The 70,121-nt window shown below is 50.0% G+C and overlaps 2 protein-coding genes across 4 annotated transcripts in view; both read left to right on the forward strand.

Moving 5' to 3' along the window:
- The first annotated feature begins 15,452 nt into the window (after positions 1 to 15,452).
- FERMT1 (FERM domain containing kindlin 1) lies at positions 15,453 to 48,759 on the forward strand. 3 transcript variants are annotated; one of them, XM_058679707.1, is made up of 15 exons: positions 15,453 to 16,015; positions 18,828 to 19,000; positions 20,578 to 20,811; positions 24,181 to 24,327; positions 25,193 to 25,406; positions 27,219 to 27,321; positions 32,739 to 32,846; positions 33,253 to 33,384; positions 34,810 to 34,859; positions 39,036 to 39,160; positions 39,850 to 39,956; positions 41,879 to 42,100; positions 43,666 to 43,790; positions 45,737 to 45,878; positions 47,991 to 48,759. In XM_058679707.1, the coding sequence occupies exons 2-15, from the start codon at positions 18,850 to 18,852 to the stop codon at positions 48,162 to 48,164; spliced, it is 2,034 nt and encodes a 677-aa protein (XP_058535690.1). In that variant the 5' UTR covers positions 15,453 to 16,015; positions 18,828 to 18,849; the 3' UTR covers positions 48,165 to 48,759. The 3 variants fall into 3 exon arrangements, with proteins under 3 accessions (XP_058535690.1, XP_058535691.1, XP_058535692.1); XM_058679708.1 differs by having other exon boundaries at positions 18,832 to 19,000; XM_058679709.1 differs by lacking the exon at positions 15,453 to 16,015 and adding an exon at positions 16,238 to 16,470.
- Positions 48,760 to 61,346: 12,587 nt separating this feature from the next.
- LRRN4 (leucine rich repeat neuronal 4) overlaps positions 61,347 to 70,121 on the forward strand; it is a 9,480-nt gene continuing 705 nt past the window's right edge. The window contains exons 1-4 of the mRNA XM_058679616.1: positions 61,347 to 62,024; positions 62,869 to 63,073; positions 65,900 to 66,037; positions 69,074 to 70,121. The exon at positions 69,074 to 70,121 is cut by the window's right edge and continues 470 nt beyond it. Coding sequence (XP_058535599.1) covers positions 61,361 to 62,024; positions 62,869 to 63,073; positions 65,900 to 66,037; positions 69,074 to 70,121 — 2,055 coding nt within the window. The 5' untranslated portion in view covers positions 61,347 to 61,360. The remainder of the gene's footprint in view (positions 62,025 to 62,868; positions 63,074 to 65,899; positions 66,038 to 69,073) is intronic.

The raw sequence follows: 70,121 nt of genomic DNA on the forward strand, positions 1-70,121 counted from the left end.
TCTATGAGTCAGTGACGAATGTAATGAGGAAGAAAGCATTTCAAAGAGATGAAACTAAAAAAAAGAAAATCAAAATCCATGAAATACAGTTTCCACTGATCTTTGTTGATGAGATATGTCTCCTGCAGGTAACAAAGAGGTGGGTTTTGTGTTTTTAATCGAATCTACTAACCTCTGGTGTTTGATTGATAAGTTTAAGTCATTTACATTCAGGGGTAATATGAATGGGTTGTAATTTGGTCCTGTCATTTTAGCAATGGGTTGTTCATTGATTTAGTCTTCTTGTTATTTTACCGGGATGTTCTTTGCATTTTCCTTTGGTTTTGGTAGGTGTTATTCCTCTTCTGTGCCAAGAGAACATCTTGAAGTATCATTTACAGGGCAAGTTTAGAAGAGGCATGTTCTTTTACGTTTTTTTTTACTGTGGAAGAATTTTATTTCATTTCAAAGATAAAGGAAAACTTTGCCTGGTACGTTATCCCTGACCGACAATTTTTTGCTTTTAGAGTCTAGAACATGTCATTCCATTCTCTTCTGGCCTGTAGAGTTTCCTGTGAGAAGTCTCCTGTGAATTTAATTGGCATTCCTTTATATGTCAATTGATTTTTTTCACGTGCACATTTAAGGACCCTTTCCTATGTTCAGTTGAAGAGAGCTTGATGATCATGTGTCTTGGTGAAGATCGCTTTTGGTCAAGCCCGTTGGGATTTCTGCGTTCCTCTTGGATGTTGTTTCCCAATTCTTTCTCTAGATTAGGGAATTTTTCCTCAGTACTTCACTGAACACATTTTTAAGCCCAGCTTCTATTTCTGCACCTTCTGGGACTTCTGTAGCTCTTATATTTGGCCTTTTAATAGTGTCTTTCAATTCTTGAATACCTTTTTTAGCTTGACCCAGCTCTGCTTCCAGCTTTTGTTTGTTTCCCCCGGTGACAGGAAATATCTTCCAATTCTGAGATTCTTTCTTCTGCCTCCTTCATTCTATTTTGGAGACTCTCCACTGTACTTTTAGTTTGTTCCACTGTATTCTTCATTTCTGATATATCAGCTTTAATTTGATTCATTTCCTGTGTGACATATTCCTTAAATTCCTTGAACGCCTGCTTTACGTGCTTCTCGTTATTGAGAAGAAGCTTTATAACAAGTGTTTTGAATTCTGTATCTCACATTTTCTTGATGTAATCCTCAGTTAACGCTGAGGTTGGCAAAGGCTTTTGCTCCTTTGCAGGGGAGTCTTCAGTAATATTCATTGTGCCTCTGTCTCTTCTTTTGCTCTTGGTCATTGTACTTCAAGTTATCAGATTCTTCTCCTTGGGGCAGGTTTCTAAGCTCTGTCACCCACAGGTCTACAGTTCAATTTTTATTTATTGTGGTTGGTACACAGCTCTTTGTTTGCAGTCACTTGTGCCACTCCCTCCAGCAAGTTCTACGTCTGGGTTGTTATGTTAGACTTCCACCATGGTCTCCATATCCCCAACTCCTGGCTCACCAGTCTCCACTCCTATGATATCATGCTGAGGCTGCACCGTTGTCTATACAACCTTTCTCCCACTTCCAGTTTGAGCAGTTCTCAGGATTAGGGAGACATAGGAGTTCTATATAGATAGGTTATTGTGATGCTGAGCTTGCAGGAACCTGTTGCCCATTAGGTCTGAGGGCCACATGGACTTGTTTTGAGTTGTACAATGCCAAAATCAGTACTATTTTCCATGTGGGACCAGTGCAATGCACTGAGCTCAGTGAATTTGCTCCCAGCTCAGTGCGTCACAGCTCACTGTTGTCCCTGCAGTCTTAAAGCCTTTGCCACACCGTACAAACTGGCACCTGATGTGCCACTAGTAGAGCTCTTGATCTGTTGGCCATCAGGTCTGAGGGATACCTGGACCTATCTTGGGTGGAACCCATAGGATGCCATTTGTTGCAGTCCACTGAGCCTAAAATGAGTTCACTCCCAGCTCAGTGCATGCACAGTACTGTCCCATAGCCTCTGCCTCCTTACACAAAATAATACCTGATTCGCCTCTAGAGGGCTGACTGGGCTGTGAAATCCACCCACTCTGTTCCCGCATTGCCTGTCTGGGACCTGCCTCTCAGTCTCTGTTTATGGTCAAGTCATATAGATCAGAAGGACGGGCAGTTCTTTGGGTTCACATCCTGAGCTCCTGGTGAACTCCCCTTCCCACCTTGCTGCTGGTAGAGTTCCGAATGCCGGTGCAGTTCAGATCACTGCTCGCTGAATGCCGCTGGGATACAGGTCACTGCAATACCACACTATTGTGTCCACTGCTTTCCTGGATCTGCCAGTCTCCAGGTGCACCTCTGCTGCTGTTTCGTCCTCTCTCATTTCCTGGAATGTGCTGTCTCTGCTTCACACTGACTAAGGTTTCTCCATCTGTTTAAACATGTTCTTACCCTATTCCCCAGGAGGCATCTTGTTTGGGTCATATCATCTAAAAGAACCCAGAAGTCCAGTACATTAACAATGGCATCCCTACCATGGTTCGTGTACCAAAACCCACCCAAGGTCAGGGTGGGCGTCTGGTGTGACCTGTTAGGCCACTGCTTGAGATGCCTACATGTTCTATCAGAGCGCCCAGAACCAAGCCCCACCTCTGCTTCTAATCCAGCTACCTGCTCCTGCGCGTCCCGGGAGCCAGCAGATGACAGCCATTGTGCTTGATTTGCTGCCACCCTGATGGGAGACCCATACAGAGTTCAAGCCTTCTGGCTGTGGCCTGACTTTGCCCTCACTGGGATATGCTAGGTGTCGGGGTCTTCCGTCCCGCAGAAGAATTCACCCGACGCTCCAGGATCTGTTTCTTGAGGAACTTTATTTTTCCAACCAGTCCATTTCCCAGCCGGTCAACTTGACTTCCACTACCTCCCGTTTTTCTTCCGTTTCTCTCTGCTTCATTCCCCAGTCTCCTCGTCGCCCCTAGTCTTCTTCTGTCCGTCCGTCCGTCCGTCCCAGTCGTACCCTGTCCTCCGTCTCAGTCTGTCCGTCCGTCTCCATCTCCATCTTCCTGTCCTGTCCTTCTTCCTGGAACCCCCACCACTAAATACAATCCTAGTCCAATCAGCTTAAAGGTCACTGATGCACGTGGCAGGCCCACCAATCATAGCTCTGATCACGCGTAGCACACGCGCTAAGCATGCAGCTACGGGCCAATCAGAAGGCACTTCCTGAAACCTGTGCACCGCCAAGCTCCGGGGTGAGGAGAGGTCTCAGCGCCATCTTAGGGCACACGTGCAGTGCTCCCAACACTAGGAGTGGATCAGCAGATGGAAGATCAGTCTCTCTTATTCTCACTCTATCTTTCAAAGAAAAGAAAGGATGTTCACAGTGCCTTACATTTAATAACTCCTCGAACCCTCACTCACTCCTGTCATGTCATCATTCCCATTTGAAATGTGAGGAAACCATGATATGGAGGAAGTCACACAAACAGGGTCCTTCCTCTAGCAGGTGCAGAGGCCGAACTCAAATCCAAATCCAACCAGAGTCCCTGGTCCTTTCCAGCACATCTAATGATGAAAAAAGCCCACTCCAAAACAGCTAGGTCTGGGGACGGCATAGTAGCCCAGCAGCTTCAGGTGCTGCTTGCCACACAGGAAGCACGTATGAACATCGGTTCAAGTAGCAGCTGCTCCACTTCCAACCAGCTCCCTGCTAAAGGAGCAGACGAACCCAAGGTGCTTGGGTTCCTGGCATTCATCATGGCCATTCTGGAGTGTGAGCCAGTGGACAGAAGATCTCCCCGCCTCCACCCCCAGAGCTGACATCTTGACTATAACTTCACAAAAAGACCCAAGGCCAAATCCACCAAAACACCAATCCCCAAACCACACAGGCCATTAAAGAGACAGGATTTTCAGCTATTGTTTGCAGTGATCTACCTCTTGGCTGCCAACAGCTCCTTATCTCACCAGCAGCAGCACTGAAAACACACACTCTCTCAACACTCATACACTCACACACTCAGCCACACTCACACACTGTCTCACACACTCACACACAAACTTGGTGACAAAACAGTGCAGGCTTTGTATCTGATGCTTCTGGAGGTTAGAAGGCCGAAAGGGGGCCCGGCGGCGTGGCCTAGCAGCTAAAGTCCTCGCCTTGAACACACCGGGATCCCATATGGGCGCTGGTTCTAATCCCGGCAGCTCCACTTCCCATCCAGCTCCCTGCTTGTGGCCTGGGAAAGCAGTCGAGGATGGCCCAAGACTGTGGGACCCTGCACCTGTGTGGGAGACTCGGAAGAGGCTCCTGGTTCCCAGCTTTGGGTCGGCGCAGCACCGGCCGTTGCGGCTCACTTGGGGAGTGAATCATCGGACGGAAGATCTTCCTCTCTGTCTCTCCTCCTCTCTGTATATCTGACTTTGTCATAAAAATAAATAAATCTTAAAAAAAAGAAGAAGAAGAAGAAGGCCAAAAGGGTCTCCCCAAGGTGTCCTCAGGGCTAGTTCCTTCCAGAAACAGTGGCGTGTAATGGTGCCCAGGCCTTTTCCATTTTCAAAACTGGCAGCCACTTGCACCCTGCTGCTGTCTGACACCACATCCGCCTCCCCTGTGCCTGACTCTCCACTGCCCTCATTCGTTTATACAGACCTCGTGGTTGCATTGGCCGTGCAGGGCTGTCCGACTCCCCTCTTAATGAAAGCAGATTAGGCCCCTTAAGTCTACCTCCTGCCTGCATTCACTCCACTCCCCGCCCTGTCCTTGTACCAGTTGCACCCCCAGGTTTGGGGGCTCAGGGCACATCTCGGGAGTCCAGGCTGTGGGGGAGCCTCTGGACCCCTTCGCAGGATAATGCATTCAGCCGCATAAACTGACATGCGGATTGCTGCGAAGCAGCCACGGCCATCAAAGTGGTCTTAGGGCAACGTGTGTCTCTGGCTCTCCAAGGGACCTCCTGGTTTCAGAGTGCGGACGCTGATGAACACCATTGCCTGCCACCCTCCATGCGTGTCTGGGGCCGAGTCCTAACCAATGCTGTGCTGTTGTGACTCGCCTCCCGCATTTACAACCAAAGGAAAAGCTCACGTTCCATTGAGAGGAGCGATTTTCCTCCGTGCAAACTCGCACCCAACGTGACTTGAGAAACCCTGGCAGAATCAAGGCCTTCCCCTAATGTTCTTCAAACGTCAATAATTCTGCAGTAAGTTCACATAGCAGCCCATCGTCCTCCTCATATCTCTAGAAAGATCCCCCAACTATGTTACAAAGACGTTCATAGGCTCCATAGAGCAGCAATGAGAACAGCACAACAGGACCATCCAGTGAAGACCCCAAGGCTCTCTGGAGGGAAATACGCCCTTCTCCCTTAAAAGCAGCCTCGGTCACATGTGTGTTCTCAATCCAGTAAAATCAGGCCAGGGTACAGTGGGGAACGCGGGTTGGGAGGTCAGCGGGTATGGGACTCCCAAGCGTGGCAACAGTGACATCTAGTGGCGATCACTGGCAAAGCAATCCACTGCCAACCAGAAAACTGGAGAGCAGCAAGTTTAAAATGTAGGGAGCTCCTTATTACAGGTTAAATCATTTCATGGCAGGTCATGTCCATGCTCCTCTCCTCTCTGGATCCCACACAATAAGTAGCTCCAACACATGCATCTAATCCAGTCCTCAGATTAAATAATTTTGGGTCCTGACGCGATGGCCCAATGGCTAAAATCCTTGCCTTGCATGAGCCAGGATCCCACATGGGCACTGGTTCTTGTTCTGGCTGTTCCACTTCCCGTCCGGCTCCCTGCTTGTGGCCTGGGAACGGCAGTGGAGGATGGCACAGAGCCTTGGAACCCTGTACCCACATGGCAGGTCCAAAGGAGGCTCCTGGCTTTGAATCAGCTCAGCTCCGGCCATTGCGGCTGTTTGGGGAGTGAGCCAGAGGACACTGGATCTTCCTCTGTCTCTCCTTCTCTCTGTAAATCTGCCTTTCCAATAAAAATAAATAAATCATTTTAAATAAATGATTCTGGTTACTTTCCTCTTTCTAAAAAGATTTTATTTGTTTATTTTTCTGAAAGGTAGAGTTACAGAAAGAGAAAGGGAGAGACAGAGAGAGCTTCCATTTACTTGTTCCTACCCAGATGGCTGCGATGGCCAGGAGCCTCTTCTAGGTCTCCAAGGGGCTGCAGGGACCCAACCATCTTCTGCTGCTTTCCCCCAAGCCATTAGCAAGGAGCTGGACCCAGAACAGAGCAATCAGGACCCAAACCGGTGCCCATATGAGATGCCAGAGACACCGGCAGCACATACTGAATATAGGCCCCTACTGTCCTTTCAGAAATAGCAAGGGTAAAAGTCAGGAAGGAGGGGCCAGCAAGAAGGCGCACAGCCTAAGCCGCCGCCTGCAGCACAGGCATCCCGTATGGGCACCAATTCAAATCCCGGCTGCCCCACTTCCGTGAGTCCAGCTGCGTTCCCAAGCTCCTCGCTGGCCGGAACTGGGGTCTTCCCTCATAAGGAACCTTCCCTCGGACTGCATGTGGGAAGTGAATGGCCGCAGCTGCTGTCCAAGCGGAGACGTCTCCAGGCCCCGCCTGGCGGGTCAGCCACTCCCGGTAAGCCTCCCGCATGAAGCCCGCAGCCCTGGCACCTGCTGTTTGGGACTTCTCATTAGCCACCATAACTGCCCCGGTTGCAAAGTCTGTTTCAGACACAAGAACTGTACTGCCTGGGATCAAATCCCGCTTTGGCCCTTCTTAGTTGTCCCATATTGGACAACTTACTTAGCTGCTCTGCGCTTCCAGTGTCTCATTATAAAGCAGGACTATCTCTCACGGGGCTGCGGTCAGACCACATCAGTTACTCGACAAGGAACTTCAAAAGTTTAAGAAAGGGAGAATGAAAAGTTGAGTTTACTTTGGTACCACAAAATTGAAATCCATCTTTATGTTTAATGTAATATGCATTTTCCATAAACTTTTATGAAGTACCTTTATAAGTTATACTGTTGGAACAGTGCCCAGAACATAATGAGGTTCTAACATGAGTATCTGCTATTACTATCGCTATCATTTGACCCCCAAAGCAAGCCCTCACAGTAAGAATTGTCATTACAATTACATGTATATCCACCGTGAGAATGAGACTGGTTCGTTCTGTGCACAGCGCTGCGGTAACCTCCAGCCTGCCTACTCCACCCTCCTCGCTGATCTCCAACAGGTAGACTCTCAGAACACTGGTGTCGTGGCTCAACTGGCTAAGCCTCCACCTGCAGCACTGGGCATCCCATATGGGTGCTGATTCATATCCAAGCTGCCCTGCTTCCAATCCAGCTCCCTGCTCATGGCGTGGGAAAGCAGAGGAGATTGGCTCAGGTCCTTGAGCCCCTGCTCCCACATAGGAGACCCAAAAGAAGCTCTTGGTTCCTGGCTTCAGATCCGCTCAACTCCAGCCATGGCAGCCATTTAGGGAGTGAACCAGCAGGTGGAACATTTTGCTGTCTCTCCTTCTCTGTAAATCTGAGCCTTCTGTGATTTCTGCGAAGCTTCCAGGCCTGCCCTCTACTCTCTTCCCTATACCAGGAGCACCCTCTTTCCAGAACAACGACGCCAGAGTGGTGCTCACAGCAACCTTAGGAGTCACAAAGCAAGGCCCTAGCCTAAAGCAGACTCAGAAGAAAGACACTTACATCAAGTAAGTGCTTCGAGGAGAGGGAGGCATTCAGAGACCAGCAAGTACTGGAACCTGGAGGGCTCTTCTGGAAATCTCTGAAGCAGTCTTGGGACTTTCAGGAAATACTGGAGCTTGGAAAAAAGAGATCCAACAATGACAGACTGCGTTCTCACCAGCCCAGTGGGAGAAAAGAGGAAGCATGAGATACAAACAACAGATTCTTCATTTCAGATCACTAATCATACGCGATTAATAGTATCCATTACTCAGAATACATTTTTGGCCGATTAAAACTTGTCCTTGATTAAAAACAGTCTTTCCGTACCTTCCTTCTTCCCACTTAGCTTCCTGTTCTCCAGAGACACACATTTCTGATTCTTATGACCTTTTCGGATGTTAAATCTTTATGTCTACACAGTCCATCTTCGTTACTTACAAATTAGTAATTACTAATCGGTACTCATCATGTTTCTGGGATTGTTGGCCAAAAAAAAAAAATCAGCTCTAACTTGCTCCTGCAGCTAAGGTGAGCCAAGGCCGCTCTGCCTTCTTCCCACCTGCACACAGAGATGGCCGGAGGATGTGCCCATGGACAGGGCAGCACATGTAACTGTAAGACCCCGATTCCGGCCTCTGTGAGTGAGGTGGCCTCGGAGCAGCACTTTCAAACCTCGGAAAAGCTTCAAAATTAAGATTACCTGCATGAGTTGCACTTAGGATTGAAGATGAAAATCTACGTGTGATGTTTGGGGAGGGTATGGGTGTGCACAGACCAGGAGCAAAGTTCAGTATTAACTAATTCAACATTTGCAGCAACTGGTAGAATACAGCTACCAAGAAGAACACGAATTAATTGTATATAATATGCTTGCCTGCTAATTCTGTTTTCAATTTTTATTTCTGTCTAATTTTTTTCAGATTTTTGTATTATTGAGAGGCAGATTTACAGAGAGAAGGAGAAGCAGAAAGAAAGATGTTCCATCTGCTGCTTCACTCCCCAGATGGCCACAACAGCTAGAGCTGAGCTGATTCAAAAGCAGGGGCCAGGAGGTTCTTTCAGGTCTCCCATGCTGGTGCAGGATCCCAAGGCTTTGGGTCTTTATCTGCTGCTTTCCCAGGCCACAGGCAGGGAACTAGAGTGGAAGTGGAGCAGCTGAGACACGAACTAGTGCCCATAAGGTATGCCAGTGCTTAAAGGTGGAGGATTAGCCTGTTGAGCCATGGCGCTGGCCCTATTTTTAGTTATTTGAAACACAAGGAGGCACACAGAGAAAGACAGACAGACATCTGCCACCCACTGGTTCATCTCCTAAATACCCACACCAGCCAGGGTGGGGCCAGACCAAGGCCAGCAGCCTGGGACTCAGCCTGGGTTTCCCATTCAACTACCAGGGTTGAGCCATCACCTACTGCCTCCCAGTGTACATTAGAATCAAAAGTAAAGCTGGGGCTCAAGCCCGGACATCCCAACATGGAAAATGAGCTTGCTAGGTGGAGTCTTAGCTATTCTATCAAATGCTAACCCTTGCTAATTCTTTTATTATTATTATTATTATTATTATTATTATTATTATTACAAAGTCACATATACAGAGAGGAAGAGAGACTGAGAGGAAGATCTTCCGTCCGATGGTTCACTCCCCAAGTGGCCTTAACGGCCGGTGCTGTGCCAATCCGAAGCCAGGAACCTGGAGCCTCTTTCGGGTCTCCCACACGGGTGCAGGGTCCCAAGGCTTTGGGCCATCCTCCACTGCCTTCCCAGGCCACAAGCAGGGAGCTGGATGGGAAGTAGAGCTGCCAGGATTAGAACTGGTGCCCATATGGGATTCCTACATGTTCAAGGCGAGGACTTTAGCTGCTAGACCACGACGCTGGGCCCACCCTTGCTAATTCTGAATTTACCTATTTTGGATATCATCTGTGAGTTCAGTTATAAGAGCCCTCTTAGTTCTCTTACAGAATTTCCACTTTCCAATATAGGAGTCAAAAGACAAAGTGACAATAATTTAATTTAAAACTATAATTAGTTCCATTTTCTAAGCAGAAACCATGCAACATTTTATTCCCCAGACTGAATAAGTATTCCCACAAGCTGAGCAAAAAGGTTGAATTTATAGACAGAGAAAGACTTAACAAAATCAGAAAAGGGGGCTGGCATGGTGCTAATCCTCCCACTGCAGTGCCAGTGAAACACACCTGCACCAGTTCACATCACAGCTGCTCCACTTCCAATCCAGCTTCTTGCTTACGGCCTAGGAAAGCAGTAGATGGTCCAAGTCCTTGGGTCACTGCACCCAGATGGGAGACCCAGAAGAGGCTCAGGGTTCCTGACTTCAGATCAGCTCAGTTCTGGTTGTTTCAGCCATGTGGGAAATGAACCAGAGGATGGAAGACTGTCTGTGTGTATGTGTGTGTGTGTGTGTGTGTGTGTGTGTGTGTCCTTTTCTCTCTGTAAATGTGCCTCTCAAATAAAAATAAATAATCCTTTTTGAAAGGCAGGAACAAAGGCCAAAGCAGACTGAACCTTTCCAACTACACAGAAGGATGCGCGTAGGCTCTGTGCAAGTGGTACCCCATTTTGCAGAAGGGATTTGAGCATCTCAGAATTGTGTTATCTTCAGGTGTCTTGGAACCACTGCCTCGTGCATATAAAGAATGATTGTACGCTTTGGTTCCAATGGGAGGAACCATACACCCATGGCAAGGGTAGGCATGTGTGACACTCAGTGAAGTTAGGGGCAAAGATTCCATTTCCCACACTGCCTCGCTTTAAGGTCTCTCTCTAAAGCATATCAAACTCTCTGCTGGGCTACAAGAACTATCCTAAGTGTCCCCCTCAAATCAGCATTGCCAGTAGCTAAATGCAAGGTCTTCATGCAAAATTTATTATTGTTTGAAAGGAAGAATTACAAGGAGAAAGGGAGAGACAGAGGCAGGGCTAGGCAAAACAGGCAGGATTTGGGCCTGACATGGTAGACTAGTGGATAAAGTCCTCGCCTTGCATGTGCCAGGATCCCATATAGGCGCCAGTTCTAATCCTGGCAGCTCCACTTCCCATCCAGCTCCCTGCCTGTGGCCTGGGAAATCAGTGGAGGATGGGCCCAAAGCCTTGGGATCCTGCACCCATGTGGGAGACCCGAAAGAGGCTCCAGGTTCCTGGCTTCGGATTGGCACAGCTCCAGCCGTTAAGGCCACTTGGGGAGTGAATCAACAGACAGAAGATCTTCCTCTCAGTCTCTCTTCCTCTCTGTATATCTGGCTTTCCAATAAAAGGAAAATAAAAAAGATAAATAAATAAATAAATAAATAAATAACAAAGCCAGTCAGGATTTGAACCAGCGTGCAGATATGGGATAACAGCATTGCAGGAGATAGCTTAAACCACTGGGCCACAGCGTTGGTACTTGTCTCCATAGTCTAAACCTAGCACCCTATAAATACAAACACCCACTTAGCTGTAACAATTTGATGGACACATATGACGCAAGCATCAGGTGCATGAAGTCGTTCAATCAGCCCCCGCAATGAATTATACAGGATTGACTTATCATTTCCCACCAAGAGCTGCTTGGAACAACTTTACTCTGAAGAGGTAGGAGATGTTTTCCTTCAGGGATTAACAATCTGCTTGGACCTGCAGCTGCAGCCCAGGGAGCCTCTGGCCATGAAGGAGTCCATCCATGGCTGCTTGCCAGGCGCTCGGCTCTGATCTGCGCTCATCCACTCTTTGAAGGCTACTAAAAATGCAAGGGGCGGGAGAAATCATTTAACCTAGCAGTTAACCCATAGATTAAGACAGACATGTTTAGTATCAGAGTATCGGCTTTGATACCCAGCTCCAGCTCCCGGTTCCAACTTCCTGCTAATAAAGACCTGGAGAAGCACCGGTGCTGGATCAAATAATTAGATTCCTGGCTTTGACCCAGCCCAATCCCAGCCATTGCAGGCATTTGAGAAGTAACCCAACTAATGCAAGTCTCTCTCTCTTCTCTCCTCTCTCCTCTGTCTCTCACCACACTCTACTGTCTCTCTCTCTCTCCCTCTCTGCTTCTCAAGTAAGACAAGAAATTATCACTATAAACCAATATTCTCAATATTCCCCACTAGTCTCCTTAATATTACAGTCGGGCTTTACTTGCAATCTGCATGTAGATGACAACATTTTGATGCCGTGAGCAAGAGTCACCAGCTAGGCAGCGTGTACCCTGCGTGCTCTCCCTGCGTGAAGTCATACTGGCAGCATGCGACCAACTCCACTGTCAGTGCCAAATTGTGTGTCTGTCGGGACTTTTAGGCACAAATAACAGAATCCTCTCTGGCTAGCTTAAAAAGAATACTAATTATACACGTAGCAGTAGTAACAGTCTTCAGCACAACAGAAGAAATTGGAGTTAAGGTCGAGAACGTCTGAGGTCACAGTCCAAGCTGGCATGATGAGGAGTGACCTCGGCAAGCACCAGAACGTAGCTTTACTGCACCTGCGCCAGCATCACTTCCACACCAAGACTGGACCGTGTAGCCTACAAAAGGAGATCTTGAGTTCTGACTTCTACACTGAGATTAAAACAAGAAATTCCACAAATATTAAGAAGAGGGTTTTTTTTTTTAAGATTCTTATTAGTATAGACAGAACAAGTATCATTTTTTCCAGGAACATCTCCCTTTTAAGATTTATTTATTTTTACTTGAAAGGCAGTTACATAGAAGGAAGCGGAGACAGAGATGGCCACAGGGGCCAGAGCTAAGCTGACCTGAAGCCAGCAGCTTCTTCCAGGTCTCCCATGTGAGTATAGGACCCAAAGATGTCAGCCATTCTCTGCTGCTTTCCCAGTCCACAAGCACAGAGCTGGATTGGAAATAGAGCAGCCACGACTTGAACCAATGTCCAAATGGGGTGACCAGCCTGTTGAGCCACCACACTGGCCCCAAAGAGGGCATTCTGAGGACGATGGGCAGCCATGAAACTGACTGATGTCCACTCTGATCGCTGAGATATTTTTAAATGATGAATGTGAAACACAGAGTAATATATCTGGAATATCATCGTTTGCTTAAGAATCTAACCAGTTGGCATACATGGGCTATCTCTGGAAGGTTCCATAGGAAACAAGTAACTATTATTTCCAGGGAAGGGAAAATAATAGTTAGGGTAGAAGACTTAATAATCACTGTTACTCCTTTGCACTTTTTGGTGAAGCTGGGGGCAACATCAGGCAGGAGGAAGAGGGACGGCGACGGGGAAGGAAAGCGATGCATGCCACGCACCTGTCACTCCCAGCGGTGACCTGAATAGCCCCTGAGAGGGGCTCTTTCTGCTTCGCTTGTGCTCCCGCTCCTCTATCCAGTGCACACAGAGATCAGGACACACCCTGTCCACCTGGCATGCAGGAAACGGTCGAACTTGCCTGGGCACAGCAAATGCTCATTATCCCTCCAGCTGGCCAGGAGAGTGCAGCTATAATAAACACCTTCTCCCTCTTTGCCCGGACCAAACAGGCTCCCATTTTGTGTGCCCCAAGGGCTCCACACAAACAAAACTACCTTTTGGGCATCTGTTGCCACTTTCCGGACCTTCAGCGTGTCTGTGAGATGCAGAGGCAGTGAAGAAATCTATCTTGCCTGACAATATATTGGTTTGTCAAATCACGTCACCGGGGAAAGACTTCTGTCCTTTCTAACTTACAGAATGAACAGAAGCTCTGAAACCTGGAGACTCATCAAGAGGAAGTGGGCAGCTAGGGGGCAGAAAGCACCTGGGACTTGACCATGGTCAGGGAGCTGAGCCTTTGGGAGGCCCTCTGCTCTGACTTCCTTTTGTGCTGTGTGAACACAGAGTGCCCACATCGCTCAGCCATGCCAGGCTACTCACATTCCAGCTGTTCACGCACAGTGACTTATTCATCACATGTTAGCTTATCAGCGTGTAAGTCACAGACATTAGGTCAACATTCACACCCTGAACATTCAACTTCTGAGGTTTGGAGAGACGGCTCCTCTGCCGTCACGGGGCAGACAGCCCGTCGACACCCCAGCGTGCCATGCCACTAAGTCACAAGGAGCAGCAGGCCAGCTATAGTGAACACCTTTTCACCAAAGATTGGATCAGCTTATGATGGGCTTCTTCCATCCCGTGTGGTAGATCCAAAAGGGGGTGGATGACCTCCGAGTTCTCGGCCTCCCGAGGCACTCCAGTTCCCGTGGTCTCTTTGGCAGTTGGGATGTGGTCCTTGGTGCCTGTACTAATAGTCCTTGGTGAGGATCCGGGAGTCTCCAGGGTTGGAATACAAGCCTCCAGAGAGGAAGATCTTCTGCCTGCTAATTCACTCTCCAGGGGACCGTAATGGCCCAAGCTGAGCTGATCTGATCTGAAGCCTAGAGTCAGGAACTTCCTCCAAGTCTCCCATGCAGGAGCAGGGTACCAAGGCCTTGGGTCATCCTCCACTGCTTTCCCAGGCCACAAGCAGGGAGCTGGATGGGAAGCGGGGCAGCCAGGATATGAACCAGTGTCCATATGGCATCCCAGCGCATGCAAGGTGAGGACTTCAGCCACTAGGCTACCTCACCGGGCCCATCTGTATCATCTTAAAGTTTAATCGATAAACTATCCAAGAAGAAAGTTTGAAATCAGTTGATTTCTTTAGCACAACCTAGATATTTATGCCAAAGGAAAAGGCAATTTAGCCTAAGCAGAGCCTTTCAGACCTCAAGGGCACACACACTCTGATGGACAGCAGAGCCTCCAGAAAGCAAACCTGCCAACAAGTCCCTCCCAGGGCAAGAGCTTACCTGGGCATGTGGGCAGAGGAAACGAATGGCAGCGGGCTCCAATCGTCCTGTCGACGAACTGGACCGGATTAGGAAATCACATCTCGTATCTGTTGACAATATTCAACTGACATTTTAAAATATCATTTACAATGCATCAAACTTTAATTATTCCAGGATATGCTAAGATTCAAGAAAAAAATAAGAGTTGAACTTCTAAACGTCATAATATGTTGCATTAAAATGGATCACAAGTGTCTGGCTCTGGGTTTTCAGTGGGTTAAACCACAACGTACAATGCCAACATCCCACAAAAGTACAGTTAGAGTCCCAACTGCTCCACTTCTGATGCAGCTTCCTTCCAATTCACCTGGAAAAACAGCAGCAAAAAAAAAAAAAAAAAAAAAAAAAAAAAGTGCTTGGTCCCCTGCACCCACGTGGGAGACCCAGAAGAAGCCTTGCCCAGCCCCTGGCAATGTGGTTATTCGAGGAGTGAAGCTATGGATGGGAGGTCTCTCTCCCTCACTGAAATTTTGCTTCTCAAAAAATATAAATAAATCTTTTAAAACTAAAATGGAATTATCACAAGCTTTATGCACTGGCTGAAAAAAGCCAGTCTTACCTGTGTGAAAGATCTCCAGGAGAAGGTAGGCATTTCCATCCCTCGGCCACTTCCGGGTGAGGAAAGTACAATTTCCTTGTCTGTTTTGTCAGCTGCTGTGTCCTTGTGGACACAGCAATAAGGGCTCACCAGGGAGGAAGGAGACTGGGAATGATTAAGTTATCCGAAATTACCCACCCTTCCTGGGTGGACCAACTGCTGTCGGAAGTAAATCAGACACCAGGAAGGTGACCCGGACAGGGCCAGGAGGTGATGCTGAGCCATGCCAGAGGCAGTCTAGACCGCAGCTCAGGGCCAGGCCACCGACCCACCCGGGGATTTTAGATCACCCCTGTCCATACCCTTACTCAGGGCTGAATCGCGCCACAGGTGCGCCAAGCATTCTGTCAGTCAGGAAATGGAATTCTCCCAGGCCAGAAGCCCTCCCAGGGGTGGCGTTTGTGTACCCGGAAGGCAGGCACAGCCAGCAAGCTTTCATCATCTAGGCAGGACCCGGGCACCCTCGGGGGTACAGGAAAAACCTTGGGCAGTTTTAAGATGTGGCGGGATGAGAAATCCCTAGAGGAAACGCAAGGGCTGAACGTGCGTTCCGGGTCCTCCCAGCCCGACTACCTTTAGCCCTCCAAAAACAAAAAGAAAGGAAGCTGCAGACTGTGTCTCCACTCCGCCAGAGCGAGCCTCAGCAGGCCCGGGGCTGGGCATGCTCCCGCCTGCTCCTCCGCGCGCCGGCCCGTGCTCCGGGGGCCCGTAGGGCGGAGCCCTGGCTTCCAGCGCACAGCGCCCGGAGTAGGACCGGTGCCCAGCTTCGGCAGGAGGCTCCGGGAAGCTGGGCTCCTGCGCCATCGCCTGCCGCAGCGCAGTCGAGCAGCCGTAGCCCCTGGGTGCTCTTGGCCAGCGCGAGCGCCCGGCTGAACTTGGAGTGGCCTCCGCCGGGTTTCCAGAGGCGCATTTTCCCGCTTGCTGGCCCGCAGAGTTCCTTGCACACCTCAGACTTCGGGAAAGGAGGTAGGTGGTAAGAAGCCAGCCCCGAGGCTGCACAGGGAATTGCTGACTCCGAAGCTCCATTGCGCCCTTACCTCCGACAGCCCCTAGCATTTAAAGTGGCGGTTGAACTGAAAATAGTGGCATTGCCGTGCGTTGCCTTCTCTGGCCCTGCACCTCTGGCCGCTGCCTTTAATTGGGGGGGGTGGGGGGGGCCAGGTGTTTGTCCACTCAGCATCTGCAGAGCTGACAAGCGCGCCCGGACAGAATGACCTGCGGACCTGGAGCTTCCTTCCAGCGGGAGCACTGGGAACCTTTCTTCTTTCTCCCTGGCATTTTGCGCGCGCAGCAGCCGAACTCGCCCCGGGAAACTAGAGTGTGCAGGAACTCTTGGCCCTTTGCTTCGGTCTCCTCCGACGCGTTTCGGGGCTGAAGTTTGCGGCGCTCCCGAACAAGTAACAGCTTGCTGTGGATGCGAGGTTCGCTCAAAAACGAAGGTGCGGAAAGATAGGGAAGGAATGTGGGGAAACCAGGTTGTGCGATTTTAGACTGGATTTTAGGAAATTGCGTGTCAGCTGAGATGTGGTTTGTGCTCCCAAGTTAGAATAAGAAGCAAATTTGTTTCCCCTACCTAGGAAACCAGCAAACAGGAATTACCTTGAAAAAGAGGCTTCTTTTCTAAACGAGCAAAACATCTTTCCATAACTAAATCTCCAATCACAATGCTTTAGAAATTGAAGGATCTTTTAGTCAAACTATCCAATGCCAAGTTTAGGAGTTTGTCAAGGGGTTCTCTGTTGGCTGTGCTCTAGATCCATGCTCATACTAATGCCTAAAAAAAGGCTGACCTGAGTTCAGCTCCAAGAGAGCGTGATTGTTGCTTGGGTGGGAGCCTGTGCCAGCATGCGTGAAGACCAAGCAAGGGGAAAGTCCTGGATTTCCATCTAGGCTCCACTGTGCGGGTGATTGATTGCTTAAACTCTCAGACTGTGAGGAGCTTCCCGCCTTTCTAAACTGGGGTTCCAGAGGTCACACAAGCACCCGAACATGCCGCCTAGTCAGGGCTGGCCTGCCTACGGATGGCAGAAGCAAACAGCACAGTTGGTGTGAATCCACAAGGAGCTCCCCGAATGCTTGAAGGCAGTTCAGACCCCTAGTGTCTGTCCTACACTCGCTGAGGTTTGCAGTACCCCGTGCATTTCATTCATGTGATTCGAGATTCTTACCATCCTTGCAGTGATGCAGTTTCAAATACTTGGATGGCTCTGGACTGTTTGTTGTGTATGACTTAAGGGGCTGTCCCTCAGAGGTCACCTGGGTGGATGGGAAGAAGGAACTGAGTCCTGGCGCTGACTTTCCACTGAGCTGTGGCGGCTCTAAGTGTGCGCCTCAGGTCAGCACCGGGTGGAGCTGGTGAGAAATGTGGGATCTGGGTTCCCGCCTGGCTGCACAAGGGCTGGGTTTTACTGAGATCCTCCTCTCCACTGGGGCAGGGAGTCCCAGTGCCTTGATGTTTCCCAGCAGTAGCCCTTATGAAAACAAAGTAAAGCGGAAAAAGATTAGTTAGCATGATTTAAATGATTTTTCTTTCCGGAGTGGAAATGCTATTTCTTTCTACTTAAAAGTAAGGGAGGGCTGGCAGCTCGAGTCCTGGTGAAGTTCTGCCCGTCACGGATTCCGGGGCGCAGTTATCACCCCCAAGATGCCTTGCTACTGATACTGCCTGGTTTCTTCCCTCCTCGACACCCTCCCCCCAGGAGGGAAACTGTGGGCGTGAAGTTCTTGTCCCCGTCGGCATTTTTTAAAATGTAAAGATTTATTTATGTGTTTGAAAGTCAGTGTTTCAAAGAGAGAGAGATTTTCCATCCACTGATTCACTCCCTGGATGACTGCAATGGCTGGCCAAAGCCAGGAGCTTCCTCCAGGTCCCACACGTGGGTGCAGGGGCCCAAGCACATGGCCCATCCTCTGCTGCTCTCCCAAGTGCCTGAGCAGGGAACTGGATAGAAGAGGAGCAGCTAGGATACGAACCAGAGACCCTGTGAGATGCCAGAATTGGCATCCCATCCGTACTTTGAGATGTTAACGTTGCATGTCTGTCGCTCCTGTTTTTCAAATTTTTTTTGCCAAAAGTGCATCTAAAACCCTAATTGATACATTTACATATCAGTTTTATATGATATGAAAACAGGAAGTTATTAAATTAAAGGTACAAATCGTATTGTAATAACTAAAATAGAAATTTCACTGTGCTTTTATGGTTTGAGCTTTCTTACTAAAAGAATCAAGTGCTTATGGGAGGAATGTATTAATGTATTGGAGATATTATGGTTAGGGATTTACAAATCAGCTTAGGTTGAATTTGCACACAAGAAAATGCATTCAATTGCATTTAAAACCTGTGCATTTATTGCATGCTAATTCTACCTCAGTAAAGTAGATTTGAAAGACATATGTTGTGGAGGCTTGCTATAGTTTATTACTAGATGCTAAAATAGTTCAGAGAAGGTCATGAAGGTCATGAAATGGGAGCGGGTAGAAATAAGTTCATCGTGTGGACAAAGAGAAGATGTGGCCATGTGATCCTGCAAGGTGGCTGAGCAGACAGAGGAAAGACATCAAGTTCAGTGGCTGGAAAGCCTTTTTGTAAGAGCATTCCAAATTAAGATGCTGACTTTAATCTCTAGGGCATGGGGCACACCGCAGAGTCTTTTGAGGAGGGAGTTAAAATGACAAGCAAAAGCATTTTTAAGCAACTTTTGTCATGTAGAATCCACCAGCATGTTCCAGTCCCTTCCTCATGTTCTGATCCATGTCCGATCTGCCTTTCCACCAGCCAGACACCTGCACGCACCGCGATGCTGTCGTCCAGTGACTTTGCCTCTGCGTCCTGGGAGCTGGTGGTGCGTGTCGACCACCCCGATAAAGAGGAGCAGGAAGAAGTCAGACTCAGAGTGTCTGGAGACCTACACGTCGGGGGAGTGATGCTCAAGTTAGTAGAAAAGATCAGTAAGTTGCCGTTTCCTTACCCTTCTCCTGTATGTGAAGTCCTGTGACACCCCCAAGGACTGGGAGCTGTCTAGTGTTGTCCAGGGCTCTGATCTTTTAGCTTTTCTGGTTACTCATCTTCTAAGGGCCCCAAGTAGCAAGTAATCCCTGCCTCCCAATCTCTCCCAGGAAAAGGAGGCAGGAGCCTTGGATTGGTAGTCACGCTGGGGCAGCCTGAGTGTTTGGCGGCAAGCTGAAGCTCCTCCGTGGATTTGATGCTGTGTTTCCACAAGGATGCCCATTGCACGGAGACATCTCAAGTGATGTGAGGTGGCAAGGAGTTAGGACACTACTTTATCAGTTCTCTGCCAGTATTTGGTTGTCAGCTCTGTGTCATCCCAACACTTAAACTCTCTGAGTTTAGACACAAGAGCGCCAATATCATGGGTCCAGAATTTACTTGTCTGGTTGTCTTAGCATTTCCTTTTACGTCCCATCCCCTCATGCTGGCTTTCCCTTTCCACTAGTGAAAGAAAATTCTTTTGAAGTAGATGGAATTCACATGCAGAAAGTATACCTGCCCATACCTCCTATCTGAGTACGTGGGCTCCGTTTTCACCTCCTGTAACACACTCCAACTTCCTACTCCTCGCAGACTGGGAGCAGCAGGGTGTGACTCAAGGTTGTCACCCAGGAGAGAAAACTGGATTGAATTCCTGCCCCTCATCCTTGGTCCAACCCCATAGGCCCAGCTTTCCTGGGTATTTGGAGTCTCTCTCTCTCTCTCTCTCTCTCTCTTTCTCTCTCACATGTGTGCACACTCACTCTCTCTTCCCCTAAAATCATTATTTTTAAAAGCCTTGACGTTTGGAAAAAAAAAAAAAAAGAAGACATGCCAACGTATACATCTACTAACAGCACTGAGAGATTTTCTTACCTAAAGAGAGACTATTTAAGGAAAAGCCTGGGACCTCTTAATTTAGCAAAATAAAGGCTTAAATACCTACACGATGAAAGGGAAAGTTAACATTGATATCCATGCTTAAGGACAGGAAAGCTTCTGTGTTGATGCCTGCATAGAATGGAATGAACGTTCAGCTCTAATTTCAATGTAGGTGCTTTTGAAGAGAGGGATGACAATGTTGGTCAGCGCTGCATGTGGCTGACAAGACTGAGGGGTCAGTTTCGGGGTTCCCTGGTCTGGGAGGTGACTGGGGACCCCTGGTCCTCCAGCATGATGCTCTGGTGCAAGGACACATTTCTGCAAGAGAAACAAACTTTACTACGTGAAGCCACATCCTCCTGACCTTCTAAAAAAGATGGTAACATCAAGGGATTTTAAAGACGTTGGCATTCATCATGAGCAAAAATGCTGTGATCCTGTTTTTTCCGCGGCATTTAAATGCGGGCGAGGGTGACGTTCACATGTTTCTTCCCTGCCTCGCCTGGGCGTCTTTGGAGAGAAGCCAAGCAGGAGCAGATAGTTCTCTGTCGGCTCCAGTTTTTGCACCTCGACCATGCGCCCCCAGAGCGCCTGGCACTCACCCACTTGTCTGGCTGGCGCGCTTGTAACTTCTCCGTGTACTCTGTTTTTGCAGACCTCGCGCAGGACTGGTCAGACTTCGCCCTCTGGTGGGAACAGAAGCGTTGCTGGCTGCTGAAAACCCACTGGACCCTGGACAAATGCGGGGTGCAGGCCGACGCCAGGCTGCTGTTCACCCCGCAGCATAAAACCCTCCGCCTGCGCCTGCCCAATGTGAAGACGGTGAGACTGCGCGTCAGCTTCTCCGCCGTGGTGTTCAGAGCCGTCACGGACATCTGCAAGACCCTGAGTGAGTACCCTGGGGGGCTCTCTGTGGACTCCCAGGAAATAGGACGGAAAAGGAAAGTGAGTCTTGAGCCCACCGGGAGTGGGGCTCGGGAGCCCTCTTCCCTTCTCATGGCAGCACACCTTCAGCCCAGGTCTGCGCACTGCGTGAGGCGTTAAACCACAGAGAGCATCACTGGCGTAACTCAGATTCACTTCCACCCAAAGGGGGCGAAGAAACAGCAGAGCCAAACCATTCGGAGAGCCCGCCCCCAATTCATTCTCCAAGCTATATTCAAATCATGATTACAATTAGGGCAAACAAAGGTGTGCTGTGATGTGAGGCGGTGGTGTTTTGGAGCTGCTGTGTTGCAATGCCTTAATAGTTTCATTAACACCTCGCTCTCCTAAGCTGCCGGGTCTACAAAAATCACTTGGGAAGCCAAAAAGTACACAGACTTAGGACTGGAAACTCAATCGCCTGGGGATTGGCTATCCCACAGTCTCAACATCTGTGGGACTCCATAAACGGAGGGATCCTTGTGCCATGATGATGTTTAGATTTTCTGAAATCGTATTCTTTAGTGCCAGGATCAAAAGTTGGCGTTTGAGCACAGAATAATGACTGTGTTACTAAGAAATCTATCTTCTTCATTAAGCTGGAGAGCCGCACCATGCACTCACGCATTTACTCAGCGAATGTTTAATGAGCACCTACTGTCCCCCTGACCTGTGATGAGTGTGGGATGTACAAGCGATACAGGGGACGAGACCACCTGGCCCCTGGCAGACAGGGTCAGAGCTCAACCAATGCATGCGACAGATAAGAGCAGAAGACAGGGCATTGAGAAGGGGTAGGTGGTACATGGAGGGGAAAGCGCCAGCAGGAGGGGGCAGTGGAGCGGACACAGCGCCGGAACCACTTGGCCAACAGTTCTGTTCCCAGCTCCTGACACCATGCCGGCACACGTTAGCTGCTCAGTATTTGTAGCGTAAATAAATCAACCCAAATCCCAGCCATCTTCCTGATGCCTGCTGGGCAAACGGCAAGAACAAATGCACAGTGTTTTCAATGAAATTCTAAAAGGAAACAGGACGGTTTATTTTAAGTAGAACTCAATGAAGCCATAGCCTCCACACGCTGCTGTGGGCTGGAGGCACATCACCACAGAGCCCAACGCTTGAGATTTCAGAAGCAGCACGCATTCCCATGTTGCCCTTTCCTGGGGAGACCACTCATGCTAATCCCAAGGGCTCAACTAGCATTTCTCTTCTTTCATTTTTTACATTTTACTTGAAAAACAGCTACAGAGAGGAAAAGAGAGGCAGAGAAAGAGATCTGCCATCTGCTGGTTCACTCCCCCAAGTTGCCACAGTGGCCAGGGAGGGGTCCAGCCAAAGTTAGAAGCCAGCAGCTTCATCTGGGTCTCTTACGTGGGAGCAGGGGCCCAAACTCTTGAGCCATCTTCTGCTACCCTCCCAGGAGCATGAGCGGGGACCTGGGTCCAAAGTGGAGCAGCCAGGACTTGAACTTGCACTCCTAGGAGATACTAGCCTCTCAGGAAGCAGTTTGACCTGTTACACCACAACATCAGCACCCTCCCCTCCGAACTTGGCATTTCTGATCACTGCTTTTTATATCAAATCAATTAAAGCTAACTCAAATGTGGAGGCTGTTAGGATTTCTGTTTTGCTGTCTGAAGTTTCAGCTCATCACGAGGCTGCTGTGTCTACTGTGCACTGAGGTGGTTGCAGGTGTGTCCGTCAAGCATGCTCAGTGCGACCACTGCTCTGGATCTGGCACTAATCCCAGAAACACTCGCATTCCTTGGCTTTGACCTGGGGCAGTGGCTGGTCAGGGCAGTGAGTACTTATCTGCTGGTCTGATCAGCATTTAGAAACATGTTCAATGAATGAGGAAGAGGGGTTTGGGTTCCAGAAGCGAAAGCCAAGATAAGCCTACAGGTGCAAATAGTTTATTTGGGAAGTCATGTCAGGGACTGTGGGGTGTGGGTAGAGACGTGAGATGGGGAAGAGGTCACCACTTAAAGAAAGAGCATGTCACCCACCAAGTCACGCTAGGAGCCGCTGGGGGACCCCAACAAACAGACCCAGCCCCAGGGCTGACTAACCCCGAGCACAAAGTCTGTTTGCCCCACCCTAATCCCTCGCTGAAGGCTGCTCTTGGGGCCCATTCATCCCTGCCCACGTGGGTGTTTTGCAGGCTCTGGCTGTGGGATGCTGGGTCGGCAGGCTTTGAGATGGAGAGGAGAGAGATGGGGAGGCTGGCCACAGGGCTGGAAGGAGCTGTTGGGTGGTGTAAAAGAGAACAGTTTTCAGCTCCTGGGTCCATAAGGGAAACAGCAGGCATGGCCCTTGGTGGTTTTTAAAAAGCGAAAGGGTAAAAGAGGGAGGGTAGAAGAGAAGAAGAGAAAAGTCGATGGTAGGTATATGACACAGAAAAGTAAACAGGGCAGATATTTGGCACGGTGGCTAGCTCCGCACTAGAATCCCTTATTGCGGAAGCTAGGATAAGTTTCTAACACTCTGCTTCCCATCCAGCTTCCTGCCGACCTGAGCTCTGGGAAGCAGCTGATGGCTCAAGTACTTGGGCTCCTGCCTCCCATGTGGGAGACCAGGATGCAGACTCCTGGATGTGGCCACGTCCTGGCTAGGTGCAGATGTTTCAGTAGCGAACCAATGGATGAAAGCGTTCTCTCTCTCTCTCTCTCTGCCTTGTTCTGCTTCTGTGTGTGTGTGTGTCCTCCACACGAAATGAAACAGCAGCAAAATGTTAACAGTGGTTGAAGCAGGATGGTACACACATGGAGAGGAGTATTACGCTATTCCCTTTGCTTTGGTTCCGTTTAAAATATTTTCATCAAAGAAAAATTGAAAACAAATCAGGACTGAGTGTCCAGATACTGTCTCTTCCCCTTCTGCTCTCTTCCCTTCACAGGTGCCATCTTCAGGGATGTGCTCACTTCTTAGGAATTTCTTTTTGCTTTTCATCTTGCTTCTTTTAAATTGTTATTTGTGACCCTGGCACAATGGCTCAGTGGCTAAATACTCACTTTGCATGCACCAGGATCCCATGTGGGCACCAGTTCATGTCCCAGATGCTCCATTTCCCATCCAGCTCCCCGCTTGTGGCATAGGAGGGTGGTAGAGGACAGCCCAAAGCCTTGGGACCCTGCACTCGCATGGGAGGCCTGGAAAAGGCTCCTGACTCCTGGCTTCAGATCAGTTCAGCTCCAGCCGTTACGACCGTTTGGGGAGCAAATCAGCAGATGAAGATCTTTCTCTTTAAATATGCCTTTGCAATAAAAATAAAATAAATCTTTTAAAAAGTTTAATTTGTTGTTTGTCATTTTTTATTTTACCGTGTATTTAGATATCAGAAGATCGGAAGAATTGTCCCTGCTAAAACCTTCTGGTGACTATTTCAAGAAGAAGAAAAAAAAAGACAAGAGTAACAAGGAGCCTGTGATTGAAGACGTCCTGGACCTGGAATGTTCCTCGACAAGTTCAGGTTCACCAGGTGTGATCTGTGATCTTTCGTAATTGTTTTGATTTGTGAATAGAGGGGAAACACATCAGGATTATGTACATCTGACAGCCCCAAACAAAGGAATAAGATTGTAGATTATGTAAACATGTCTGCTTAATATTTTTTATTTAATTTGAAAGGCAGAGAAAGCGAGAGATAGAGAAATCTTCCTTCTATAGATTCACTCTGCCGGCAGCCGCAGACAGCCAGGGCTGGGCCGGGCTGAAGGCAGCAGGCCAGCTCTCGCCCAGCAGGGCTGCTGGGACTCCCAAGCTGTGACAGGTGTTGGCAGTATCACAGTGGTAGCCTGACCCGCTATGCCACAATGCCAACCCCAGTCATTTATTCTTTTAACATCACGTCTCATGTTGCTGATGTATGTGAAGTTTAGTATAGCTGCGCATGAACTTGGGATTTAAAAATGAACGCTGTTTAGAAAAGAGATCTGCTGGCACTCTTAAATGGGCATCTCTCTTCCTGGTTCTGTTCTGTGTGATCCTTCCCTAAATTCAGCTTTCTGCGGAGTAAGGGAGGAGAGGGCAGATGGAAACCATTCCGGAGGGGCATTAGCCGTTCCTTTGTATATCGAATAACCAAATCTCAGCTTGCTTCGTACACTGAGGCCTCCCTGGCAAGTCTGTTCCAACGTGAAGAGAAAAAGGTGGGGGGTATTGGCATTTTACGCAAATCAGAGTCCAATGATCAACCTGTAGACTGAAAAACTGTAGGTTTTTCTGCATGGTACAAATCTTGAAGGTTAAACTTCAGTTCAGTGCAGGAAATGTGGGTACTGATTTTCTTGCAGATCCCGCCCCCTGAATCTCATATCAGCATGCATGCGTCCCTTGTCTTTCAGTAAGTTCTGGCTTATACAGTAAGACCATGACGCCAATGTATGACCCCGTCAACGGGACGCCAGCCTCCTCCACCATAACATGGTTCAGCGACAGCCCTTTGACGGAGCACAACTGTAACATCCTCGCCTTCAGCCAGCCCCCGCAGTCACCAGAAGTTCTCAGTGACATGTACCAGCCCTGGACACTCATCGATAAAGCCAAGTTTAACGCAGGGTCAGGAGCCGCCTCCGTTTTGCCTTTCTCAGAACCGGTGCCAGTACAGTAAAGCGGGAGGGGAGGGGAGTTAACAGAGATCTGGGGGTTACACTGCATTAGCAAGAGGCAGTGCTGATTGTGCCAACAACAGCAAAAAAATGGGATCGGGGAATGCAGCTTTCAATACATTGAAGAAGAGCGGAAGGTATGGGTTGGGAGAACTTGGTAGGTTCGCGTATGTGAATACCAGTTCTTGACCACAGTGGCGGGCAAAGTGGCGTCTGTGGGCTGTGGGAGGCCAGTGCCAGGGGAGTGCCAGGGCAGCCCCGGGGCTCTGATTTCTCTTGCAGCGTGTCACTTCTCCCTTAAGGTATCAGCAAGACCTGCATCCCCATTTGGAATGACTCAAGAAATACATCCAAACTAGTTCTCTAACTACCACTTCTTTTGCTTCCCTTGCCCACTAACTAAGCCAAATTTCTTGGCCACTCGCCATTCTCCATCTGATCTAGCTGGACCCCCATTCTGACCGGCTCTCGCTGTCACTGTCTGGCCCCCAGGACATGGCTGTACTGCCCGCTCCCTACTTGTCTAGTAAAGCTGCCCTGTCACCACAGCCCTCCTCCTTCTCAAGTATCAATGTTCAAGAACAGTCTGCTCCCTGTCACTCCGACAGTCTGCCTGCTCCAGGGTCCCATGGACCCCTTTATGTGAAGAGTGGTCTCTTCCTTGGCCCATAGAATGGAGATGACTTTTTGGTCATTCTTGTTCCCCAACTGGGCATCAAGCGATGAACATTCAAGACATTGCTAAGCAGTGGCATTGGCTGCTTCTCGTTCCCTGTAGGTCTCTCAGTAGCTTTTCATCTCCACTGTTACTCCCCATCAACATCTGGTTTTATTTCAACCTTGGGATTCTGTGTCTCAGTACAGAAACCACCAGCCACATAAGGATTTCACATTTGAATTTGAATTTAAATGAATTAGAATACACCCCTCATCACAATGAAGCCACCTGTGGCTAGGGGCCAACCTGTTGGACAGCCATGAATATTGTGCTCATTGTGGAGAGGCACGCAGGCTTGGGTGGACCACCTGATACAGTGGGGAGGCCATGCAGACAGGATCTGCTGCTGGCTCCAGCACACAGCGTGACAGTGTGACGGTCACCTGATGGCTCAGCCCCCCAGGCTCCTCTGCTGTCACACTGAGCTTGGGAAAACCACCTGGCCCCTTCACTGTTAGTGTCAGTGAGCAAAGAGAAAATTACACATACAAGGTGTTTCAAAAAGTTCCTGAAAAATGAATTCAAAGCAGGAGTGCTTTGGGTCCAAAAAAGGCTCAATATAAAATAGTTTTGTATAATACATGGAAAATGCCCATTATGGAAAAAAACTGAATTTTTAAAAATTGTACACCAAAATAAAGTCAGACTTTTAATTCCATTTTTCCATGAATTTCTTGAAGTACCTTTTTGAAGTGTGTATATGAGAAACCTTACAATAAAATGCAAGTGGAAACTATTCTAATGCTTACTGATTGTTGTTACATTAATTTGATCTTAAGAAGATACACAGTTCTAAAAGTTTGTGGAAATTGAGTTAAAAATGTTTTGGCATTAAAAAAATTGAAATCCATGTATAAAGAGATCTTCAAAAAGCTTGTAGAAAATGTGTATTATTTAAGAAAAACTGCATGGGTTTGACAGGATTTTTTGCACTTATCTTTCAGTTTCGTTTTTCCACATCTTTAAGTGCCCTCATCTATAACGTAAGAACATGACAAATATGTCCATAAAGTGATCGGCTCACCCCAACTCTCTGTTTTCCAGCTGGCTGGACTCGTCACGCTCCCTTATGGAACAAGGCATCCAGGAGGACGAGCAGCTGCTGTTGCGGTTTAAATACTACAGTTTCTTCGACTTGAACCCTAAAGTAAGATGCTTTTCCTCTTCCCTTACTGGCTCTATCTTATCATGTGAATGCATAGGATGTACAATGGAGCCATTCAGTTGTCAACATTTCTGATGATTCTGTGTGCTCGCTAGCTCTGCAAGGTTAGACCAAGCCAGGTGTATGCCTTGTGGTTCCCAGTGGGCCTGCTATGTGACTCCTAAGTTGCCAACATATACAGGGGTCTATGCGTGCTACCCTCTGCATTCCAGCAGAGAGGGGCTTATACAGCTGAAGCCTTCGAGGCTTAGGAAGGAAAATGGTTTTCAGGGGCCAAGATCAAGGGCAACTTCCCGTAAGCAAGCCAAGATCACGTGGTGGTCCAAGTAACACTTTCCTCTGGGAGCTTCATTAACTCCTGGGGGCTGGAAAACAGGGGGTTGTCTTAGAGAAATGCTCTCAGCTGGCCTGCGTCTCCACTGCCAGTACAATTCTCCCACCTGAAGTTTGTTGGACACTAATGTGGGCTGAAATAAGTTCTCTGAATTTCTCCCCTTCCTTGCTTCTCATAGCCATGTTGTAGGGCTCTGGGTCAGTGGTTAAGTGGCCAGGGCTGGCTGCTCCCATGCCAGCTCTGTTGCTTGTTCGAATGCCCGTGGCAGTGCGTAACTCCCACTGAGTCAGGGCAAAGGGCACCTTTGGGCTCTTCTTTGATGAGATCTTTAGGAGTGATTACAGTACTGTTTCTCTTACATAATAGGTTTGATTAAAAGGTAGTGTGAGTTATATAACAGTTTTCTTCTTTGCTTTGTCAGTTGGAACCAAATTCACACGTTCTGAGCCTAGTCTTCACTCAACTCTCATTTTTCTTTGCCGGATTTTTAGTTAATTTAAGCAATCTTACCATATGCCATCTACTTCAGTAAGCTGCCTTACTTTTCTTTTCTGAAACTAGGTAATACAAATAAATAATAAATAATACTCTGGCATTTGCTCATTTCAGTGGTAGTAATTTGGCCCCTTTTATCCATTCAGACTGTGCCCCATCTGATTTTCATTTATGCACTTATTTATTAAGCCAGTACTAAATGCCAAGAACTAAGTCACATACTGAGAACCAAAAAATATCAGACCTTACACAAGAGTTCTTAAATTACTTAAATAAAATTCAGGCCCGGCGCAATAGCGTAGCTAAAGTCCTCGCCTTGAACGCGCCAGGATCCCATATGGGCACCGATTCTAATCCCAGCAGCCCTGCTTCCCATCCAGCTCCCTGCCTGTGGCTTGGAAAAGCAGTCGAGGATGGCCCAGAGCTTTGGGATCCTGCACCTGCGTGGGAGACCCAGAAGAAGTTCCTGGCTCCTGGCTTCGGATTGGCTCAGCTCTGGCCATTGAGACTGCTTGGGGAGTGAACCATCAGACAGAAGATCTTCCTCTCTGTGTCTCTTCCTCTCTGTATATCTGACCTTGTAATAAAAATAAAAAATTCTTTTTTAAAAATTAATTAAATCAAATGCATGAGATTACAAAGAAATAAATTATAGTAACTAAAATCTTTCTTCAAATAGACATGATAGCACCTGTGGTTCTAAGTGAATAGGATAAATACGATCTAGAGGCTGCTCTCAAAACTAGCTCGATTTTGAATCAGTACTAGGAATAAGCATTATTTGAAGACAACAGCAGTAACTGAAACGGGAGGGAAGAGCTGTGATGTAGGTCATTCCAACCTCTACTCCTCTGGCTTTTAGAGGGGCAAAGCCTACGGGCCAAAGTGGAAAGTGATGTGTCTGCGAGGTGTCACGAACCACAAGGGCAGACACTGCGAGCAGTGCTTAGGATGTTGCTTGGCAGGCCTGCCTCCCACGTGGGAGTGCCTGGATCCCACGCGTGGCTCCCACACCGTGGGAGGCAACAAGCTCTGGCTCAGGTGGTGTGGCCCTGACACCCAAGTGGAAGGTCTGGGTGAGTCGCTGGCTCCTGGCTTCTGCCTGGGCCAGCCCAGCTGTGGAGGGCATTTGAAGAGTAAATCAGCAGGTGCAAGATTGACCTCTGTTTTGCTCACTTTTTTTCTCTTTCTCTCCCATCTCTCTTCCTTCCAAACCAAATGAACAAATAAGTCGTTTTTTAAAAATGTAGAATGAATTTCAATAAGAATGCAATCAAAACATAAAAAATCCAGAATCCATAAAAGGTTAGTACAGTTTAATAAAAAATGAAATATTATGTATGACCAAAATAAAAAAGCTATAAGGGTCGTTAAAAAGTCTTTGCAACACAAAGTGCAAACAGAAAATTCTTTTCCCTGATATGAAGAATCACTACAAATTAGACTTATAAAAAGACCAGCAACCTAGTGGGCTGATGGACAAGGGATATGAATACATGGTTCATTCAAAAGGAAGTACAATCAATGTACATTGGCAAGTATCAAAAAGTTTCACAGGCTACCTTAGCGAGAATGTGGCAAAACAGGTTCTCCCATACGTTGCTAGTAGGTCAAAGTACAAATTCAATCTAGCCTCTATGGAAGGCAATTTGGCGTTATCAATAGAATTACTAGTTCTATACAGCTTTGACCCAGGAAGTCTCTGAAGAATATATACCGCACCTCACATGTGGGTATTGTGAGGTATGTACATAAAGTTTTTACTACATTATTTTTGTTTTAGGAAGACGTTGATAACTATCTAGATATCTCTCGGTACGGATGTGGCTAAATGTGTTACTACTATCCATACTATATTGCTGAAAAATAAAAAACGAATCACCTCTTTTGATATGAAACAGATCAAGAGACACAGAGAAGATCTATCACCAGATCCCCTGTTAGCCAGGGCTGGGCTAGGTCAAAGTCAGAGTCCTGGAACTCTCTCCAGCTCTATCACATGGAGGACAGGGCCACAAGCAGCTGAACCCTTGCCTGCTGTCGCCCAGGGTTCACATTAACAGGAAGCTGAGTAGGAACCCAGGCACCCCGTACAGGATGTGGGAACCCCAGATGGTGACTTCACCATTGAGACAGATGTCTGCCCCCGCAATCCAGCTGTAAAGCACCTTCCGGGAAATTTCCTTACGGGTGTGGCCGATGACTCCCTAACATGCCTCCACTGGTTTACTTTCTGTCTCAAGTTTGGTTTTCCCCAAAACATCATAGACTCATTTTTAGGTCATTTTTTTTAAATCATTTTTATTTAATTATTTTTGAAGTCAAAGCCACAGAGAGAGAGAGACAAATCTTCCATCTGCTGGTTCACTCCCCAGATGGCCACAGGGGCAGGGGCTGAGCCAGGCCAAAGCCAGAAGCCAGGAAGGCAGGGATCCAGACACTGAGGCCATGCTCCGCTGCTTTCCCAGGTGCATTAGCAGGGAGCTAGATGGAAAGAGGAGCAGCCAGGACACGAACCGGCACCCATACGAGATGCCAGTGTTGCGGACGGCAGCTTTACTTGCTACGCCAAAACGCTGGCCCTATAGGTAATGTTTGCCCTAGATTCTTTTCAGGCATGCAGTGTTGAGGTGTATGTAATGTTGCCGGAGTCAGTTAGGCACGCCCTTGGGTTCCTGAGTGGGAACCCAATTGATGGACGGCTATGCCAGATTTCCTGTATCAGTTCAGGAGTTGAGGGACATTGGATGTTTCTAGTTTGGGGGCTTGCTCTAAGTAATCCTGTTGTGACTATTCTTGCATGTGTTTTGCTTTTGTTTGTTGAGGGGTGCTCTGGGCCGCTTCCCCAGCTTTTCCTGACACCTCACAAGGTTCATAAAGCTGTAAGGCCCTTGAGTCCCACACACTTGGTTGGGCATCTGTCCCTCTCCCCCAGCACCTGTGGAAAGCCTGAGAAGGACTGTGCAGACCAGGGTCACAGTGATCCTCTGCTGTCTGCTGGACTTGGCCGACTTCAGGGTTTAACATTTCCTAGTAACTCTGCTCTTTGTGTGCATAAGCCTCAAATAAAAGGAAAAATAAACAAATGCTAATCAGAGTGTGATAGATGTACTCTTTCTATTCCTTCTCTGTATTTATCTCAACTATTTTCCCAAAGGACTTAGTCAGCTGCGTACTCACTATAAAAAATCAAGCATCAGACGGAGTCCATTGTTTCCTGGATGCGGAGTCTTTTTCTCATGAGAGGAGTCCAGTCATCGGACCCTGGTGCTGGCCACTGCGCAGTGTGAATGCCTGTTGGGTGCCACTGGGCTCTAGACTTAGGGTTAAATAGTAAGTGTGTCGTACCACAATTTAGATCCATTTAAAAAAAAAATCAAACCAGATCTAGACAGAAATTAGGCTGGACAATGGCCCTTGTCTCAGGCCTTGTCAAGGTCAGCAGTGAAGGGTGAAGTCTCACGTAGAAGGGGGCCTGCCCTGCCTGAGCCTGGGTGCGCTGGGCAGCAGCAGGCCCAGAGAAGTAAGCCAGGTGCAGGAGGAAGTGTGTTGGACATGCCCACTTAGGGGTGAAACTGTTCAAGAAGAAAGGAGAGGGGGAGGGGAGAAGGAAGAAAGGATGGGTGGAGGAAAAGAAGAGAGAAAACTCAAGAACAGAGAGTGAAATGGGACGGGGGTGGAGAAGTACCGTGAGGTCGGGGTAGAAAGTGGTACCATGTTTTCTGGAGTGACACCCCTGTCAGCGATACCCGTACAAGTTGGTTTGTCGGCAGCTGAATAGTTTGTGCCTCCTGGCAAGCGAGACAAATGCTGCTGTACACATTGGCTACATGTACCTGTTTAGGTTTCTGTGGATCCCAATGACATATCCACGAGTGAACTTTCTGGATCAAATTCTGTGTTTATGTCTTTAAATAACTACCACACTACTTCACATCCTCACTCTCACTTTGTCTACAATTTACGTACATCATGTTCTCCAAATAACAGATGCTGTCAACCCTGTTTAGAGCCTGAATTGCTTCTTCCCTCTGTACAATGATATACATTCTATACAGTGTCATTTTTATTTTACATTGCATTTATCTACATATGTAAGTCGGCTTCCAGACATTGTCTCTTATTGATTCTTTGTCAATCACTATACCAACACCACACTAATTTAATTACTGAGATTTTAATTATATGTTTTAATGGCTGGAGAGCAAGCGTCTCCCCCAGTATTTCGATCACATCCTGCTTGGGGTTGTACTGGACTTGCGGATGTCCTTGGAGAGCCCTCCTGCTTCATACTGTATGTAGCCGTTTCCATGGTCATGTCCACTCCCGTAAGTGTGGTCAGTGAAAAAGAGGGGCCATCATGGAACGGAAGGAGGTCTGGAAATACTTGGGAGCAGGAAGTTCCAAGTGCATCAGTAAAACGAGCTGAGGCACAGGAAGGATGGAAGCGTGCCTTTCAGCTCCCTGAGCTGAGGTTCGTTGCACCTGCCAAGGAGCCGGGTTCCTCACCAGTACTTTCTGGGCGGCAGAATGGAAATGCTCCCCCACACATGTCTGTTCTTGTCTCTAGTACGATGCTGTCCGAATAAACCAACTCTACGAGCAAGCTAGGTGGGCCATCCTCTTAGAGGAAATTGACTGCACGGAGGAGGAGATGCTGATCTTCGCAGCCCTGCAGGTACGGGCAGGTTGGTAACTTTTTCCGAAGAGATAAATCAGGTGCGTTCTGCTTGCAGTTGCATCGTCTTCCTGATGGATTTGTTTTCTTTGAAGGCAGAGCTGAAAGTGAGGAGAGTAAATTTAAATGCAAAATGTCACTTAAAAAAAACCAACCTGCACCTGTGCACATCCTCTGTGAGCGCATGCTCTTAGAATTCTCACCTCTTTGCTGCTGCAAACACCATGGCCGGGGGGAGAACAGGTCTGCCACTGACAGACCACGAATGTCAGAATGTGTGTTCAGTGTCAACTGTCTCGCAGAGAAAGTAGCTCTCCTTTCAATAATAATAATGTTTAAAAAGGAGACGCAGCACCTGGGTTCATTTGTGTGCATAACATTTCTACGCCCTCTGCTTTCGTTATAGTATCACATTAGCAAATTGTCCCTATCAGCTGAAACACAGGATTTGACAAGCGAGTGTGAGGCCGATGAAGTCGAAGCGGCGCTGTCTCATCTGGAAGTGACCCTGGAAGGTGGAAAAGCAGACAACCCTCTGGTAGGAACTTGCCATGCAAGGCAGACCTGTGACTGTGTTCTGACCTGTGGGCACAGAGAGATGGCCTTCCTTTACCAGAAGCAGGAGGCTATCCCATCCGATTTCTAAAAGAGAGGCTGTGCTTTCCTCTTATCAAACTGCCAAGCTTTCCTCGGGTCACCCTGAGAAAGACTAGCAGATGTTTTCATTGCCACCAAAGACGGTTCTTTTTAGAGTTGGCGTGGAGCTAAGGGGTGATGGCTGAGATGGCTCCACTTCAACCTTTCAGAACATGGGATCGACCCTAAACTTAAGTCTAGAAGGGACCACCCTGCTAGTGCATACGCAACTGTGAGCGTGGAGAAAATACTTTTCAGTTGTATTATCTGTTTGTTGACATACATTTCAACGGAGCACAGTCTATGTCTAGGATATTGTCCAACATTCTTGAGCTCTTTGACTTCAGGAAATAAAGAAAGAAAAACCTTCCAGCAAAGCATAAAGAAATAAAACCTGCTCGTTCCTTGCTCCCGTCACAGGCAGTACAGCTAATAGCGGCCTGGTCACTGGAAAGCCCTTCGTGTCTAATTCATTCATTACCTCCCCTTTTGCTTAACTTCAACGGGGAGAGTAATTACTAGTTTAATCACTTCGAATCAGATAGGTGGGCCCATTGTAACTGGATCAAATAATAGATGAATAAGAATTAGTCATCGTACCCTTAGGCATTCGGTGTGGGTTCTCTTATCATTAAATGCTTTTAAATAGGAAATTGGAATGCAAGAGCAAATACTAGATGCAAACAGTGCCAGGGTTCTGTAAAGCTGCAGGGGCTTTGGTCTCACATATGGCCACACGTGGGCCCCTCAGCCAAAGTTCTCCTGTCTGTTTTGTCCATTGAATTCGTGTACCAGGAAAGGGATCCATCTGGAAATAAATGTAAAATTCCTCCTCCTCCCTCAGTATTTTTATGTGACACCAACAATAGGCTTTTCAGTTTGAAAGCAAGCACCAGCAACCCTGCAGAGTGAACTTTGGACCAAGTTCCTCTTGAGGGTTTAATCAGTGACCTAGAGGTAGCGGGAGTTACTCTCACGTAAAGACTACACAGGATTTTATTTTTACAGAAAAGTCATTTGTAGCTACAAGCTAACACCCAAGTCCAGCAGTTGAACTTGGCTGGCCCCTCTCTAAGCCCCTGCGTGTGCTCTGGGCCCCTCCCAGTCTCTGCCCAACGTGCACCCCACACCCCACAGAGCTCACTACCAGAGGTGTGGCTAGGGAGCAGGTGGAGCTGCGTTTTTCATTTTATTGAATGTATATTCACGCACATGGAAGTAGCGATGTGTGGCAGATGGCTGACGGCCGTATTAGACAGTGCTGAAGCATAGTAGAAGTCCCACCCATGAGATCCCAGCCCATGAAATGTTACTTGTTTCTTCTTAGGAGGACATCACCGATATTCCTAAACTTGCTGACAATCTCAGGCTGTTTAGGTGAGTAGCCCTTGGGGGGGGGAAGGGGAGAATTCTAACAAACCTTTGTAGGTAAGGAGTTGCACATGTAGACTGCACATCCACTGGGCAAGTTCATAGTCAGAAAAGGGGTTGAATTCCAGTTCCACCACATGTACCAGCAAGGTGACCCTGGCGATGCTTTTAGACCTCACAGCCTCAGTGTTCTGATAGGTAAAATGGAGATACACCGTCCTGGATTTGTTGGCAGGGTTAGATAAAATAATGCATACGAGACATTTTCAAAGCTACTGGCTTAGAGTAGGTGTTTACTTTAGGAGGGAAAGAACAGGACCAGAACCCATGTAAAGGGCATGAATGCCAGACCAGAGTGTCTAGTGAAACTTCCTCAGGAGCCCTGGGACTCCTGCACCCTTTGGAAGTTTGCAAATCATTTTTTTCTAGACCTTGGAGCCTTATTATGTAGTCACCGTAGTTTTATCTTTCTCCTCTTTCACTGCTCCTCAAAAATTACCCAGTCACCTCAGGTTGAGGGAAAGCTGTTTAAAAGGCAGAGAATGTTGGGGGGTTTGACCCACACAGAAAGAATTGTCACCTTTGAGTCCCTGCCAAGGTGCACAAAGATGAAAGAAGCAAGATCCTTTGATGTTCTATCAGTCACTTACATCACTTTATGGTTTGTTGATTCTTCTTAACAAACGGACATTTCCCTGGAGCAACTGGGTTTGATAACAGAAGAAAGATTTGGAAAGAATGAGAGTCAGACAGAAAGAGAAACAAGTGCCCACAGGTCACAGTAGACAGGCAGTAGACAGTATCTCCACTGAGTTTCCATGGGTCGGCATCTTTCATGGGAGGATGTAGTCTCAAACAATAAGCTCATTGATGTAACTTCCCTGGTGAAAAGACTTGCAGCCACGATGGATCCCGATTGTTAGAGTCTGAACTAGCGGGGGAAAAAAAGATAAATACAGATACATCTTTTTTTCTTCAATTTTTGTTTTCTTTTTCATTTTTGATGAAGTTTACATAGTTGACCAGGGTGAGACCATTGTTTCCAAATCTTCCTCTCTTCCTCCTGATTTGGGGAAAGGGATGAGGATTTAGGGAAGTAGCCGCGCCCAGCCTCCCCTGCCATCCCAGTTCCCACGGATGGGGAATGGCCACCTGATGCCATCCCAGGAAGTCCCAATCTGGAGCATGCTCTGAGGGTTCTACTCAGGTGATTTTGATAGTTCTGAAATGCTGTCAATCTCACGGATCCAAGGATGAGCAAATCCTTTCAAGGTCCACTAATTCACATAGTCCTCCTTAGCGTCTCCATTCACCCAGATATTTGCTAACAATGCTCGGCTAGGGTAGTTCACCGATTTGCTCTGATCTCCTTCCTCTGCTATGGTACTGGATATCTTCTGCAGGCCCCAGGGGACTGCCATATCCTCCATGCGCATCTGCAGCTCTTGTATGTATCAATGGGTGTTGAAACATGTGAGCTGGGTTAGAGGGAGAGCCAGCCTGGGCTAAGCAACTGTATCCACTGGTGCACACATGAGCCAGAGTAAGATCAGGCTGGTTGGGTTTTGCCACAGCATCAGCTGGTAAACACTGGGACTGGGGGCAAGTCCTATCAGGCAAGACTGCAGAAACAGCTTGATGAGTGTAAGATCCAGGGCTGGAAGTGGACCTGTTAGCGAAACTGTGGGCACCTCTCTGATGGGTTGCAACTTCCACTGGTGAGCATGAGAATCAGGGCTGGGGACATGCTTGGCTAGACAGGCAGTGGCACCTGCCAGCGTGAGTGTTGGCTGAAGAGTGGAGTCAGTTGGGTCAAAATAAGTTTCAACACCCATTGATAAATACAAGAGTTGAATGGGATACGGAACAGACTGGGCCAGTGTGCTACACATACTGGCAAGTATAGGAACCAGGGCTAGGCAGGTCTGGTGGGTATTCTGGGGGGTCCCCCTGACTAGGCCATAATTCCCGCTGGTGTATATGAGGACTGAGTGTGTGCTGGGCGGAGTTGGGCTGGCCCACAGCATCCATTTGTTTACGTGAGAGACAAGGCTGGAGACAGAACTGACCCAGCAATTGCAATAAACACTGTGTGTGTGTAGGCAGATGTAGGTGACAAACTGAGCTGGACTCTGTACTGGCCATCACATGCATGAGTCAGGTCTGGGATCACCTCAGATGAGGTTTCTTTGGGATTCTTTCCAACTAAACTGCATGGACTCAGAACTTCAACCATGCGAAGAATTGCAGGATCTGTGGTCTGACCGTGGATTGCATGTGTCATAAGTAGACCTCCTCAGTGGAGAGGAGGAGCAGTGGATTGCATATCCAGATGCATATGGAGGATATGGCAGTCCATTGGACCCTGTAGAGGACATCTAGTACCATAGCAGAGGAAGGAGACCAGAGCAAATTGGTCAACTACCCTAGCCAAGCATTGTTAGCAAATATCTGGGCGAATGGAGACACTAATGTGGACTATGTCAGCAGATGGATCTTGAAAGGATTTGCTCATCCTTGGATTGGTAAGATGGACAGCATTTCAAAAGTATGGAAACCACTTGAACAGAACCTTCGGAGCATGTTCCACATTGGGGACCCTGGGTGACATCTAGTGTCACCATCCCTGGGTCTAAGGCAGTTGGAAGGCTGGGTGTGACTTCTCCCCTTACCTCTTACCCCGCCCCCCCAAATACAAGTAGAAGAAAAATTTTGGAATCAATTGTCTCATCCACTTTCCCCTAATCCTCTACCTTCCCACCCTAATCAACTGTGTAAATATCATCGAAAACAAATTTTAAAAATAAATAAATGAATCATAAAATATATATATTTTTTTTTAAAGTCCAAGTTTCTCCTAACAGGAGTTCCAGAAGAAAGCCAGGAGAAAAGCAACATTGAAAAGATATGGCTCCTTAAAAAGAGAATGATATTAATTGTGGCTCTAATGTTGCAAATGTTATATTAATGCAATGATTAATTAATGCCTGACAGTTTTAAGATTTATTCTTTACTTTTCATTTTTTTATTTATTATTCTGTAATATCCTTTAATACACTATCATTTTGTTGTGGCCCCTGGGATATTTGCAGTAAGGATCATATTATTTTAGCTAAGTGTTGAAGCACTGGCATATCAAGAGGCTTGGACAGAATTATAGGAGTGGCACTCACCACAAGATTCCTTGCCCTCTCCCGTTCGCTCTCTTTTTTAACATTTTTGTTTTCATTTTACATGAAAAGCAGAGAGATGCAATTACAGAGGGAGATTTTCCATCCACTGCTTCACTCCTTAAATGTCAGCAACAGCCAAGACTGGGTCAGGCTTCTGAAACCAGAAGCCCAAAATTCAATCCAGGTGTCCCACGTGGGTAGCAGGAATCAAGTATTTAAGTCATGACCTGGTGCCTTCCAGGGTAGGCATTAACAAGAAGCCAGAGTTACAAGTTGAGCCAGGACTCAACCCAGGTGCTACTGTACAGGATGAGAGTGTTGTGTGGCATCTGAGCATCACCCCTGCCCTTCTTCAACACAGAAAGCCACAACTCCAGTGTCAGACACCTGCTTCACCCGCAAGGCCCGGGTTGCTAATTTCGTCTGTTTCTACCCTGTTTCCCACCTCTCTTTCTCTCATGTTTCCTAATTTGGATAACCTAAACACACCTGCCCTGGACACTGCCAGCCTTTCTGTGGCTCTCTGGAATGTTCTGGTGCTTTCTCATAAGCATCAAGTGGAAGTCATAATGCCCCTAGTTGGCTTTCTGTCTGATCTCTCGGTTCCGAGAAGTGCAGCGAGCATGTCCCAGGTTTCTCACCATCGCTTCACTTGTGCCAGGGACTGTGACACACACTTCCAGTTTGACCAAAGCCCTGAGATGTTAACACTGCCACTGTCCCCACCCACAGGGGACCAGAAGCCATCTGGTCTCTCGCAGGCAGTAGCAGGACCAGACTGTGAACCCAGTCTAACTCAGATCCTTCGCATTAGCTTCTTCACCTCTTAGCAACACTTCGTGTCCAGTCTTTAGAAATGAGTGGGCATTTGGGGGGAAAAAATGTTTTTTTTTTTTTAAATGAAAAGTGTATGGCTTGGCAGAGCCTGGAGAGCATGTTGATCTGCTCAAAAGGCGAATGTCTCCTGTGTGTCTAGACAGCACTCTTAACATTTACTGTGCTTTTTTAGGGCCAAGAAGCTGATGTTAAAGTCTTTCAAACAATATTGGTTCGTCTTTAAAGACACATCCATAGCCTACTTTAAAAGTAAAGAAGTTGAACAAGGAGAACCAATAGAAAAACTGAATCTTAGAGGTAAGAGCATCCAGCACCTGGCCGGGGCTTGTCATGATGCAGCAAGCAGATCAAAGCATCTTTCTGCAGAGCACGTTGCTTCTGGGGGACCATGTGGGTGGCACCAGCAGCCTGCCTCACAGCATCTCTTCCTCGTGGGACGTGGACTTGGACTTGGTCTGTCCGAAGTGTGTTCATGGTGGTGTGATTGTGTCCAATTGTGTAGCACCTGAGGCATTGTGGGATCCAGAAAGGCTTTTTGCATTCTGAAACAATTAAGTTTCATTCAGTGTCACTTCAATACCAAGTCTGTCTTCCGCAAATGACTAATAATGTGGTGGTAACACCCCACTAATTGATTGTTTCATTAGCCAGTGCGTTTGACTCGCACATCGTTGTGACCAATCAGAGCATTCCCTCTGCCTGCGTTTATCTTGCAGTTCACCACTATCCCTGTGAACTGGGATACCTAACATAAGCCTCAAAAAGAAATTCAAGTGATCTCATTATTCAAGAAAATCTGTTTTCATTCCCCATGTGAACTGCTCCTAATTGTTCTCTGATTGTTCGTTCATGAATACTACCGGCTGGCGTTTCCATTTTTCAGGAGAGCCAGATGTTCAAAGTCTCTATTTCCAGCGTAGGCCTGACGTTCGTTCGTGTAACAGACTCACTGCAGCTCGGTTTTGTCCCTGCCTTTTGTCCTTCAGGTTGTGAAGTTGTGCCAGATGTCAATGTTGCAGGCAGAAAATTTGGAATCAAGTTACTAATCCCTGTTGCTGATGGAATGAATGAAGTCTATCTGCGATGTGACCATGTAAGTGAAACCACAGAACGGTGCTGAGTCAGTTCCCGTTCAGTAAGCCCGGTGGCGAAAACATGTGAGTGCTTTCTCACAGGGAAACACCATCGCATCACTCAACCACTGCATTCTGATACACCATATCAAAGAATCATGTTTAATAAGCATTTGTTTCTGGAAGAGCCACAGTTGGGTTGGCATTGGATGCTCTCAGCTGGCAATCACAGGTCAGGTCTGCTTGGTCCCACAGGTCGGCCTGAATTTTAGTTTGTCCAACCCCAGGCTGCCAGGAAGAACTCTGGCAGCTGGCCCATGGCAGGACTTCTAGAGCTTCAGCCTGAAATCTGCACACGGTCACCTCCACCATGCTCCACTGTCCAGGGCAAAGCCTAGCTTGAAATCAAGGGTCAGCAGGTGCACTCCACGTGTGCTGGTGAACTGCAGAGCCACATGGCAGAGTGTAGACACAGTCGGAGGGGCAGGGGATGGTGTTGCCAACCGAGAGCCATTCTTATGTTTTCGCACCTACTGCAGCTCTGCACGGTTCTCCCTCTCAGCTTTGGTGCCCACTGCTGCTCTGCAGCCGAGGCCAGAGATGAGCAAAGTCATTACAGCATGACAGAAACCACCAGCAGCTGGTTCAAAGCCTCTCAGTGGCCCTGACTGTGACCCTAGGGTCAGAATCTGTACCACAGATAAACCAGACTATGGATAATAGAGGAAATCAGTTCCATTTTTGTTTCAACATTTTCTTTGTAATGTAAATCAAACATGCTCTGAAAGTCGAAATACAAGCATGCATTGCTGAACAACAGGGCCACGTTCTGATAAATGTGTCCCAGGACTTTGTCACTGTGTGAACATCACAGAGTGAAGTGGAGCAAACCTAGATAGCCTGGATCTGTCATCCCACATGCCCTCTTGATGCCATTAAGAGACACGGCCAGGGGCTGGCATTGTGATAGAGTGGGTTAAGTCAGAGCTGCAGGCAGTTCAAGTCCCGGTTGTTCCATATACACTCCCTGCTTGTGGCCTGGGAAAACAGCAGAGGATGATCCAAAGCCTTGGACCCCTGCACCCATGTGGGAGACCTAGAAGAAGCTCCTGGCTTCTGACCAGCACAGCTCTGACCATGTGGGGAATAAACCACCAGATGGAAGCGTTTTCTCTCTCTTTCTCTCTCTCTGTCTCTCTCTCTGGCTTTCAAATAAATAAAGAGAAAAAAACTGTGGGAAAAAAAAAAAAAGAGAGAGAGAGACTCAGCCAGGACAGTATGCATGAGCCTGCCAGCATGATACAGCACCCTGTCCAACGGTAACCTTTGTCCACGTAGAAGGAGTGGACTGTAAGACAGTAATCCAAGAGAACAGCACCAAGTTCACCTGGCATCATGATCAGGCCTTATATAACACTGCACGTGCTGGGCAGGTACCGAGTGTATGGCTGGCAGAGGGTTTTTCTTTGCACTGCATCGCCACAAACACATGAGTCAGGCATTCCATATGACATTCTGGTGGTGACCATGGTGCTACATGGTGGGAGTGTGTTCGGCTCTTTTGTAAATCCATGTCATGATCACGGGTGGTGTTGCTTCATGATGTTACATATACCAAGGCAGGTTTTCCAGCAGTGTGAGCTCCCACCTGCCTGGGCTCCATGGGCTCCCTTGTGTCCTTGAGTCATCTTGAAATGTAGAGGTCCCCAGGTGGCATTTTTCAGAAGTGACATTCCTAGACCCTCAGCATCTAGAGCTCGGCTTGGCCCTCAACCGCTGTCGCTGAGCGCCAGTGTAGGTGGCCAACAGCTGCACCTCTTCCTTCGCCTGGGCGGTGAGGGTTTGGTATTGTAATGGGGAAGGAGGCCCAAGTCCTGCATGGTGGGCTGCACAATGGCTTTTCACTTCAACCTACCTCTCAGCCCACTTGTGTTTGCTGCAGGAGAACCAATATGCCCGGTGGATGGCCGCCTGCAGCCTGGCCTCCAAGGGCAAGACCATGGCAGACAGCTCCTACCAGCCAGAGGTCCTCAACATCCTGTCATTTCTGAGGATGAAGAACCGGACCTCGGCGTCTCCGGCGGCTTCCGGTCCCGAGAACATGGACATGAACCCGGAATGCTTTGTGTCGCCCCGCTGTGCCAAAAAGCACAAGTCAAAACAGGTACTGCTGCACTGGCCTGCAGAAGATTCTTTGTGTTGTTTTTTTTTATTTTGAATTTTTGAATTTTATGGTACAGTTTCATACAGACTGTGTTTCCTCCCCTTAAACTCCCACCCCCTGACAGATTTTCCCCATGTTGCTACAATAGTAGTCCTTCATAAGAAGTCATAATTCCATTAGATTCTTTGTTTTGACATAATAGGAGGAAATTGTTAATTTTGCAACAGATAACCGGGCTACTAACTCTTACAAAATTGTACTTAATTGAGCACAAAGTGAATCAATGTGGGCATTACAGATCAGCAGGTCTAGCTGCCACTTGGAACACCCACATCTCGGAGTGCTGGCTCAAGTCTTAACCTCCTGCTAATGCTGCTAGGAGGAAGCACATGGTGACTTGAGTGCTTGGGCCCCTTCTAGCCATGTGGGACACGCAGATGCAGTGTGGGCTTCTGGCCTGGCCCAGCCCTGGCTGTTGTGGACATCTGGGGAGTGAACCAACAGACGAAAGATCTCTCTCTTGCTCGCTCTCCATTTTTCTCTGCCTGAGAAGTAGACAAAAGTAGATCAACATTTTTTTAAAGATTTATTTATTTTTATTACAAAGCCAGATATACAGAGATGAGGAGAGACAGAGAGGAAGATCTTCCGTCCGATGACTCACTCCCCAAGTGACCACAATGGCCAGTGCTGCACCAATCCGAAACCGGGAACCAGGAACCCCCTCCAGGTCTCCCACGCGGGTGCAGGGTCCCAAAGCCTTGGGCCATCCTCGACTGCCCTCCAGGCCACAAGGAGGGAGCTGGATGGGAAGTGGAGCTGCCGGGACCAGAACCGGCGCCCATATGGGATCCCACACTTGCAAGGCGAGGACTTTAGCCGCTAGGCCATGCTGCCGGGCCCTAGGTCAACATTTTAAAAATATGGTTTAGTCCCCACAAGTTCAAGATCAAGGTGTGGGCATTTGGCACAGGAATGAGGATGCAGCTTGGGACCCCTGCGTCCCCTAGTGATGTGCTTTGTTCCGGTCCAGCTCCACTTCTGGTTCCAGCTTCCTGCTAATGCACACTTTGAGAGTCAGTAGTGATGGCTCCAGTACTTGGGTTCCTGCCACCAGATTGAGTTCGGGCTTCTAACTTCAGCCTGGCCCAGCTCTGACTATTACAGGTATTTGGGGAGTAAGCCAGCTGCTGGAAATTCTCTCTCTCTCCCTCTCTCTCTCTTTCTAATAAATAAAAATTGTAATCCAAATTATGCTTGCCTAATATTGGGTTAGAAATCACCCAGTTGAACTGACTCAAGGAGTATCATGGAGCCATTGCATGTGGATTCTCCATAGAGAGGGAGACCCCAAGATGCCCTGTTCCCATGTACTCACTCTTGTCTTTCCCCAGTGCGTCCCCGTCTTCCACACAAAGCTGGAGCCAGAATGAGCAGGGAGGAGTGAAGATGAGGTCTGGGTCCTTGCCATGGCAGACAGCCCTTGCCAAGGCTGCTTGCTCTCCCTGGGGATGTGGGGCTGAAGGAAGGCGCACAGCGCAGTGATGTCCTCTGCTTGTGTTCAGCTGGCAGCCCGGATCCTGGAAGCCCACCAGAATGTGGCCCAGATGCCCCTGGTCGAAGCGAAGCTGCGGTTCATCCAGGCGTGGCAGTCCCTGCCTGAATTCGGCCTGACCTACTATCTTGTCAGGTGATCACACTACTGCTTGCCTTTCTTGCTTTGTATTCCACATTACAAGACATCTGGCAGCCAGATTTGCTTTCACATCATCTAAAATGTAGAAGCCTCTTAATGGTAGAACTCTGTCCCTCAGGCTGCCCCCTGCCCATCTTCCATAGCTGCCTTTCAAAGTCTCAACACGGCCACATGTGGGAAAAGACATTTGTAAATGCTTAAAGAGATTTCATTCCTTTAGGATAACTACATTTGAATCAATGATTAAGTTTGTGAAAGCCAAAGCTTCCCTTCGCATTTCTTTTCCCTGTGACATTTCCCCCACCACATCTCGCAGTGTGGCTCTGCAGCATTGTTAGATTCCCAGACTGAGAAATCCCAACACTCCTGGTGTTACTGTCACGCAGTCGTACCACGTGGTGCACCTGTTCCCCCTAGTCTCTGGAGATTTCGGAGCCAGTAGAGCCCAGAAGAAGGCCCATCCATCACCTGCTTCCTGTTTTACACTAAGATAGCCCTAGTCCCCCCCAGCCAAGGGCATGTACTGGCAACGCAAGCAGTGCCCTCAGTCCCAGGCCACCTCAGCACCACAGCCCTGCCCCACTGTGCGGGAGGCACTTCCCAAAATGTATCCACAAACTGCTCTTGAATCCAGACATACTGCTATGCTCAGTAAGGAAGATTTGGATTTTGGTTTTTGTTTTTGTCTTTTTTAAATATATATTTAATTGTTTTAAGGGCAGAGTTAGAAAAAGAGACAGAGATCTTCCATCCACTGGTTTACTCTCCAAATGGCTGCAACAGGCCAGTCCAAAGCTAACTTCTTCCAGGTCTCCCTTGTGAGCACAGGGGCCCAAGGACTAGAGCTTTCCCGGGCCATAAGCAGGAAGCTGGATCAGAAATGAAGTAGCTTGGACTCAAACTAGCACCCATATGGGATGCGGGTGCTGCAGATGGCAGCTTTACCAGCCAGGGCGTGGGACCAGATCCTGTTCCTAATGCTGTTCTCTCTCTTATACCGATGTCCTGCCCTTCATCAAATCCTTTAACGTATACACGGAAGAGGACCACTTCCTAGTCTGATTTGTTTGAAAGGTAGAGCAACAGAATGCATGAGAGAACCACACAGAGATGCCACCCTTTGACCACGTCTTACCAACTTCACTGCCCCTGCTGAGGGCCAGGTCCTCAGAGACCCTGCCTGACCCCATGGCAGGGCTGCAGCCACAAGGACCCCTACAGTGTCTAAGTCAGACCACGTCACACCTCTGGTCAGATCCTCGGATAGGCTCTCTGTCCCATCCAGGGTGAATGCCAAGTCTTTACAACAGCCTGCAAGAGCCCAGCGCTCTGACCTCAAGCTCACTTCCCTTCTGTCCACGTGCCAGCCCCCTGGGCTCCTGGCAGGTCCTGTAGCATGCCAGGCACAACACAGTTCTGAGGAAGTGACTCTGCCCTTTGCCTGCACTGCTCGTTCCCCGGCTGTCCGTGTGGACACCAGCATTCCTATCAGATGTGGCCTTCCGCCCATTTCCCTCACCCCTACGTCAGACAGTGACATGTAACATCACATCGTAACAGAAACCCTCAATTCCAGTGTTCTGTGCTGGTTCTCCCTGGTTCGCACCTGTATTTGTACTTACTCCAGAGACTTGGTCGCTAGCTGGGAGAATTATACACACTTAGTTCATCCCCAAACCTCCAGGACCCAGAAGGGCATTTCGCACTCACGCTTGGAGTGAGTTGATTGGACTTATTATCTTACTCTCCTGTGATGTTAGTCTCCCTTAGTGAATTCCCTCCGTATTCCCTATGACACAAGGAGCGTGCCTTCCTCTGGAAACTCCATCCTTCATTTCCCTTCTTCCGAACGAGCCTGGAAATGCTGTTCTCTGCTCTTCAGCAACTTGTGTGTGAATGAGCAGTTGCTGCTCTGAACTAACTTTTTTTTTTTTTTTCAGATTCAAAGGAAGCAAAAAAGATGACATTCTGGGAGTTTCCTACAACAGACTGATTAGAATTGACGCAGTCACAGGGGTTCCGATCACAACCTGGAGGTTCACAAATATGAAACAGTGGAATGTCAACTGGGAAATCAGACAGGTAAGGTGAAAACTTCTGATATTCAGGCCGAGCCTGTAAATATCTGTGTTTCCTCCAAAGCGTCAGTTATTCTGAGTTTACAACAGGTGTGGTCATATTTATAACCAGAAGCCTCAAGCACATGGTGGTTACTAAAATCATCACCTGCCAGTCGGGGCCGTCTCTTAGCATTAACACTGCTGACTGGCCTAGTCTCTACTCAGACTTTTTCTGCAGACTCTAAAATTGCTGAGCAATTTAATGTTCATCAACTTGGTAAGAATTGCCTAAGTTTTAGGTTGACAGTTACTCAGCAGAAACTACCTTAACTATGACTATTGGATGAAATAAATTCAAAAATAAGTAAATAAGCCCCATCTGCCTGGCTGCCAAGACAGCTGACTGGATGAGAACTGATAAGCTCTGCTACCTCACTGGAGAGCATTCCAGTTCTCAAAGGAAAACCCTGCAGGTGGGGTGTATGGGACCCCGGGGAACAGGCCCATCAGCTCAGGCCATGGAACAGCCTCCTGGGATAGCCAGTCCCGGGAGTACCTCATTCCAGATGAACACAGCTGCACAATGGCACCTACTGCTCATTTCACACAGTCTAATGTCGCTGCTGTAGAATCTGTCCCCACCACCAGGCATTCTCATTTCCCCAGTAGGAAATCCTCAACATATAGGGATGCTGGATGAACCACATTTGTTTTTAAAAACCCAGGAAGCTGGGCTTGACCCAATAGTTCAGTGGCTAAAGCCCTCGCCTTGCATGTGCTGGGTATCAGTTCATGTCCCAGCTGCTCTACTTCCCATCCGGCTCCCGGCTTTCAGCCTGGGAAAGTAGTAGAGGTTGGCCCAAAGCCTTGGGATCCTACATCAGCCTGGGAGACCCGGAAGAGGTTCCTGGCTCCTGGCTTCAGATTGGCCATTATACCTACCTGTGGAATGAATCAGTGGATGAAAGATCTTTTTGTCTGTATATATAGCTGACTTTCCAATAAAAATAAATATTTTTTTTAAAACAGGGAGCTGATAACCATGTGGGTTCTCCTTTGTAGAATGAGGTTTGAACCCCCCTGAAGGCAGTGGCTCTAAAATGTTGACGGGTATTTTGATCACCTGGAGAGATTTTCTTTCTTTTCTTTTAAAATTAGTATTTGAAAGACAAATTACAGAGAAAGGAAGGCAGAGAGATCTTTTCATCTGCTGGGTCATTCTCTAAATGGCCACAACAGCCAGGGCTGGGTCAGACAGGAGCCAGGAGCTTCTTCTCGGTCTCCAACCACCCGGAGTATCCTCTGCTGCTTTCCCAAGTGAATTCACAGGGGGCTGGATCCAAAGTGGAACAGCCAGGACTTGAACGGGTTTCCATATGGGATGAGAACCGGTGACGTCTCTCTTCGGGTTAACGATGTTCAGCTGGGAAGGGTCAAAGTTCATGGCTGCAGGACAATTTGGACAGGCCTTTATTGTCCATTAAAGAGTTCACAGATCCTCTCAACACACGAACTGTCTTCTAAAGAAGAGAGCTAGGCCCCGGCATGGTAGCCTAGTGACCAAAGTCCTTGCCTTGCACATGCCAGGATCGTATGTGCACACTAGTTCTAATCCTGTCAGCCCCTAATCCCGGCAGCCTTGCTTCCCATCCAGCTCCCTGCTTGTGCCCTGGGAAAGCAATTGAGGACGGCCCAATGCTTTGGGGCTCTGCACCCACGTGGGAGACCCCGGGGGAAGATCCTGGCTCCGGGTTCCTGGCTTCAGATCGGCTCAGCTCCAGCCGTTGCAGCCACTTGGGGAGTGAATCATCGGATAGAAGATTTTCTTCTCTGTCTCTGCTCTTCTCTGTAAAATCTGCCTTTCCAACAACAAATAAATAAATCTTAGAGGAAAAAAAAAAAGACAGCCAAAGCCTACATCATGCCCACCAGCTGGGAGTTTAGATTTTTACTAGGTGTGTGGTGCACTTGGCGCCACAAGAGAGCGCAAGGAAGGCAGCTATGTCCTCTGAAGCATGCCTTCTCTGCATGCCAGGAGGCAGTGCCAAGCTGGCCAGGTCAGCTGTCCTCGCTGCCAAGGCCACGTCGCGCTGAGCAGTTTCTCCCCTGTGCTGTTCCCACCTCCCTCCTCTAGGTGGCGATCGAGTTTGACCAAAACGTCTCCATTGCCTTCACCTGCCTGAGTGCGGACTGCAAGGTGGTGCACGAGTACATCGGCGGCTACATTTTCTTGTCCACCCGCTCCAAGGACCAGAACGAGACGCTCGACGAGGACCTGTTTCACAAGCTGACCGGCGGCCAGGACTGACACAGAGGAGCAGGTCTGCCCGAGCCCTCTGACTGCACGGGAGCGGTGGCTTGTCCTGCGTGCGGTTTGCAGATTAGCAACCGCAACGGGGGCGCGGAGAGGCAGCCGGATACTGAGCCCACACCAGCCACGCTGCCCGCATGTCTCTGCCACTGTGCCAGCAGGACGGAAGGGATCTCGGGGCTTTGTCCATCCACTGGGACGGAGCCCCTGCAGAGCTGTTCTTACTCATTGAGGCAGGCAGACGGGTGAAAATTACCTGCAAATTGCAAGCCGCACACACTCAGGAGGTGTGAGAAGAAATGAAGCTTTGCTTGGCACAGCTGTTTTTATCTCCCCGGCTATGGAACTGGTGGAGTTCCCTGAAGGTCAAAGCCTAGGGTGGGAGGTGGGGTCACTTGCTATCAGTGGGCAACCAGGGGTCAGGGCCGCAACCCTCATGTTCACAGTGACACCTGCCAAGGTGACCGTTGACCCATTTGGCCTTGGTCATTGGTCTTTTGCTCCTGCAGCCACCTGCATGCCTGCCCAGGGCTCCCACAGCCCCCTTTATGTACTTCTTGAAGATGCAAGTGATACGGGGTGCAAGGAAACCCATTGCCCTGCGCGGATCCAGGTCTCCACTGCCCCCCTTCTGACCTAGGGCCCCCAAAAGCAACTTCTGGAGGACTCTGGACAAGTCTCTGGCCCCACGGCAGCGGGCAGGGGAGGCCTGTTCTGAGGGACTGACGTTACTGTTTGCCGTCTCGGCACCCCCGCCCCTCCTGGCGGCCACCATTCACTCCACATTCTGGATCTAGCATCTGTTCCTACCACTCCCGGAGTTTTCCCCACCGGCCTCTGTGGCTCGCCTGCATAAGCAATAATGAACCTTGCTCCCTGCCCATCAGGGTGTCGTCCCCAACCGGGAACATGAGGCACGTTCACAGCCGCCTGGACCATCTGTTCCTGGTCCAGTCTCCATGATTTCGAGAAGATGAGCAACAGTAGAGCAGAACAGGAAGCATCAGAAAAATGTTTCATGTGATTTTTACAGTCTCCCCCCATGCAAAGAAAAGTGGGTTGCTATAATATGGTGAAGACTCGCGCAGTTCCAGCCTTCCAGGCCTGGCCCAAGTTCAGGTGCCCACAAGCCCCAGATGTTGCTCTCACCCCACGAAGCCACCTGAGAAGGGGCAGTGTGCAGAGAGCCATGAGCAGCACCCTCTGCCCTGAGCCAGACGCTGCAGTCGCTCTGGGAAGCGTGGCTTTCCACCTGTCCTTACAGGGGGAGGTTCAGGAAGCTGCCGGGCATCAGCTGGGTGGGTGAAGCCAAAACTGGCACTCCATGGTGGCCTAAGCGTGGGTCAAAACCCACGGGTTCATATCACGAAGAACTTCACTGGTGAGCTCAGTGTGCTGTGTGTGGCCAGTCGTGGCAGCCAAATGGGTCCCACGGTAGTAACTGTCTGTATTCAGAGGGTGCTCCTTGATGCGTACTGTCACCCGCTCACTGCCTGGGAAGGTCCTGCCCGTCCTAGCAAAGCCTCCGACTGGATTCTCTTCCCTTGGTTTCCTTGATTGACAGCTCCAGGGGAAGTCTCATGGCAATGGACTACTGTTAACCATCCTCAGGGGAGAGGATGTCACATCCCAAAGAAGTAAACAAGGAAGAAAAAACCTCAGAGCATCACTGCTCCAAAGAGCAGCTTGGTTGGGCCTTGATTCAGTAGCCTAGTGGCTAAAGTCCTCGCCTTGCACACACTGGGACCCCATATGGGTGCCGGTTCTGATCCAGCTCCCTGCTTGTGACCTGGGAAAGCGACGGCCCAACGTCTTGAGACCCTGCACCTGCGTGGGAGACCCACAAGAAGCTCCTGGCTTTGGATCAGCTGCGCTCCAAAGAGCAGCTGAGGGACGTCGTTCCTTTTAAATTGGGTGCAAAAGGATATCTGACTTCCTGTTGGGAAAAGTTAAATGATGCCTTTTCGTATCGTCTGGTTTTATAAACAAATTTTCATGTTTTATAAAAAAATTATTTTATATGACATTTTTTCAGTAAAAATCTGTGGATTTAAATTTGGTCCACTTGTGTCCTTTCCCACTTGCTGTCACTAAAACAATGATACAGCTTTCTGGTCCACCTTGGGCCCCTCCCCACAATGCCAAGATTCCAAGATTCCCAGCCCTGGCTGCCCGAGGGTGTGGGAAGGGCTGGTCTCTTGGGTCCTCACATCCCCTTGGGAACCTCACTTAACCTTCACCCTTGGTTTCCACTCCTTTCTCCCGGCTCTGCCTCCAGATTTCCTGAGCCAGTCAGCCTGGTCAGGAGAGCCTTCCTCCCTTTCTAGCTCGACCTCTTGGAAAAGGCGGAAGACAGCAAAGCAGGCCATCGGAGGATACTTCCAAGAGTTGGTGGGAAATAGTACTAAGTGAGAAGTCTTACGTGTTGCAGAAACTATTGTGAAATCCGTGCTGACAGGGTGTTGGACAAGCTCACGGAAAATACATGTTAGGGGGGAAAGCTGCATGATTTCCAAGATTGTCTGTGTCCCGAGTGGCACAGGAAACAGCAGCAAGAGAACGGAGAGGGGTGAGCTGAGCCACGGGCACCAGGCCCCAGCCCGGGAGGTGGTGGGGGTGAGCTGAGCCGCGGGCACCAGGCCCCAGCCCGGGAGGTACTTCCCTGCAGCCGCCTCCTGGGGTCTGGAGACTGTTCCCTGGCTAGCGACGTCCTCCTTACTGGCAGTTTCCATGATGACCTGCCCATTCCCATGAGCCCTGAGTAGTTTGCTTCAAATTCATTGATCTCTTAGTTTCATTTTTGCATGAACTTTTGGGTAGATCCTGTGTCCAAAGGGCAGCCTAAGTCCTCCCACCCAGATGTCCCTAGATAAAGGACACGTTTTGGTTTGAGCCACAAAGGGTGATCCCTGGAGCCGTTCTCAGATGCAACCTTTGAGAACAGAACCGTGTGTCCTTACCTTGCAACTGAAACAGAATGGGCTCAGAAGGAAGGAAGCGTAAGCTACTCAGGGGCCACTGCACTTAACTCCCCAGCCACCCTGGTCCTCCTTCCCCAGCCCTGCTCAGCAGGCTGCTGCCCCGAGCTCAGAATCCCCAGGCCGGCCCCCTGGTGGAAGCAGAGAGCTTGGGATCAGGGAGCATCTGGCCCAGAGTTTGCCGGGCCATCCAGGGCCCACTCAACAAAAAGCGAGGTGCTTCCCGGGTATTTCCTCTCTTGACTCTGGGAAAGCATCCCCCTCAGACCCAAAATGATAATGTAAGAAAATGAGGAGTCAGCTGCTGGAAGGCTTGCCAGGTCGCCATTGGCCCAGGAAGCCAAGGCAATAATTATTTTCTGGAATCACTAGGGTACTCTTTCTTTTGTTTTTTTAAAGACATTTATTTTGGATTAAAAGGCAGATTTTACAGTCAGAAGGAAAGAAAGAAGAAGAAAGAGAGGTCTTGCATCTGTTGGTTCACTCCCACCATGGCTAGAGTGGGACTAATCTGAAGCTGGGAGCCAGGCGCTTCCTCTGGGTCTCAAAGTGAAACGGCCCAGACACAAACTAGTTCCCACATAGGATGCAAGCACAGCAGGTGGAAGATTAGCCCACCACACCACCACACTCACCCTAAGGGTATTCTTACATACAATTACTTCCTTTTCACTTCTATGTTCACCGTATTCATATTCTTTTTTCATTTCTTTCCACTCTGCCATGGTATTCTTTCCTGCCCCCCCTCCCCTCTGCATCACCCCAGTGGAAGGGGGAAGAGGCACCTTCTTGGCTTTTTCGCCTATTTCCTCCCACCGCAGGGGGAGGGACGTCCTGGAGGTCACCCAGGGGCGATCTGGAGGGGAGTCCTCGCCCCTGCTGTGTGACAGCTTCTCCATCCCTCTGTGTCTCGCTGAGGCGAGGCTGTGGGCAGACACTGAGCGCTACAGACGCGCAGCGGCTGGGCTGGGGGACCAGCCCGTGGCTTGGACTGCGCTGGCCCGAACCGCCGCTGTCCCTGGGACGGGAGCTCCTCAGACGTCTCTCCTTCCTTTTCCTTTCTGCTTTTTAGCAAAAACCCTCCTTGCTAAATGAAGGGTAGGATCCCGAGGAGCCAAGTCCCGTAAAGCCCAGAGTTGCACAGTCTCTGGCTTCAGCCTAGCCCAGCCCTGGCTGCCGTAGGCAAGTGGCGAATGAACAAATGGAGGGAGGAACTCTTCTGTCTCTCTGTCTTTATTTCTCTCTGCCTTTCATACTAAATTAATCATTATTTTAAAAAATAATAATAAGGGACCCAGTGGAGTAGCCTAGCAGCAAAAGTTCTCACCTTGTATGCTCCGGGATCCCATATGGCGCCAATTTGTGTCCCAGCTGCTCCATTTGCCATCAAGCTCCCTGCTTGTGGCCTGGGAAAGCAGTCGAGGATGGCCTAAAGCCTTGGGACACTGCACCTGAGTGGGAGACCCAGAAGAAGCTCCTGGCTCCTGGCTTCAGATTGGCTCAGCTCCGGCCATTGCAGTCACGTGGGGAGTGAGCCATCAGATGCAAGATCTTCCTCTCTGTCTCTCCTCCTCTCTGCATATCTGACTTTCCAATAAAAAATAAATAAATCTTTCAAAATAATAATAATAAGGCTGGTTGGCCTGGTTTTTGCTTTCAACTCGAGCAGTGACTGCAGCCACCCCCTCCAGGGCCCTCAGGCTCTCACCTGACCCCCCAAGGGTCAAGAAGCTTCCTTTCCCAACACCTGACGTGATATTTTCCATCCCCTCAAAACCTGCAGCACGGCTCTGTTCGCTCCACATACCCAGACCACCCAGTCTGTGCATGTGCGCCAACAGCAATTGTATTTTAATGTTTTATTCCCAAATAAAAGTTCCTTTCTTACAAACCTGGTTTGGTATTTTTCTTGAAGTTTGTCATTACCAGCTGTACCCAGGTTTTTGTTGCTGGTGTGTTAATATGCTATCTGTGAGGCTGTTCAAAACCCATGGAGTGGGTTCTCCATGCACGTGCTGTCCACTGGGGGAGGGGCAGAGGAAGGGCTCCCACTGAGCGCCAACTGAACCCAGAGCGCACAGCTGTCGCACTGCCATAAGGCAGCGTAAAGCACTGGACGTGTGTTCATCTTTTAAGATCATTTACCACCTTGTCTTCTGATCCCATCCAGCACATTTTTTGTACAGATTCTAAATGGTGGTTTTTTGGTTGTTATTATTGTTAAAAGATTTATTTTTATTGGAAAGGTAGATATACAGAGAGGGAGAGAGACAGAGAGGAAGATCTTCCATCTGTTGATTCATCCCACAAGTAGCAGCAACAGCCAGAGCTGAACAAATCCGAAGCCAGGAGCCAGGGGCCTCTTCTGGGTCTCCCACGCAGGTGCAGTGTCCCAAGGCTTTGGGCCGTCCTCGACCGCTTTCCCAGGTCACAAGCAGGGAGCTGGATGGCAAGTGGGACTGCTGGGATTAGAACTGGCGCCCATATGGGATCCCCGTGCACGCAAGGTGAGGGCTTTAGCCGCTAGGCCACCGCGCCGGGCCTGTGGTGGGGTGTTTATTGCATTCCAAAATGAAGAACATCAACCTGGCAGAGAAACAACAGGAGCGGAAAATCCGAACGCCAGTGCTGGAGTGTGTGTCTGATGTGTGCAGGCGGCGCTGGGGCGCGTGCCTTCTTGTAACCCTCTGGACTCGGCGTTCTTTGCAGTCCAAGGCCTCCCTGACTCTGCCCCCAGTGTCCTGACCTGGGGCCTTTCTCCCACTCATGTGCTCTTGCTCTGCCAACCCAGCTCCATTATCTGGGGCAGGCCACCCAATCACAGAACTTATACTGCCAGGCTGCCAAGCCCGTCAGTGTGCCCCAGTGTTACGCAAGGAAGGTTAAAGTGAAATCAGGTTCCACCGTCCTCGAAGACGAGGGTCAACAGAAATGGAGCTAAGGGTTTAGAAAGCTAACAACGAAGGTTATGCTTCCTGAGTTCATCCTCTGGGGAAGGTAGGTCGTGGCCACCCCAGCACTGATGTTTGACCCTAAAGAACAGGTTTGCCAGTTGCGGGACTGCAGACGCCCCCCAGTGGCGTTATGATGTTAGGCATACAGAACCAGGCAGAGGTGACCATCCAGGTCCCAGTGCCGGTGAGCCACCAGCAGCCCCCTGGAGCCCCAGCGAACGCCAGGGCCGGCAGTTCCTCGGCACAGCCAGGGCTCCAGCCCAGACCTTTTTTTTTTTTTTTTTTTAAGATTTATTTATTTTTATTGCAAAGTCATATATAGAGAGAGAGGAGGAGGAGGAGAAATGGAGAACATCTTCCGTTCCGATGTTTCACTCCCCAAGTGGCCGCAACAGCCAGAGCTGAACAAATCCAAAGCCAGGAGCCAGGAGCTCTTCTGGGTCTCCCACATGGGTGCAGGGTCCCACGGCTTTGGGCCATCCTCAACTGCTTTCCCAGGCCACAAGCAGGGAGCTGGATGGGAAGCAGGGCTGCCGTGATTAGAGCCCGTGCCCATATGGGATAAGCGAGGACTTTCGCCATTAGACCACTGCGCCAGCCCCCAGGCCTTCTGACTCATGCTGAGCCACAGCATCACTTGAGTTGTCCCTGCAAACAGTCCAGTCCCTGGAGCTGAGGACTCAGGGGTCTCTCCTTGTCATGTTGTCCCAGAGTTGACTGTTCTCAACCTGGGTGGGGAAGATCTACTACATAACTCCTCAGAGTTTGTTTCCCTCCTCCAATCACTTCACACTAGATTTCAATATCCAAATTGTGACAATTTGTACTTTAAAAAAAAAATCCCCAGATCTAACTGTTGACCCAGCTGTCCAATATGACATGTGCTTTGAAAAGCTCGGTCGGAGCCTGGGAGAGGTCAAGGAGAAGAGGAGAGGGTTCTGCCTCTTCCCTGATGGACAGAACGCCAGGACCAGGGGCGCCCCCATCCTCCCCTTACCTTCACAGCTACTGGAGCCAGCGCTCCCTGTTGGACACCAACAGTGGATGCCAAGTTCCACCAGGGCCAGACTCCGCTTCCTCGGGGACTGAGCTGGGTTTTTAAGCAGGGGCCGAGTGGAACATTTTGTCTTAACCTTTCCTCCCCCTTCGGAGTCATTGTTTGAAGCAGGTCGCCATCAGGAGGGCACATGGACAGCTGAAGACGTGGCCGGAGGCCATTGAGAGATCCGCTGCTTGCCAGTGAAGCCAAGTTCACGCGAGGACAAGGAATTGCAATCGCAAATAGATGTAGGGGTGAGATGCATGGCGCAGGAGGGCCGTTGGCCAGGTGTGAGGGCTCTGGGATTAATAGAGATATTCTGCCGAGTGCTCACATATTGAAATGTGGAATAATACGTCTTGGAGTTTAATAAAGCCTATAGGCCAATAGTTAAGGTTCAAAGGATTGCAATTCAACCAAATTAATTTTTCCAAAAAAAAAAAATCTTTTCTTGTCAGAATTGTTTCAGTATAAGCAAAAGAAAGCGCAAAATAGTTGCTGCAACAGAGTTTCCTGTCTTCCACCTAAACTGAAGGAAGGCAGGCTTAAACCCTGAGGCATTGTATCACTACCAGGAACCCAAATATCCTCGCATCATCTTGTGCCATCTACCACACGTAGCTTCTACTCATGACCCAGAGTGGCTGCTGTGGCTCCTGGCATTCTGTCATGGCTTCTGCTAAACAGGTCAGGCAGAAAGCTTTGGTTTCTATTCCAAAAGCCAGGGGCTCAGCCAGAAATCAAGGTTGTTTAACTGGTTTTTAAAAAGCAAAAAGAGAGAGAGAGAGAGAGATTGGAAGGCAAGTGGCTGCCTCTGTACTAAGCACCTACTGTGTGCCCCTGTGCCAGCCGCTTAGGTGAATACTTTAAACCAAGCTTTGGTGGCTGGAAAGACAGCCCCCAGCAAGCAGTTGCAGCACTGTGTGGGGAGCATTACAAAGTCACGTGAGAGCAAAAAGGAGGGAACTGTCGGGTTTCCTAGAGTCAGGGTAGATTAGAGGGGATGTGTAAACTTAGGCTTACAGGATGAGGAAGAGTTTGCCAAGTGGGAGACGAGCAGACACTAGGGCAAGCTTGGCAGAGACGGCTGGTAAACGCCCTTAGTGGGAACCACAGGGCTGGCCACTGGCAGAGGGGTGGATGGAGAGGAGACCCCAGCGGAAGCTGGAGGAGGCTCAGTTCAGGGGCGGCTGAGCCAGCCTGCGTAGCCCGAGGGCTGGCAGACACCGTGGCCTCAAGGCCCTCGGGAGGCTGTGGAGCTGTGAGGGCTGGACCCGGCACACATCATCCTTAAAGCCAACGCTATGATTTCCCCTCTGACATTGATCCCCTTGTTTCCTGGCCAGCAGAGCCTGACTTGGGCAGTCGATGTGCCTCGCCTTAGGGATGGATTTTTAGTGATCTGCATACAGCATGCTCAGGTCCTTGGCACGGAGGACCAGCTGTGACCAAGTTCTGCCCGTAGGAAGCCTAGAGGAAGGACACCAGGGAGGGTTCTGGAAATGTCTTTTTCTTCTCTGGTAAAAGGGACATGCAGCTCCCCTCTCTCCTCCCTGTTATAAGAAGTTCCCACAAACAGGTGCCAGGGCCTGGTGAGATTGTCTGCTGGTCAAATACTCTGCTGTGATCCGGTACACAGATGACTTCCAGGGCCCTTGCCCAGCGGCTCCATCGCCAAGCTCCTCCCCACTTCTTTACATCACACTCCTGCCATGTCCTCCATAGCTCTTACTGCAACCAGCAATGCCTTTGGCCATTTCTTTGCTCACTGTATTCCCCAACAGAGAGAAAGCTCCTTCAGGGGCGCTGCTATGTCTGCTCCAAGCATTTAGAACAGAACCTCGGGCCCGGCGGCGTGGCCTAGCGGCTCACATCCTCACCTTAAACGCTCCGGGATCCCATATGGGCGCCGGTTCTAATCCCGGCAGCTCCACTTCCCATCCAGCTCCCTGCTTGTGGCCTGGGAAAGCAGTCGAGGATGGCCCAATGCCTTGGGACCCTGCACCCGTGTGGGAGACCTGGAAGAGGTTTCTGGTTCCCGGCTTCGGATCGGCGCATCACTGGCCGTTGCGGCTCACTTGGGGAGTGAATCATCGGATGGAAGATCTTCCTCTCTGTCTCTCCTCCTCTCTGCATATCTGACTTTGTAATAAAAAATAAAATAAATCTTAAAAAAAAAAAAGAACAGAACCTAGCATAGAGCAAATATTCAATGAATGAAGGAATGGATGAGTGAATGAAAATGACGCTTCAATTAAACTCCGCATCAAGCCACACCAGTAGGTTATGCTGCAGTGATAAGCAACCAAAAAGGAGAGACTTCCTCACCCTATGTGTTACCTGCTTTGTTCAGCCCAGGGTAGCCCTCGATTTCCTGGGGACTCATGCTGATGTAGCAGTCACCATGCCACATGGTGCCAGATGCCGTGACATAGGAGAAGAAACAGCTCCAAGGGGCTCATGCCAATAAGCAGGTGTATCGTCCAGAAATTATCTGAAGGGCAGAGTTGCAAAGAAGGAAGGAAAGACAGAGAACCTTCCATCGCTTGGTTCACTCCCCGAAATGGCTGTGACAGTCAGGACGAGGCCAGGTCAAAGCTGGGAGTCCAAAGCTTCTTTTGGGTCTCCCACATGGGTGCAGGGACCCACAGTGCTGAACCATCCTCTGCTGCTTTCCCAGGCCACCAGCATAGAGCTGGACCAGAAGCTGAGCAACCAAAACTCTAACCGGCACTCATATGCGATGCCAGCGTTGCAGGCAGAGGCTTAGCTTGCTGTGACACAACGCCAGCTCCTAGATTGCCATTTTCATGGTGAGTACCGGTGCGGAGCACATGTCTGTGTGCTTACGGGACGGCACGCATGTATACATTTCTTCATCCAAGAAAATGCGGTTGAACAGCCACACACAGTGTGCAACTTGCCACAGCGATGAGCAATGCATGACCTTGAGATTCCTCACCCTGGCTTTGCTTGTGCAACTCCAGCATTTTCATTTTTTAGGGAAAAAAAAATCCTTCACATATTAGAAATCAAAATCACTACACAGACAAACCCTGGCTGCTCTTGTCGGGAAAATCCTGAGTAAGGAAATACAACTGACCAGAAATAGAAAAAGAGAGGAATGCAGCCACATTCATTCATCTAACAAATATGGGGCACTGCTCAAAGCTCGTGGAAAATGGAATCCATCGTCAAGTTTATTAGGCACCACACCTTTTTAAAGGCATCAAGTGTGATTCCATAAACTTTCTGAAGCTGCCTGGTGTGTCTGGCTTTCAGGCCAGACCTGGGATGCAGCAACGAGTGGCCAGACACATTCCCCGTGCAAATGGAGCCGAGGGTGAGCCCTCTGCCCCCGCGCTGTGTGCACGGTTCTCTGGACTGGCAATGGCTTGAAGGCAGATTCCGAGTTTCACTCATGTCTGAGCCCCCATTTTACACGGGACCACCTGCGCCAAGTGCTGGTAAATTCTCAAGTTGTGTGTGCTGAACCAGCTCACTGATACTGCAGATGAAAACTACTGGCCTAGTGGACTCCAAGGCAGGCATCCAGCTGCCAAGATGGGAGTAGGGCTGGGTCCCCAGCAGCCGGGAGTTCCCAGGTCAAGTGCTTCACCCTAGAGGGCGGTCCCTGGCTGTGCTAAGTTCCAGAGTATGGTTAGTGAAAACAGCCCATCATCTGTCTCATCTTCCTTCCTGCAGACAAATGTAAAACAAAGTGGCAGAGCTGAGTCGGCTCTCGCACTTCAACTCTTCCAAGGTCCAGCCAGTGGCGTCTTTGAACCCTCCTGCTAATGAAGGACACCTCAACGGGAAAATAAACAGGAATTTCAGCCCAGCACTGCTTTTCCTCTGGATCGTTGCCTGCAGGGGAGCCTGCGCACACTCCCCCCTGGAAGTTTACTTTGCACAGCACCCCCAAGGGGAGACCTGACGGGCTGGTACCGCCTCCTCCCCCCGCTCTCCCTCCCACTCTCTCCTTATCTCTGGTGTCAGAAAAGAATGCAAGCTGGAAGCCTGCACATTCCTTCCTCAGAACCCCGGGAGAGCTCTCTGCAGAGCATCCGGTGCACCCCGACCCCCAGGAGCTACCACCTAAGCTGTCACCTGGACCAGCACCTGCCCCAACCCAGGCTGCCCAAAGGTGAACAGAGCCGGGTTGGACCCCAGTGGAAGGAGCCTACATGGGAGTGTTTGCTCTCGAAGTTATAGCACTGGGATGGGATAGCAGGGGTCAAAACCCAAGGAAATCTTCGCAACAGCCTGGCCTCACTTGCTCACACCTGGAGTGAGATGTGGGCACTGCATAAATAAGCCCATTGCCCGGAGGGAATCAGTGAGGATCGGCTCCCGCTTCCTTCTCATGGGCAGTTGGGAACCATGTGACATTAGACTGTCCAATGCCCCTTACGGAGGGTCAGCTTTGAAAGGTAGAATGACAGAAAGAGGAAGAGAGAAGCCATCCGTTGGCTTACTACCTAGTTGGCCCAGTGACCCTTGCTGGTTCAGCCTGAAGCCAGAAGCCTGAGTTACCCACCCGGGTGACAGGGATCCAAGTACTTGAGCCACCACTACTGCTTTTCCCGGCACAAATCAGTGCCGCGAGTTTTGGATGTTGCCACTGCAGTTTATATCTTAACCTGCTACGCCACAAGGCCAGTCCCACAAGACAAGTTCTAAAGTCCCTCCCTTCTGGGGCCAGTGTTGGGGCACAGCACGTTAAGCCACTGCCTGCGAAACTGGCATCCCATATGGTGCCAGCTCAAATCCCAGCTGCTCCGCTTCTAAACCAACTCCTTGCGAATGCAACCGGGAGAACAGCAGAAGACGGCGCAAGTGCCTGAGCCCCTGCACCCACAAAGAGACCCTGCCTCCATCCTTATACCTTCCTTTCTAAAAAAAGATTTATTTATTTTTATTGAAAAGTCACATAAGCAGAGGGGGAGAAACAGAGAGGAAGATCTTCCATGTGCTGATTCACTCTCCAAGTTGCAGGAGGTGAGCTGATCCAAAGCCAGGAACCCAGAGCTTCCTGCAGGTCTCCCACGCGAGTGCAGGGTCCCAAAGCTTTGGGCCGTCCTCGACTGCTTTCCCAGGCCACAAGCAGGGAGCTGGATGGGAAGTGGGGCCGTTGGGATTAGAACTGGCACCCAAATGAGATTCCGGTGTGTGCAAGGCGAGAACTCCAGCCTCTAGGCTGCAACGCCAGGCCCCATCCTTATACCTTCTAAATGCTGGGATATCACCTGGTTCACAAGTTTCAGGTGGTAAGTGAATTTCATTTTTACCATTTTGAGTCCTGCCCCTCACCTTCTTTGGCACCGCAGGGGGCTTCACCATCCCCCAGGTGCTTACAGACAGTTCTCCCAGGAGTGAACTCCACCCTGGGCACAGTAGCCCCTAAGGGGAATGACGTGATGCAGTGCTCAGAAAGAAAAGCCCCCAAAGTGGAGGTGCGGGCTGCAGGCAGACCTGGGCGGGGGAAGAGGGGAGGAGGGGCCTCGGGCTGCCCAGAGATGTGGCAGGGGAGGGGCAGCTGAGAAGCAGGCCACTCTCTGAAGCCCAGAGCTGAGCTGCTGCCTCCGCCAGCGGTTCTGGAATCCCACAGACAGAGCCTGAGGACTACGAAGGGGCATTTAGGCCCCGAGAGCCAACAGGACCCTGTCGGGTGAGTAGGGCACATTGCCAGATGCCAGGACTGCTGGCCCCAACTCCAGGACCCTTCCCATCACCTCGACCCTGATGAACCTCCCTGCAGGGCCTGGGTGACTGCTGGGAGATCTGATGATGAGCTCGGAGGGCAGTAAGAGAGGGGAGAGAGGAGAGGAGAGAGGAGGAAGCCGGTGACCTCTGCCAGGGCCATTCCGTTCGCAGGCAAGCTCACCGCGGCCGGATCCTCCCGGCTGCAGGGATCGTGGCTTTTGTTGGGAGCCACGAGGGAGGGGCCTCCCAGCTATCTAGGGGTTCCTTTCTGCTCCTAAAGCCAACCTTGAGAGCTCCCCTCTCTCACACCCCTCCCCCCCAAAAAACTTGCAAGCCAGGACTCTCCACGGCTGGGTGGTTCCAATGGGGCAAAGTCATATCCTGGACCTACACCCGTCCTCCCTCCTTGGGCTGCAAGTGGAGGGGAGTTGGCCCACTCGACCCTTCCTTCGGAGGTTTCCTCCGAGGTTAACCGGCTGTCCTGCCTGCCCCTCTGCCCCTCTCCAGCCGCGCGCCATGTGGCACGCCCTGCTGCTGCTACTACTGCTGCCGCCTTCCACAGTACTGCGCCCAGGCCGGGCAGAGACTTCCCAGCGCATGGTCCCGATCTTCTGGTTCACTCATCAGGGCCCCTGGGCGAGCGCGAGCAGCACCACCACCAGCTCGCCCTGCGAGGTAACTCCCGCCGCGGCGACCACAGATTTGAACTTGGCGAACCGCAGCCTGGAGCTCTTGCCCAGCTGCCTGCCCCATGCGCTGCGCAGCCTCGACGGCAGCCACAACCTGCTGCGCGCCCTGAGCGCGCCGGAGTTGGGCCACTTGCGGCAGCTGCAGGTGCTCACGCTGCACCACAACGACATCGCGACGCTGCGCTGGGGGCCCGGCGGGCCGGCGGCGCTGCACACGCTGGACCTCAGCTACAACTGCCTGGCCGCGTTGCCGCGATGCGCCGCGCCCGAGCTGCCCAGCCTCCGCTCGCTGCTGCTTTCCGGGAACCCGCTGCAGGCGCTGCAGCCACAGGCCTTTGCGTGCGTGCCTGAACTGCGGCTGCTCAACCTCTCTTCCACGGCGCTGGGCCGCGGGGCGCCGGCGGCCTTCGCCCAGGCGGCGTTTGCGGGGGCGGCCGGCGCACCCCTGGCCATAGAGGTCCTGGATCTGAGCGATACATTCCTGGAGCGTGGTGAGTCCCGGGGTCAGGGTTGGGTTCTTCCACGGCGTGACCCGGACATCTGGCTCACAATGAGATTCCCGAATAACGTCCCCTCCACTTCCCGAGTAAACGGGCCCGGGATGGAAGGCCCCACCACGGGACTTAAATCTTTCTATCACCATTTTGCCTAGGAGGAAGCCAGGCACCGAAAGGTGAAAGATTTGCCAGGAGCCTTCCAGGTGCTTGGGCACTTAATACCTCCCAACCTGACTGCAGGCGTTCCGGGTCCACATCGCTTTCCCCCACTCCAAAACTAGCCACTGTGTCTGCCACTGCCCTCCATAGCTGGAAAAGTATTCATAGAAGGGAGGAGCAAGTCCGTGGCTTTGGAAACGACTAGTGTGAACTGGGAACCAAACAGGCAGTTAGCGCTATAGGTATAACAGGTGCTCCCAAGATGAATCCCTGGATGTGTCTGCTCTGTGGGCTGCAGTGGTTTCTGTTTGTCCATTCAGACGAGGCTCGGGGAGAGGGTGTGCAACTGAAGAAGACTGGGATAGCAGCCCATTGGATGCAGTGTCCTGCAATAATTCTGACCCTTTCCAGCTGTGTGGCCTTGGCCAGTCGTTCCTGTCCTTGGCTTTGGATGCCTAGGGCAGAAAGAGAAGGGCTGGTCCCCTGCCCCAGGCCCTGTACCTTTGAAACAGCTGAACTCTCTGGGATCCCCAAGGCCACAGCCACTGAGCTGGTGCTTGGCAATGACCTTCCCCGAGACTGTCCGAGATCTTCTCTGATGCTGTGCTGCCCCCTTCCCCAATCCCTTCCCCCCGATTGCACCTTTCTGGGCAGTGGGCAGGTACCCTGTGTGTTTCAGTGGAGTCGAGCTGGATGCAAGACCTGCCAAATCTCACGCACCTCTACCTGAGACGGATGCCCAGGCTGAGGACCCTGGAGGGGGACGTCTTCAAGATGACGCCGCACCTGCAGCACCTGGACTGCCAGGATTCCCCGGCACTTGCTTCCGTCCACACGGCCATCTTTGAAGACACTCCTCAGCTCCAGCATCTCCTGCTGCAGAAGTGAGTGCTTCCCAGATGCGTCTTGATCACACACCACCAACTTTCATGCTGTGCTGCATTTTCCAGAAGGTTCTTGACCTTAACTTTTCTCTCCTGGTCTCCTGAATCCTCTCTGGGATTTTTGCTCTTCCTTACTCCCTGGGTGTTATCTTGAGAAGGTTCCAGATGGTGCAGCCACCTTGAGAGCCATGCAGCTCCTACAGGCTGCAGTTAGGTGAAAGTCACGAACTCCTCTGGTTGTCCTGAACTGGTATATGTACAATAGAAGGGAGTGGGCTGGGATGAGAACTTCAAATATCTGTCTGGACCCACCTGCTTCCCCAGGTTCTCCAAGTTCAGTGCTCTGTGGGGTTTGAGCAGGTCCAAGATGCCAAGATGTACTGAGGAAGGCTGAGATGGGAGGAGTGTCTCCCTTTTAGCTGGGACCTGGAGTTAGTGCCCTCTGGCCTGGTGGATGTCCGGTGTGTTCCTACACCAATTCCTTTATGTTAAGGTTTGTTTATATGTAAAGCAAATTAGGAGAGAGACAGAGAGAATATCTTCCAGCTGCTGCTTTGTATCCCAAATGGCCACAACATCTGGGGCTGGTCCAGACCAAAGCCAGGAACCTGGAAATCTGTTTGGATCTCCCACGAGGATGACAGGGGCCCGGCACTTGAACCATCCTCCACTGCTTTCTCAGGCATATTAGCAGGGAGCTGACTCTGAAGTGGAGCAGCCAGAACTTTCCCCGGTGCTCTGACACGGGATGCCAGTGTTACAAGCAGCCACTTGACGCATCGCACCATCCTGCCGGTGCCTGCACCTCTCCTGCTCTGTTAGAAGTCCTGACTTGTAACAGGAAAGAACTCACATAAAGAGGATCCCAGGGTTCCTCTTTTTTTGGGAGCCACGTAGGGGATCTGAGCGTGGGGCACCTCTGGCCTCTGATCAGTCCCGTCAGAGCTAGTTCTCCATCTTCTCTGCCGACTCGTCTCATGTCTTTGGATTTCTCAGTGCAGGTTTTGTGGAGAAGTGCAGCCACCAAAGGTGAAGTTATTCTGCAGAAGGAGGAGAGACAGGGCCTTGGGGGCAGTCCTCCTTCCCTCCCTCTCTCTCTCCCTCCCTCCCTTCCTTCCTTCCTTCCATGTGGTGCTATGAGGAAAATGCTTTAAATCTGTGGCCCTGACTTCCTCTTTGAGCTCCATGAAAATTTTCCAAAGCTGTGTGCAATGCCAGAATCCAAACATCATGAAGCTTCTTCTGTAAAATAGAGATACCGTCACAGGACTTTGATCCCAACTTTTCATGAGGGACTGAGAGTCGGTGTAGGGCACTTAGCTCAGTGTCGGTGCAGAGTGGGTGTCCTTCACATCAGTGAAGACGACGGTGATGGTGGTGATGGTGATGGTTATGATGATGGTGATGATGGTAGTTTTACGATGTGCTGGTGATGGTTATGATGATGGTGGTGGTGGTGGTGGTGGCCATGATGGTGCTGGTGATGGGGTGATTTTAATGGTTATGGTGGTAGGAACCTGACACCTGCTTTGGGGAGCTCAAAGTTGAGTGAGGGCAGCAGGTATCTGCCAGTCATCACAATACACTATGATCAACAGCAGAGGTATGCCCCGCCCCCCACGGAGCAGCGGGGGTTAACCCTCCATCAGATCAGATCAACAAGGCATCTTCAGGAAGAACATGGCTGGCCCATTTCTCTAAAGCTCCTGCAAGTGCAGATGAATGGCTTGCATTTCAGCGTTAATGGCATATGCACATATCTGATATTACCAAGAGGGTGCCTGTCACTTTCCCCAGGCCAGAAGTGATGGAGTACATTTGGGCGGCATTGCGTTCCTTCTCCCAGTCACCAACATCTGTTCCAAAACAGTAGGAAAAGACAGGTTGTTGGACAGATAGTGGAAACCATGTGATCAGAAGAGATTTGAACATAAAAGTGAACCCCTGCTGTTCCTATTGATCCTAACTGAAGACTGTAAAGGAGGCCAGAACTGGAAGCCTGGCTGATCCTGGGAGTAGGGAGAGCTGAGACCAAACTCTGGGATTCCAGGGAAGACAGGAAGGAGCCAGGAGTGGCTCTCCCCTCGCTGGGTGTGGTGGGCTCTGCAGCTCTCTACAGCATGGCCCTTTGCCAGCTGGCTGCAGCTCCTCTCATGTTTGAAGCAGTTTAGCTAAAACTGAGGCCAGTGGGACTTGAGCAAATGTGACGTAAGCTGAATTGCCTACGGATGTTGGAATTTGTCCTCTCTTGCTGTTGGGGTCCTCTCCACTGTCATGGGGTAGCATGGGCCAGCCACGTGGTGGTGAGGGGCCATGGGAGGTCCAGGTACACTTGCTGATGCTCCACATATGAGAGGTCATCCTAGACCATCAGCCCCCAGGAACCGCTGAACCAACCCACGGAACCGGGGTAAGGGGTAGTTCTGTTTCCAACTATGAGGTTTGAGAATTTTCTGCCCTGAGCAAGAGCTGACCAATGCTCTTCAGTGAGGCAACCTCCCAAGGGCCAGTATGGCATGCCGTCAGCTGCGCTCCAGTAAGTAGTAGTAGTCTGCTTGTTGACTTTCCCTGTTGCTGGTCTATAATATGTCTACTGGTATGAGGAGGTTTACATAGATAAGCACTCTCATCCTAGCAAATTCACATAACCAGTGGGCACAGGCATCCCCTTTGGATTGGGAGGATGATATTAGGAAAGAAGTAAGCCCAAGGCTGGGGTTTTTACTTAATAAGTTCCATGTCATCTCTAAGAGTTTATCCCTGACACCCTGTCTGTGGACTGGTAAAGCCTGGTTTCATTGTCATGTGTGTGTGTGTATATTTCAGCTGCAACCTGACGTCCTGGCCGCCTTGGACCCTAAATTCCTCCCAGGTCCTGTCCATCAGCCTCTTTGGCAACCCCCTCACATGCAGCTGTGAGTTATCATGGCTCCTCATGGATACTAGCAGAACCGTTCTTAGCAGGTAATACAGCAGATGGCGGGGAAGGAGCGGGCAGCAAGGGCCAGCCTGCAGGAATTGCACCTCCTCCTCCTTAGCTCTTGCCCTGGCCACTGTATCTGGGCAGGGCGGCCCTCCCCTACATGGTCACTCAGTCACTTTGCCTCCATTCCCACCAGAAGGGCAAGAATCACAGAGCAGAACTGGAAGGTTTTTTTTTTTTTAAGATTTATTTATTTTTATTGCAAAGTCAGATATACAGAGAGGAGGAGAGACAGAGAAGAAGATCTTCCATCTGATGATTCACTCCCCAAGTGAGCACAATGGCTGGTGCTGCGCTGATCTGAAGCCAGAAGCCAGGAACTTCTTCCGGGTCTCCCACACGAGTGCAGAGTTCCAAAGCTTTGGGCCAACCTCGACTGCTTTCCCAGGCAACAAGTCAGGAGCTGGATGGGAAGCAGAGCTGTCGGGACTAGAACTGGTGCCCATATGGGATCCCAGCGTGTTCAAGGCAAGGACTTCTAGCTGCTAGGCCACTGCGCTGGGCCCTGGAACATTTTTAATGGGCCAGGTCAGGAAGTGGTTTGCCGGCCTCCTTTCCAATCACACTCATCAGCCACACCTAGCTGCAAGGGAGGCTGGGAAATGTAGTCAAGTCATATGCCCAATGGGAAAGAAAATAGATGAGTGAACAGCCAGCTTGTTTCTGTCAATACAGGTGCTACTGCAGCCCCATTGTGCAGATGAGGCAAAGGGAGGCAAAGAGGTGTTCTGATGCACACCCCACTGGATGGAGAAGGCAGAATCTGTCTTCTTCCAAAACTGTTTAATCCCAGGGCCTCGATGAGATCCTGGGATAGAGCCTGGCCTTCAGCCCAAAGCCAGCAGCCCTGGGGGGACAGGAGCAAAAGACATCCTGTGAGAGCTACTGTGCATGGAGACCTAGAGCCACGGCCAGGGGAGCATGGGAGCCAGGGCGCAGGGACACCCCAAGCACGCTCCAGCCATCCCCGCAGCAGACGGCTTCGCTTTGGCACACAACCCACAAATTCCATGCTGTGGGTTTCTTTCTTGTCTCCCCCCCACACACACAAGTCTGACTGTGAAGTGGAGCTTGAGTGTGTGTGTGTGTGTGTGTGTGTGTGTGTGTGTGTGTGTGTCCCCTGCCCCCAGGCCCGTTACAGTTCAGGCTGTCACTGTGGTATGAGTGAGGTGGTTCCCAGGGCAGCTTCTTAAACCAGAGCCTGGCCTCCTGGTACCTGCTGTCGTTGCTTTTGGCTGGATTTCCTCATCTCTCTATGCCTCTACTCACTCCTCTGTAAAATGGGGACAATCATGCCTATATAAGGTAGAGCAGGTTAAGTTAATTAATGGGGCAGAGCGCGCAAGGCAAGCACTCGAAAATGTTCACTAGTACAGGTTGAGCATCCTGGTCTGAATATGAACTCCAGAATGTTCTAGAATCTAAATCAACTGTGAACCCACAAGTGGAAAATTCCATGCCATGAAACATGGTTTCCTGCTCGAAGTTATTTCTTTTTTTTTTTTTTAAAGATTTATTTATTTTTATTGGAAAGTCAGATATACAGAGAGGAGGGGAGACAGAGAGGAAGATTTTCTGTCCATTGATTCGCTCCGCAAGTGGCCACAATAGCTGGAGCTGAACAAATCTGAAGCCAGGATTCAGGAGCTGCCTCCAGGTCTCCCACACAGGGGCAAGGTCCCAAGGTTTTAGGCTGTTCTTGATTGCTTTCCCAGGCCACAAGCAGGGAGCTGGATGGAAAGTGGGGCTGCTGGGATACAAACTGGAGCCCATATGGGATCCCGGCATGCAAGGCAAGGACTTTAGCCACTGGGCTTCTGCGCCAGGCCCAGTTATTTCATTTCTTTAAATATGTATTTTGTTATTCGAAAGGCATAGTTACAGAGATGGGATGGGGTAAGTCTTCCATTCATTGGTTGACTCCTTAAAGGGGCCAGGCTGAAGCCAGGAGCCAGGAGCCTTTTTTGGGTCTCCCACATGGGTGCACTTGGGCCATCCTCCACTACCCTCGCAGATACATTAGCAGGGAGCTGGATTGGAAGTGGGGCAGCCAGGACTCTATCCAGCATCCATATTGGATGCCAATACTGCAGGTAGCAACTTGATTCGTTATGCCACAACACCAGCCCCCCAAAATTATTTTAGAATATTGATAAAAAAAATACATAAATCTTAGGAAAAAAAAGAATATTGTATAAGGGCCCGGCGCGATAGCGTAGCGGCTAAGGTCCTTGCTTCGAACATGCCGGGATCCCATATGGGCACTGGTTCTAATCCCGGCAGCTCCACTTCCCATCCAGCTCCCTGCTTGTGGCCTGGGAATGCAGTTGAGGACAGCCCAAGACTGGAACCCTGCATCCATGTGGGAGACCCGGAGAGAGGTTCCTGGCTCCTGGCTTTGGATCAGTGCAGCAACAGCCGTTGCTGTCACCTGGGGAGTGAACCATCAGACAGAAGATCTTCCTCTCTGTCTCTCCTCTCTGTATATCTGCCTTTCCAATAAAAAATAAATAAATCTTTAAAAAAAAAGAATATTGTATAATGTCACCTTCAGGTTTTGGGTGTGCAGTGTGTGTGAATTCCGTGTTTAAATTTGAGTCCGGCCCCAGTGTACCTCCTTGTGTATGTACAGATTCTCAAATCCAGAAACCTCTAAAGCACTTCTAGCCTCAAGCGTTTCTGCTTAAGCGAGACTCAGCCACTGTTAGGGCGAAGGTGCTCATTGCCAGGAAGCAGACAGGTGGGAGGAAGTAGCAAGCTTTGGCCTGCCTCCCACAGTGCTTGCCTGGGCTAGACCCCGCCCCTGGCTGGTCCTCAGGGTCTGGGGCAGCTGGTTCTTCTTTCCAACTGTGCATCTTCTCTGCCCAATGGGACCGCCTCCAGAGGTGTCCCCAGAGACTGGGTGGCTCTGCAGAAGTATTTTGACGCTGCCTGGCAGGACGTGGTACCCGCGCTGAAGAGTCAGGTGCATTGCTGAAGCGGGACGGTTCTAACTGCCGACTACTTCTTCCCATCAGGGCAGCGGACACCATGTGTGCCCCTGCTGCAGGATCCAGCGGCCCCTTCTCGGCACCTGTCTCCCTCTTGCAGCTGCCCCGCGTGTGCCAGGCCGACCGAAACACCACCCTTGCTGCTCCAAATGCCCACTTCTTTGGCGCCACGCATACCGCATCCACACAGGGGCCCGCCGCCGCCTCCACTCAGCCTGCAGCGGGCCAGCGGAGCATTACGAAGGCTTCCTCCCTCTCGGGCACACCCAGCTCCTCAGTGGGGTGCAGCCAATGCAATGTACCACCCAGGGCTGCCAGTACAGCCAGAAGTGAGCCCGGAAGAGGAGGAGGGGGAAGGCCTCACACTCCCAGCTCTGCCACTGCCACTCCCCTGTCCAGTAAACCCCCAAGTCCTGTCCCTACTCGGCCAAGTTCCTGGGTCACGCCGCAGCCTCAGCAGAGGACACAGAGTGGCGCCCGGGCTCCCCACCCAAGCCCTTCAGAGGACAAGAGTCCTGTCTTCCTGACGGGCGACTACAGTGATGAAGAGGAGGAGGAGGAGGGCACCCTGGAGGAGGTGAGGGCGCCTGCCCCCGACGTCTTTTGCGATTACCATCCCTGCAGGCATCTGCAGACCCCGTGCGCCGAGCTGCAGAGGCGCTCGCGGTGCCGGTGTCCCGGCCTCAGCGGTGAAGACGTGGCCCCCGACCCGCCCCTGCTGCAGGCCGTGTCGGAGACGGCGGACACGTGGGCGCTGGTGCACTGGTGTGCCCCCACCTCGGTGGTGCGCACGTACCAGATCCGCTACTCCGTGGAAGGCCAAGCGGGGAACCAGTCGGTGGTGGCGGACATCCCCGCCACAGCGCGCCAGCACCTGCTGTACGGGCTCTCGCCGGCCACCACCTACCGCGTGTGCGTGCTGGCCGCCAACCGGGCGGGCCTGAGCCGGCTCCGGGCCGCAGCCCGCAGGAGCGCATGCACCGCCTTCAGCACCAGGCCCAGCGCGGGGCTCGTCCTAGCAGGGCTGGGCGCTGTCAGCGGCCTGCTGCTCCTTTGTAGCCTCGTGCTAGCCGCG

Source organism: Ochotona princeps, chromosome 22, assembly GCF_030435755.1.
Source record: "Ochotona princeps isolate mOchPri1 chromosome 22, mOchPri1.hap1, whole genome shotgun sequence".
Classification (NCBI taxonomy): Eukaryota; Metazoa; Chordata; class Mammalia; order Lagomorpha; family Ochotonidae; genus Ochotona; species Ochotona princeps.

Excerpts from the sequence above, each read along its gene's own strand:
- FERMT1 (XM_058679707.1), top strand. The coding sequence starts at position 18,850 with ATGCTGTCGTCCAGTGACTTTGCCTCTGCGTCCTGGGAGCTGGTGGTG. Across the intron at positions 19,001-20,577 it reads CAAGTTAGTAGAAAAGATCA|ACCTCGCGCAGGACTGGTCA; the intron begins GTAAGTTGCCGT and ends CTGTTTTTGCAG. Across the intron at positions 42,101-43,665 it reads AAAAGCACAAGTCAAAACAG|CTGGCAGCCCGGATCCTGGA; the intron begins GTACTGCTGCAC and ends GCTTGTGTTCAG.